Raw genomic sequence first — 71,489 nt, 5'->3', positions numbered from 1 at the left:
GGAAAGTCATTTATTTTTGTGAAGAGGCTATAAAATTAGCATTTAAATAACCCATCCCCTTCTCCCTGCCTCCCCTCATCCCCCCATGATGCCTCTCCTTTCCTGGAGGCCAGCCTCTTTCTGTAAGTCACTGGCCTCACTCATCAACTGGGTCCTGACCTTCCACTTCTGTGCTGCTGGAAGAGGATGGAAAGATGTGTGGCTCGGCAGACTCCTCAATCTGGGAGATGGGGGGGGCGGGGCAGAATCCCATTTTCTTGCATCACTGTGAGGGAGCTCCAGGCCCTGTCCCTGGAGGAATAATTGCTGCGCAGAAGTCACAGGCCATACTGGGTGGTTCTGGTACAAGCCTGCCCTTAAAAATAATAACAAGAATGATAATAATAACTCTGTTTGCATAGAGCTATCACTCATTCCTACCAATCTCCTGTCCCCTGATCCTGGCTTTTTGCTGTCCCCAACCACTGGCCTTTGCAAGTGTTGGTGGGCCATGGGTTCTTCTGTTCACTTCTGGGGATCATCAGATGCTTCCCCCTGGGAGTACCCCTAATTCTGGGGAGAGAGCAGCCAAGTTGCCAATACAATCAAATTCTCGACGCAATCTTGCTAGCAATAGTGACCCAGGAGATCCAGCTGCTGCCTCCAATTACGCCAGAATGAGGCCCAGGGCTCCCTGTGGTCCCCTTTTCTACCCCACTGTTCTTGGGATTACAACCACCGCTTCTGGCTCCAGTACAATTTTCTCCACCCAAACCCTGATAATAAATGGATCCATGATGATAATTAAGAGAAGAGGAAAAAAAAATATTATTTTTGTTAGGACAAACCATCGTAGATTTTTAGCAATGTGTATCTGTGTGTCCCTCACACTTTTTCCTATTCTGCCTTTTTTCATTTTCCTTTTTTTTTAAATATTATGTACTATATTTTTAGTCTCAAGCACACTATATATTATATATATTTAATTTTTTTATATATATAAATATAAATGTTTTAAAAAGTACCATGTTTTGTGTTGTTTAATGCACGAGCAACTCTGCTTACTTAAAAGCTTGCCTGATTCGGGGTGAAATGATCTAAGTTGGAGGAAAAGATAGATTTTTGGATTGAGATGGCAGAGACGATATATTTGTGTCACCTCCAGGCTGTGGGGCAAACACATTTTATTCACCAGTTTGTGTCTGTTGCAGAAGCCTGAGGCCAATTATGGCAGTTCAGGGATAAACAGCCAGAGGCTCTGCTTTGGGAACACAACATCCAAATGCTCTGTGCCAAATCTGATTACGGGGATGGGAAATGGGGGGGAGAATGAATCGGGGATCCAAATCCCGAAGGATTTGGGAGTGTGGGGATGAACGGGACTGAGTTCACTTATTTAAAATGCAGTGCTTTGGGTAAAAAGCAAAGTTACCAGGTCACCTACCCTTTGAACTTGAAGTGAAACAGAATGAAAAAACAGATGGTGCAGCGGTACACACACACAGAGGCCATCCTGCTGAGAAATTCTAAATTCTCAGAGTTTAGTAGAATTTGCAAAGATTTTACTTTACTCTTTTCACAGGGGTGTTTGAGGATAACTGGGGGAAAAAAATTGTTTTCAGATAGTGCAGCGGTACACACACACAGAGGCCATCCTGCTGAGAAATTCTAAATTCTCAGAGTTTAGTAGAATTTGCAAGGATTTTACTTTACTCTTTTCACAGGAGTGTTTGAGGATAACCGGGGGAAAAAAATTGTTTTCAGATAATGTTTTAGAAAGCTATAAATCACTAAAGAAATACAAGGGTTTATTGTTTCCCTCATCCAGTTAACAACCCAGCAAACTAAAGATGGTCCACAGTAGCCTTTTTGTACACAAGGGACACAGAACACAGTCAGAGCTGGGGATGTAAGAGAGCTGAAAAAAAATACTTTAGAGATAATGCAACCCATTTCCAAGAATGTTGTAGGGCACAACCCAGAGCTACTACAGAGGGGGGGCGGGCAGGACACAGTGGGGGCTGCTGTTCGTGGAGTGTGTCCTGGACCAGAGCCTGTAGGTAGCTCAAGGGGCGTCCAACCTGGATGGGAGTAAGAGGCCTCCGTGCAAGGTGAATCTCAAGGCTACAGCCAGGTAAGTTGAACTGGCATAGGTAAAATATGGCATGATAGTTGGACTCCAGAAGCAAACAGAGTTAAAGAGAGAGAGAGAGAGAGAGAGAGGAGAAGAAGCAAGTTAGTGCAAACATGGAGGCCAAGTGAATTCTGTTAGGCCAAGTAGTGTTAGATGGGGTGTTTCCTGTGCTTTGTATCTGCTTGGGATGAATTGTATTCCTCTCTGCATCCACAGAGCCCAGCCCAAGGCCAGCAGGTACTTTGGGACAAGTCTGTGAGCTGTACAGGGCACCACACGATACTTGTTGTCAAACCCAAGTTCATGTGCCCTACATACAGTGAGCCCAAACAAACTGAAACATTGGAGTTTGGGGCAGAGAAAGGTTTATGGATTAAGAGGACACTGACCAAGAAGATGGGAGACGTTTCTCGGATTCATCTTACTGACTGGCCAAGGTGTAAGGTTTTGAAAGGCAGCATTTTCGGATGACTGTTGCAGGGAATGTGACTTTTTTTTCTTTTTGGTTGGTGGTGAGATAACAGAGTCGTGTTTTGGGAATCTTAATCATCAGCCTTCCGGTTCCAACCAGTCTGGGGTCTATGGACTTGTGGTCAGCATGTAGTCACCATCCTCCACCTGGGTGGGCATCTTCGTTCCCACAGAACAACTCAAAGATGTGTGTCAAATTGTTAGGTGTGCCCCTCGAGGAGGAACTAGGACTCTGTCTATCACTGAACTATTGTTTCTTAACTGCTTTTCCTTTGTTTCTGCATCCTCTCACTTCCCTAATTGGTAACTGCTTGAGTCTGCTCTTTGGAACTCAGGGAAGACCTAGGAGACTAAAGCTTTTTTCCACACATAAGAAATGAGGGACACAGAAATGCTTCTGCACCCAGGAGCGTCCTGCAGGGTCTTGCTCAGTTTCAATTCCCACTTTTCTTTGATATTCCCCAATCCTGACGGGAACAGGGGTGGGACAAGAAACGGAATCAAGTTTTAGATGGAGAGGTTAGTCATAAGCTCGATGGGGACTTGGTTTTAGGGGGAACCCACTCTCATATCTAGGCACTAGATCGGCCGCAGGAGCCTGTCTCATGTATTAGGCCTCTTCCTGTGACCGGGTCTCAAGCCCTTCCCTTAAGTCACCCCCGGCCTGAAGACAAGCAGTAATGTTGCGGGAGGGGGATCCCTTCCAGGTCCCTAGAGTGGGCTCTTGTAATGAATCATCGGAGGAGACACACGTGCTGACAAAGCAGGAGACTTTATTGGGAAGGGGCACTTGGGTGGAGAGCAGGAGGGTAAGGGGACCCAGGAGGACTGCTCTGCCACGTGGCTTACAGTCTCGGGTTTTATGGTGATGGGCTTAGTTTCTGGGCTGTCTCTGGCCAATCGTTGTGACTCAGGGTCCTTCCTGGTGGCGTGCGCATCACTCAGCCAAGATGGATTCCAGCGAGGAGGATTCTGGGAGGTTGGTAGGACTGGTGTCTCCTCTCTCCTTTTGACCTTTCCTGAATTCTTCTGGCTGGTGGTAGCTTGTTAGTTCCGAATTCCTTACCAGGACCTCCTGTTTAAGTAATTCATGCAAGTGGTTACTACGGTGCCTGGCCAGGCGGGCGGTTTCAGTCAGTTGTTCCCCTAACAGTAATGACACCAACAGGCCCTTTATCACCACTCTTTGCAGAGTTTAACAAACTACTCCCTCCTTGGGAGGTCTCCTGCCTCGCAGCAGGAGCTCTTGCCCTTGGCCCACATGTGCTCTTGTCTGTACCTTCACACCAAAGGGGTGAACTTCAAAGTCCTCCGAGACCTACCCCAAGATCACCTTTCCAAAGGATCAGACCGTTCAGCCTTCCCTTTCACTTACCCAACATCTCAAGACAGTCTGACAGAATCATGCCTTATTTGGCGTACTCCTGCACTTTGCTGCCTCTGTGATTTTTGTCTAAGCTCTTTTCTCTGCCTGGAATGCCCATGTCCCTTTACCTTCCTATTTCCAAATTTTGCATAACTTTAGGGCCCAGCTCAAAGGCCATCTCTTCCAGGAAGCCTTGCCTGGTTCATTATGTACTTACCTCCTTTCCCTCCTAGCAAGTCTCAGGACAGGTGAGCTGCCTCTCACCGATCTCATTTGTAACTGTTTGCTTTGATCACAGGGTTTTGTGTATAACACATTAGTACTTTCCTCTTAAAATAAGGGCACTGGAAGGCTCATCATCTAACAGAGTCCCTGGCATATAGTTGCTCAATACGTGCTAAAGGAATGCAGGGATGGAGGGAAGGGAACAAAACCCACAAACATAACGCATAAAGGGAATTTACCCTGGAGGAGTCCATCCTTGATGAAGTGGGATGGCGTGGTGATTAAAACATGGGCTCTCAAGTCAGTCTGCCAAGCTGATAGACGTTACCAGTACTCACTAATACTGAGTCCTCTATCCGAGTCCCCTGGCTATTGGACAAGGCCAGCCTGCCTAGTTTTGGCCAGTGTTCTATAAACAAAAATGACATGTCACTTCCAGACCAAAGCATTTAATTGCTAGTGTGAGACCCTCCAGCTCTTTCTTCACCTGCCGTAGCTACAGGAGCTCATTTATTCCAGATGGTGCGGCTTCATAAAAGTGGAGTCGCTCTCGGCCTGGGCCGCTGAGTGATGACGTGAAGCAGAGCTCCTCTGACAACCCATGATAAACATGTGGCTTGAGGGAGAACTGAATCTTTGTTAAGATGTTGAAACTTTGGGGCTTGTTTGTTACTGCAACATAGTGTGTCCTATCCTGATTAATACACAGCTTCACCTCTTGCTCCTGCTTGACCTTGGATAATGTTGGGGATGAAGACATTTTCTTCTACCCTTCTAGGTTCTTCTGGCTGGTCTAAGAATTAAATTGACATGATTAACAGGAGATTAACAACAGATTAACAGGAGAAAATCAAACAAAAGTTTAGTAACATGTACACAGGAGAGAGGCCCAGGAAAACTGAGTAACTCACCAAAATGACCAAAGCCCTTCCCTTAAATACCATCCTCAGCTAAAGACAAAAACCGAGGTTGAAGGTGGGGAGAGTCAGCTATGGGAGGTTATAATCACCCAGCAAACAAGGGTGATTGTGATGCAGATGTAAGTCTTTGCCTTCTTCTTTGGTAAGAACTTCCAGAGATTTGGTCATCCTCCTCTTCCTGGTACAGGGAGGGAGGCATCCTGACAAATGGAGATTTTCCTTACAGATGTATTTCTTACAATAGGGCAACGCCTACTCGGCTTTCAGAGCCCTTCCCAAGTCCACTGTTTCACAGAAAATAACAATAGGCTAAAAACATATCTTAGGGTGGCAAATTCTGTTCCCCTACAGTAAGTTCCTTTATCTCTCTGTGTCGCACCTGTCTCCCTGTGAAAGAGACTAAGACTTCCTATCCCATATAACGTGCTTAGCGAAGTTCCCAGCACCTGGGTACTCCGTAAATGTTAGCTTGAGTTAGCCTGGAGAAAGAACAGTGGGCATCTGCCTCCCTCCCCTTTGCCCCTCTCCTTAGAGACATCGCTAAAGATGTCCACAATTGCCCAGGGGTTATGAAAAGAGCATGGAATCTGGAATGAGAAGATTGAGGTTAAAATCCCAGCAGTGCTTGGGGCTGCCCTGGTGGCGCAGTGGTTAGGAATCCACCTGCCAATGCAGGGGACGCGGGTTTGAGCCCTGGTCCGGGAGGATCCCACATGCTGCGGAGCAACTGGGCCCGTGCGCCACAACTACTGAGCCCGTGCTCCTAGAGCCCGAGCTCCTCAACAAGAGAAGCCACCGCAATGAGAAGCCTGCGGACTGCAACGAGGAGTGGCCCCCGCTCTCTGTAGAGAGGGCCCGGGCGCAGCGACGAAGACCCAAGGCAGCCATAAATAAATAAATTGTAAAAAAAAATCCCAGCAGTGCCTCCTGGAACTCGGATTCAGGGCAGGTAGGCACATCTTTCTGAGCTGCCTTTTCTTTATCTGTAAAATGTTGTGAACACACAATGAGATGAGGTACACAAAAGCCCTTTGTAAATTGCTAAATGCTATTCAAATGTGAGTTGATTACTTGGATCTATTAACACGCTAGCATCCCACCCCCACCCCACACCATCCCCACTCTGCACCATCCCACGCCACACACATTGCTCCTACAACCGTACCCCCTACCCCTACACGTGCACACAAGATACTGGCAGCTTTAACAGTGACCTGCTATTGGAAGAATGTGCCCATCCAGCTGGGACAATAGAGAACATCTTTATGGTCCCCAGGGTTCTAAAACCAAAAGACCAGCTCTTTGCAAAGCAGGAACCTGGGGGAAGAGAAAGATCACTTCATCGGCACTTACTCTCCCACTTCCTTTACTCATTGTAATTAGCTACACAGAGACAACCTCCCGGGGAGAGCAGAGCCTGTCAGTTTCCAGAACTGAACCCGGGGGCTTTGTCTTTCTGTTCCTCTCCACATAATACTGCTCTCTTGGCGGTCGCTATGCAAACACATCCTGCATTCATTTGCAAACTGGGGAATATTTCATATTTTGAGGCTCAGATAAATGTTCCAACTCCCCAAAAGAGACACAGGTTAGGATTTCTTTGCAAACAGTATCGTGTCAACCCTCCTAGTCTGGATCCTCAGTGATGCTATAGCCTGAGGGGTGACCAAAATCTTGGTCTTCTCAGAGTCCTCACTAAAATAGATGCTTGCCTGTGGTGAAGAGAATCTCAGAAATTGAAGGCATCTCTGGGGCCATCTGCTGCAACTGTGGACCCAAAGGAGGAGCCACTATTCGGCCTCAGAGACAAGTGGGTTCTGCGTCAAGGCCATCAGGGGACTGAAAAGCAGGGTGGCTTTTTATGGAGTCTGGGCTTTGGAATCTGAATGTTTGGGCTTCCCTCCAGCTTTTCCAGGCACCAGCTCTATGCCTTTGGGAAAATCATCTGACCTCTTCGGGACTCAGTTTCCTCGTTGATAAAAATCGTTCCTTCATTCATGCAAAAAATATTTATTGAACATTCACCATATGTCTGGCACTGTTCCAAACCCTGGGGGTACAGCAGGGAACAGTGCAAGGTCCCTGCTCTTGTAGCGTTTATATTATAATGATGGGAGATAGACAATAAACAAATAGGTGTATGTCAGATAACGGTAAGTACTCTGAAGAGACTCAGAGCGGAATACAGGGGACAGTGGGGGACTGACTTTATGTTGGGTGGTCAGAGAAAGCCTCTAAGATAAAAGGAAAGGTAAACTTGGAAAAAGAATATTCTAGGCAAAGGGAACAGCAGCTGCAAAGCCCTGAGGCAAGAAATGAGTTTAGAGGGTTCAAGGCCCAGCAAGGGGGTCTGTCCAGGGGGAGTAGAGAGAGGTGGTAGGAAATCCTATTAGAAAGAAAGGTGGGGTGGAACAGATCCTGTGAGGGCTTGTAGGCCATTAAAAGGACTTTGGAAATTATTCTGAGATGGGAAAATGTAGTAAGTCAAGCCATATGAAATTGCTGTTTTTGTAGATCAGAAATGGTCGGACATTAGCAATGTTATATGGTTCAACCTAATAGATGTAAACATGCAATATTGTTAATTTATTATTACTACTTAAAAAAAAAACAAAACAGGCTTTTCTATTATTTTGGCAGGATTAATTGGAAGACATTTCTTCCTTCTACTGAGCATGAATCTGTCTCCTTGCAGTTTTCTCCCAATGGCTATAATTCTGCCTCAGGGCAATGCTGTCTGTAGTCGCCACCCCCTTTGCCCAAACGACCCTTTTGATATTGAAACGTAGTTATCATGATGTCATGTCTCTTCTGAGATGCCTCTTTTCTGAGTTAAATACTTCTGATTCTTCAGACCCTTTCTCTTATGATATGGTTTTCTGTCTCTTCCATATCTTGCCTTCTGAGTGAGTTCTGAACAACTGGTAGGAAACAACCTTCCCCACTGCACCCCACTAGTCCGAGGGAGCGTTCTCCACCTCAACCCAGTAGGGTTCTCTGCGTTCCTTCACCTCCTAACCATCAATAAGTACAGACACTGTCTTCTGGCTCTTCCTCAAGAGGGAGTGGGGGCCCCTTGATCTTCCAACGGCCCTGAGAACCATCCCCTCCACTGCCGTGGGACATAGTGCCAGATTCTCAGACAAAAATCCCTAGGAGATGGAATAAGAGGGGTTCCCAGGTCCAGCAGCTCGGCCATCGCCGTATCTGGCACCTCAGCCTAGGTTCTTTGGTGTCCCAAGACTTGGAGTGCTCTGTGTGATGGGCCTACTTGGAATTTTTTAATGGCTGGCATCACAATGTCCCAGACCTGGCTTCCAGGATCTAGATCTGTCAACTGTACAGTTTGAGAACCAGGAGATATGGGTTCTAGTCCACACTCCATTTATTAACCATGTGACCTTGGACAAGTTACTGAAACTTTCTGAGTCTCCGTTTTCTTATCCATAAAATGGAGATAATAATGCTACTTCATCGGCTGAGGGAAGAGCTGGCACAATTGGATATTCAATGAGCATGTTTCCCCACACCCACCACAACACGTGGCCTCCACCGCTATCCTCTAGTCCAATGGTCCTTCGGCACTGCCCAGACTCTTGCAGTGGCTAAGTGTTCTCTCTGCTTCCATTCTCTGTGCCCCTAGAGTCTGTTCTCCACAGCAGGGCACTGATAGTGATTCCCTAAGAAACTGTTACCCTACTTGGGGGAAAAAAAGAATCTCTTCTTAGTTTCACCATCAATACTGTAAAATTAAACTTTAACTAAAATAACAGAACCTGAGTAATCCTTTTAAAATGTAAATCACATCACTTCACTCCTTTGCTCCGGGCCTTATGGCTTCCTATTCCACTTAGAATAAAATCCACACTCCTTTCATTTCCAGCAGGCCCTACCTTAGCTGACCCCTGCCCACCTCCATCCTCACTTTGTCACTTAACCACTCTAGTTCCACTGACCTTGCTCTCTTGCTCCCTGGACCCCTTTCTTCAATGAAACTACCTGAAGTTTGGGGGGTGCTTAAGATAGGGAAGAAGCTAGCACTTATTAAGTAAATGTGCCAAGCACTTTCATAAATGTGATTATGTACAACATTCAGAAGAATGGGCCTCTGAAGCTAGGCCTTAAAGGGAATTCCCCTATCCTCCATCCCAATACCCAGTGGGACAGTTCAGAAGAGCTCAGCAAATAGACCCAAGAAACTTCTGGCCTCAGAGCCCCCAGGCCTCCAGCTCTCTCCTTCTAATAACCCAAAGGGTTATTAACAGTCTCTTCACTTATTAAAATAATTTTTTATTGGTCTGTCTGTATGTCAGAGAAAGGAGCTGGAATCTCAGATCCTCCTTTGAAAGGGCAGCCCCTCACTAGGGTAGGAAAAGAGAGACAAACCTCATTGTTCAAGAATTGCCCCTTCCTTATGGGAGGACACAGCACCTCCAGCACTGGACACGGGTTTCTCTTGGATTTACAAACTCCATTGGGGGAAGAAAAAAACCTCAGGGCAAATGTAGAAACATTGGGAATTCTGGTCTATTGAGGACAAAAAGCCTTAATATTTGAGTTCAGCCTGTGGGCTAGTTGTGCAGCTCTAATTCAGGGAGCTGGAGTCTGTCAATGACGATGAACTCCCTGAGGGCAGGGAAACACCTTCACACTTTATATCTGTCACACTTTTTATCTGTCAAAAATCAGTGAACTTACACGACCAGAATGGCATTTTTACAAGGCAGGGAATTGGACCACTGATATTTGAGTTTCCTTCTAAGCACGAACAACCAGGATTCCATGTTTTTGATGTCTTCTGTGGATGGGTACCAACCTGGTGGCAATGAAGCAACTCAGATTTTCAGGGCAGTACATTTACACATGCTCCTCACCATTTTCCATTCAGAACCCTTGGCTTCTGTATAATATTTATGGCAAACCAGTGACAAGAGGAAAGATTGAAGTTTTTGACCCTAAGGTTTTCCCACCACAGCTTGTTTCCTTCATACTTGGCATGGGCTCAGCACAACATCTCTGACTCCTTCTGGGACTCCATAATCACAGCAAAGAAAAGAAAAAGAAAAAAGAAAAAAAAAAAAGACTCAACTCACTCCTATTTAAAGACTCATACCAGGAGTTATCTTTTCAGGGAAGACCTCCACCCCCATGTCAAATGAAGTGACCCTTTTTTGTCATCCCATAGCACCCCATTCTAGCCCCCCCCCCCGCATTTGTGCTTCTGTCATGTTTTTATACCCAGCATAGCTTACCAAGGTATTGACATTTTAAAAAGGAATTGTGGTGCCAGCCGTAAAAGAAATAATTCTTTCTTTCCAAAATATGGTGCCCTCCAGCTAATACCCAATCTCTCTCCTTCCATTCCCAGCCAAGTCTCTGGAAATCCATTGTCTGTGCTTCCTCATTTTTATTACTTCCCCACCTGAACACACTATAGTCTGCCTTCTGATCCTGCCAAACGTTCCAAAGAGATCTTGCTCTAGTCATCAAATCCAATGGTCGCTTTTCAGTTATTTTCCTCTGTTATAGGATCATTTTTAAACAAAGGTTAAATCATGATTTGCATACAAATATAAAATGAATGTGTCAAAAAGTGTATTTAATCCATTAATTAACGACAGATCCAGTAAAATGTTTTAACGGATTCAAAGGAAAATTCAAAATACCACACTCAGATAGGTAAACCAGGAATTCTGAAATGAATTTTTTTAAAAAATTTATTTATTTTTGGCTGTGTGGGGTCTTCGTTGCTGCTCATGGGCTGCACGGGTTTTCTCTAGTTGCGGCGAGTGGGGGTTACTCTTCATTGCGGTGAGCAGGTTTCTCATTGTGGTGGCTTCTCTTCTTGCAGAGCATGGGCTCTAGGCATGTGAGCTTCAGTAGTTGTGGCATGTGGGATCAGTAGTTGTGGCTCGCGGGCTCTAGAGTGCAGGCTCAGTAGTTGTGGTGCATGGGCTTAGTTGCTCCGTGGCATGTGAGATCTTCCCAGACCAGGGAAACTTCCCAGACCAGGGATCGTCCCCTGCATTGGCAGGCGGATTCTTAACCACTGCACCACCAGGGAAACCCCCTGAAATGAATTTTTGTCCACAAGGCACTAATCAGTTGCACTCTACCATACACAACTGATTTGCATTTCTATGGACAAGAATCCTTTGCATTAACAGTTCTCTACAAATTAGAGGGTTGTAAAATAGCTGATAGACAATGAAAAGCAGAGATAACCTTGATGGGGAAGTTAGACAGGACATCCAACAACCTTTTTAGTCCCTTTTAAAGTCTTTCCTGATACTTCCTTGTCCTGTCTGTAGCATTTCACACTAATGGCCATTCCTAAGACTCTCCCTTTTGCTCTGTGGTGTCACCTCGAATTTCCCCCCACCTCTCTGACTACCCCTTCTCTGCTGAAGTGGGCTCCTCTTCCTCTATCTGTCCCTTAAATGCAGGTAGTATCCAGTGTTTTGTCCTGGATCTTCTCCTCCCTCCTCCCTGTACCCACACTTTTGAAGGTAATGTCATCTATTCTTTTGTCTTTAAGCCACCAAAGTTACGCTGATGACTCTCAAACCTCTATCTCCAGCATAGCTTCCTTCAGAGTTGCAGACCTACATTTTCTTACTATCCCCCCAGCACCTCAAATACAACATGAACTACCTACGAAACCCACCTTTTCTTCCTTGGATGGGGTCCCCTTTTACCCAGCTGCTTAGTCTAAACCCTTGGGAGCCAGGCTTGTCTTTTGCCCCTTCCTGACGCCTCATATCCAGTCAGTCACCAGGACCTGCTGATTCTGCTTCCTTGCTTATGCTCCAGCCTTGCTGCTCTTCCCCATTTCCATTATGGCTGCCTTAGTTCAGACTTTCTTCACTTCTTGTCCGGATTAATATAAGAGCCTCCTATCCAATCTTTCTGTCTCCAGACTGACCCCATCTAATCCATACTTGACTCGGCTGCTGAAATAATCCTTCTAAAATGCAAATCTGATGTGATACTCTCGTCCCTGAAATCATTCCATGGCTCCCTGTCAAGGTCAGGACAAAATTAAGCCCATTAACAAGTCAGTCGAGGGCTTCCATGAGCTGACCCCCTCTGTCCAGCCTTGTGTCTTGTTGAGTCCCTTCTTAGGGTTTAAGGAGACCACTTGTGTGTCTACTTACAGTTCCCCATCATGTGGGCCATGCCATTTCCTGCCTCCTTGGAATGGGTTCTCTCCTTGAAATACTTGTCCATCCTCTTTCACCTTTTCCTAGCTAACTCCTGAGCTTTGCCTCCTGCCTGGAGATTTTCTTACCTCCTGCCCATGTCTGGATTATGGGCTCCTCCTAGGTGCTCCTTTCCTGTGTCCCCATCCCTGGACCCAGGGTCACAGACAAGTTTGTGATTGTTGGTCTATCTCAGGAAAAACTCTGGCTCCCCTGCTTTTCTCTTTCTATGTACTTAGTACACGAGGTTGTCACTGTTTATTTGCATGGCTTCCTTATGAGTCAGGGGCTGGACTCCACATGTATCCTTTTCCCTCTTCAATGTCTTCTTCCTACACAGTTCCTGAGGATGGCTTATCTCCCCTGGGGAGGTTTTGAAGCCGTGTAACTCAGATTGGGACTTGAACCCCCAGTCTTTTAACTGAGATCACACACCTGGTCTCAGGACTTAATGAAGCTCAGGTTCTTGATGTCTCATCGAAGAAAGAATTCAGTGAGACAAAGTGATAGGTAAGAAGTGGATTTATTTAGAGAGAAACACACTGCACAGACGTAGTGTGGGCCATCTCAGAAAGCAAGAGGCCTTGGGAGAAACACACTCCATAGACAGAGTATGGGCCATCTCAGAAGGCGAGAAGCCCTGAAATATGGCATGGTTAGTTTTTATGGGCTGGGTAATTTCCGAGGCTAATGAGTGGGAGGATTATTCCAACTATTTCGAGGAAGGGGTGGAGACTTCCAGGAATTGGGAAGTCTTTGATGGTCCTCCTCAGAACTGTCATGGCGCTGGTGGGTGTGTCACTTAGCATGCTAATGTATTACAATGAGCATATAATGAGGTTCAAAGTCCACTGGAAGTCAAATTTTCCACCATCTTGGACCTAGTTGGTTCCAACCAGTTCTTGTCATGCCCTATGGCTATGCAATTCTCCCAAAGGTTGTACCCTGCTTCCTTCCCTCCTGTTTCAGCTTCACCTAATATGAAGCATCTATATATAGCCCCTCTGCCCTATATAGAATCTCAGATAGGGCAGAACAGAAATTGCAGGAAGCCAATAGTAAGGGGAGGAGAGGAACCTGTGATGAATTGATCTGGAACTCTAGTTTCATTTTTTACACTCATTCATTCTTTCATTCAATGACCCAGTACTGGACACTGTGCTAAGTCTCTGGGGTATGGAGATAAGTAAATAATGCTTTCTGTCCTTCAGAAAGGTGCAGTCCTTGGGGCTTCCCTGGTGGCACAGTGGTTAAGAATCTACCTGCCAATGCAGGGGACACAGGTTCGATCCCTGGTCTGGGAAGATCCCACATGCCGCGAAGCAACTAAACCCGTGCGCCACAACTATTGAGCCTGTGCTCTAGAGCCCGCGAGCCACAACTACTGAAGCCAGCACACCTAGAGCTGATGCTCCGCAACGAGAGACCACTGTAATCAGAAGCCCGCACACTGCAAGGAAGAGCAGCCCCAGCTTGCAGCAACTAGAGAAAGCCCTTGCGTGGCAACGGACACCCAACGGAACCAAAAATAATAAATAAATAAATTTATAAAAAAAAAAAGAAACGTGCAGTCCAATAGCAGAGACCTATCTGTATGCAAATAAATGTAATATGTGATATAACTGCTAAATACTAGGAATCTGAACACAGCGCCACCTTAGCAGAAAGAGAAAGCTATTGCTTGTAACTGTTGGGGGTTCCGAGTGAGAACTGCTGCCCTCTGAGCAGGGACTTGAAGGATGAGAAAGACAGCCTAGTTTTTCACAGGAAGAAAGGCATTCCAGGCAGAAGCAAGTGGCCCAACAAAGACACGGAGCTCTAGGTATGGTTTTCCTGGGATCAGCCAACAGTCACAAACTTGTCTGTGGACTGGATGCAGGTTGGGCATACGGGGGCAACCCGGTATTTAAAGAGTTCTGAGATTCTCCCGGACCTATCCCCCCGCGCCCTTGACCCCTCGGGCACCCAGTGCAGCCACCCACACCCGGGCAGGGTCTCCAGGCTCCGGGGGCGCCTGGCGCCGGCGGCGCTGCGGACCCGGTGGTAGCAGCGGCGCTGCCTCTGCCCACCGGCAGCCGCAGCCTCCTCCGCGCGCCTCTCCACGCCTGGTTTATTATGCACGAGGCAGGCAATTTGCCTTCCGCCCCGGGGACCCATCTCGGAGACAAGAAGGTAGTTTGTTCTCTGTAATGGCTTCTGCTGGAGTGTGGCGGGGCCGAGGCGCGAGCGGGGAGCCGGAACAGAGCGGGCGGGGAGCGGGGAGCGGAGAGCGGGGAGCGCGATGCGCCGAGCGCCCCCCAGCGGCCGTCTGGAGCCCGAAGCCGGCGCAGAGGAGGCTGACTCCTTTTCTCTACCCTTCTTTCTGCTGCCCTCTTTGCTTCTTAAGCGGTTTCCTTTGTTTCTCCCATTTCCCCCTGTCTTTCGGCTTCATATTCCTTGAGCCTTACTTAGTGTTTCCTTCCTTCTCCCTCGTCTCCTCCCCATCACGCTCTTCTTTGTGCGGAGACCGGGGGTGAGAGGGCCAGGAGGGATACAGGGATGATTAAAACAGTCATCTCTCCCAGCATGGAACGCAGCCTCGCCAGGAAGTTTGTCTCACTCTCTTCCCGTTCTAGGCCATCTCTGCCTCTCTTTTTCCCTTTAGCATACTCCTTATCAGTTTCTTAGCCAACCCTAACCTCTGTCCTTATGCCCATGGGAAGACACCCCCAGCACCCTGCCCATCATATCCAGGTGGTGAAAATCAAGACTGATCCCAAGAATGAGCACCCATTTCTCCTGAGATGTTGCCCATTGCCTCCTCATTCACCAGAGGTGTTTCCTTCCTGAAGCCTAAAGTCTCCCAGGAGAGGAGAGAGAGAGAGAGAGAGAAAGAGAGAGAGAGAGAGAGAGAGAGAGACTGGCAGGCTGGCACCTCCTGGGATGATCTCTTCCCGGTGAGGGGTGACTAAATCAGCCAGTTGACCATCTTCTCAGCTGTAAGGTTCTTCCACAAGGCTCAGGAAGAAGCTGGAAGCTGTCTGTCCCAGGGGTCCCCATGAGGAATTATTCCCCGATTTCATCACCCTCAGCCCTTTACCTGCGCCATCAACACCACCAGGTCAGGCAGTGGAACTTGTGTCCACGCAGACATCTGCACAGCAGGATATGAACACTGAGGGAACAGTGAGTGCGTGCTATTCGCATTCAGGTGAATGAGCTGTGTGCTCCTAATGGCTTATCTCCCCTCTGAATCTCAGTTCTCTCATCTGTAAAATAAGGAGGTTGCATTGGATGGAGTCAGAGATCTGCAAACTGTGCTAATCCGTGACTCTCTGTTAGGGGTAGAGACTATCCCAGAATACCCCAGGCAGGGGAATGTCCTCTGTGCTCATGATTCAGAAAGTTTCCCTGTGCAAGGGGAGTCCGTGAGTCATCTGAACGAGTGGAAGGGGGTGGCGGGGTAGGCTGGGGCAGATCCGAGTCTGAAAGAAGCAGGGGAAGAGGGGCTGAGCTGGGGTACAAGTGTAGCCACAGGGAGAGAGTGTGGGGACTGCAATGGTTAGAAAGTAAAGGGGTGGAGGGCTGAAGCCCAGAGCTTGAGGACACCTCAGGTGATGTTCTCAGTGTGGGAGAAGTCGAAAGGCTCCTGGGCAGCAAGGAGGGAGTGGCAGGAAAAACCAGAAGGGCCCCAGCAGGCTGGGAAGAAGAGAACAAAGAGGTGCCCAGGCCAGGAACTGAACAGGGACAGTGGACAGGAGCCTGAAGGACATGTGGCTTGGAGAGTGAGGGGGAGCTGTGTGGTGGAGGACCTGGAGGACCTGGACCTTGCTGCTGAATCTCCTCCAAGCCTGTTGTCATCTGAGCACCCTGTCCCCTGAGGTTTGCTGGACTTCCCAACAGTGCAGGGGCACCTCCTCCAAAGAACTTGAGGGTTTATGCTCAAGGCATCGCCGCTTCCTTCTCAGGAAAGGATAAGTGGCTTCTAATTGAAAGTCAGGAAGACCCTGGGCATGTGTGTTTGTGTGGGGGCCAGTGTGTGCACAGGGGAGCCTGTGTAGGGGATGGGGTGTGCCTGGGCTGGGGCAGGGGACTGTGCAGGAATGGGGCTGCTGCTGGGGCTGCGTGGGACTTGCGAGTACCTGCCAGAGTCCAGCCACAGCTCTGGGGAAAGAGGGAGGAGTCAAGGGAGGGCTGAGAACCAGGGAGAGGAGCCGGCCCAGGCTGCGTGCAGTGGCGAGAGGAGAATGAATGGGCCTGACCAGGATGAAAGAGAACAAAGGAGCAGGGGGGAGGCACAGCACGGAGGGAGAGAGACGCCAAATGGAGGAGGAGGTTGGAAGAGAGAGGGCAAGTAGGAGAATGACAGAGCCCAGTTCAGCTCAGTAATACTTGTGTACCTGCTCTGGGCACTGTGGGGAAGGAAGAGGCAGTTCTGGCCTTTAGGGTAGGGGAGCAGATGCAACCACAGATAATTCCACTATGAGATGCGGGGGTGGTGGGGGGGAGCTGCTATTCTCCCCTGGGGTTTCAGAGGAGGCCGCAGAGAAGAATGAGCAAGAGACTGAGATATACTATATAGATACAGTGAGAGGAGGAGTGTGGCAGGTAGCAATCTGTTTTGAGGGGCCAAGGAGGCCAAGCTCAATGTTAAGGAACGTGGCCCAAGAGAGAATTATTGGTCACGGAAGCCTCACGAGGGCTCTCCCTGCCCCTCAACAGAGGAAGTCAATCACTGTGCCTTGGTGGGCCGCCCAGGGGACACTCACATATTCTGCTCTGCTCTTTGGTGATACAGACCAAACTATGTCACACCCAGTGCCAGACCTTCCATTGGTGCTCAACAGATGCTCCATGAATAAATAACTGAACCAAGCAGCGTGCCTTGCACCAAGCAAGACCCCTCCAAGGAAGACAATTTTTTTTCAATTTTATTGACGAGGAAGTCGAGGCTCTCTCTCAGCTTTGGGAAGAGAATTTAAAACTAAATTCGTAGTTTCCCTGGGCTTGAGCAGTCTGTTTTTCTTTCTTAAAAAAAAAAAGAAAGAAAAGAAAAGCTTAATATGATCATAGGTTTGATTTATTTTTATTAGCTTCCATCCTGGTCAAAATAAAATAATTATAAATTCAAGATTACAGTGAAAATCACTACCATGTTAATTTTTTTTAAGAAGTGTGAGAAGTTCGTAGGCTATATACATTGCCTTCCACGTTTTCTCCTGTGAATGTTAAAAAATAAATAAAATAAAATCTGGGACTTCCCTGGTGGCACAGTGGTTAAGAATCTGCCTGCCAATGCAGGAGACACAGATTCTATCCCTGGTCGGGGAAGACACCACATGCCGCGGAGCAACTAAGCCCATGTGCCACAACTACTGAGCCTGCGCTCTAGAGCCCGCGAGCCACAACTACTGAAGCCCGTGTGCCTAGAGCCCGTGCTCTGCAACAAGAGAAGCCACTGCAATGAGAAGCCCGCGCACCGCAACGAAGAGTAGCCCCCACTCGCGGCAACTAGAGAAAGCCCGTGAGCAGCAACGAAGACCCAACACAGCCATAAATAAATTTAAAAATAAAAATAAATAAATTTATTTTAAAAAAATCCTGTCATGCAATAGAAATGGTTTTAATTGGAAGGGGAAGGAAAAAGGGGAAGAGAGTGGGAGTGGGGAGAATGCAGGCAGGAACCTGGGAGATGGGGAGACACCCCCGTGAGAAACTGGAATTCTCATCAGTTCCCAGAATAGAACCGGGGGGCCAGTTGAGGCCCCTCCAGGCTGTGGACGTCTTCTCCTCCAGGGGCGCAGCAGAGCACCCTGTGTCTGGTCCGCACGGTCCCTGGGGGTCTGGCCTGTGGCTTCCCATAGAGCAACTAGCTTTGGACCAGGCACCAGGAGGGCACTGACTCTCCCTGCGTCTGTCACCGTCTAAGAGAGGCACAACACAGTCCAGAAAAGCCTTTGCACTTCAGCCAGAGCCCGCCGCAGTCCCTCCTGGCTCCACTGTCCTCCCAGCTGTGGATGAGTAATGCGTCAGCCGGGTTCAGCATCACCCCCTCCCACTCTTCCACGCACCCCCGCGCCCTCCTCCCCTCCACCATACGCAGGGTCTGGAGACCCTTACCGGGAGAAGGGGAAGGCAGGGCACAATTTGTCTTTCTGTAATTATCTGTCAGGTACAGCTTGTGAAGCCTCAGCCACCTCCCACCAACCATGCAAGAAAATAAATTACATACACACGGAGACACGGATGGCACGGTCTTGCCCTCCACCCCCAGCCGGCTCAGCTCCGGGAGAAAAGCTCTGCTCAGGCGAGCCCAGGACTGTTGATACCTGCACTGCGGCCCCCGCCGGCCAGACACGCATCCTCCCTCCTCCCAGCCCTGACACGTTTGCTTTCATCTTTCAGCCTGAGTTCCTTGCTGGCGAGAAGGGGGAGATCCGTTTGGCCTCTAAGAAGTCGTGGTTGCCGAGAAAGAAAGAAAAACACATTTTTGGCCATTTCTGATGAGAAGAGTTGGAGGTGGGAGAGAGGCCTTAGAGTTGCCTGTAATTTCTAAAGTGGACTGTAAGGCAAGCACAGTGCAGTGACTGAATCTCTTCTCTGTAACAGTGATGGCAGCCACTGTACGTAGGGCCAGCGGATCCAGGCACCGCACTAAGCTCTTTACACACGTTGTTTCATGGAGCCCCACAAGGAAACCCCGTGGAACGGGTGTTTTTATCCGCACTGTGGAGGTGAGTCCTCGGAGGCTCAGAGAAGTCGAGCGACCTGCCCTCAGTCACACAGCTGGTTGTGCCTGACTTGAGGCCCAGCTCTTCACTGTTATGGGGTGGGGCTCCGTGGAGCTCTAGGTCTTGAAGGCAGAGGAGCAGGGGGTGGGCTCTTGTTACTTCCTCTTTAAAATATGCATAATATTGGGCTTCCCTGGTGGCTCAGTGGTTGAGAGTCCACCTGCTGATGCAGGGGACACGGGTTCGTGCCCCGGTCCGGGAAGATCCCACATGCCGCGGAGCGGCTGGGCCCGTGAGCCATGGCCGCTGGAGCCTGTGGGTCCGGAGCCTGTGCTCCGCAACGGGAGAGGCCACAACAGTGAGAGGCTCGCGTACCGCAAAAAAAAAAAAAGAAAAAAATATGCATAATATGATCATCTTCTCTGAATCCCTGTGACAGTTAAAGATAGCAAGTCTTGGTATTTGTAGGGGCTGGAGAAATGAGGTACCTCACCCTCTGCCCTCTCTTCAGTGTCCCTCCATAGGCAGGGAGCTCGGTGCTGTGAGCCTGGTTGGACACAGACATCCTTGAGGACTCAGAGGAACATTGTGGGTCAGGGGTCCTGATCCTTTCTGTGCGCAGGACCCCTCTGTCGGTTTGGTGAAGTCCTCGGGCTCCTCTTCACAACGTTCCCAAATGCATACACTGAAATACGTAAGATTACAAAGGAAGCCAATTATCCTGAAATACTGTTATTGAAAGAGTCACAAAAACCAAATTTGTGACATAGTAATCTACCACCTACTTTAACAATGCATTCAATAACCAGGTCTAGCAGCAGATCTAGTAACTACCATAATTTCCAGGTTGTGATGAGTGTAATGATATTTCAAGAGATCGGCGGCAACCGATGGAATATGAAAGCATCTTGATTTTTATTAGTGCCAGAAGCACAGGTATTGCTAATCTTCCTGGGGCTTATAGAGGAATACTAAATTCACTGAGCGGTTCATGAAAATGTAACGTTTTCTCCAATTCAAGTTCCCAGACCCTCCCATAAATCTAACCATGGATTCCAAATTAAGAGTGGTAGCAATTGGCTGACATACATGTTAATATGAATTAAAAGTGCAGTTTAGGGGCAGACAACTAGGGAGATCAAATAAAGCCTTCCCTCAGACAGAGAGGTTTGACAGTACTTGGGCCTTCCTTTGGCTTGGGTCGCCCAGGACTTTCTGGAATATTCGAGGTGTGTCTATGAATGAAGCAACCAAGGACCAGCGTGTTTCAGGGACCTGCCTGAGAGCCCTAAGGAGTGAGCCACGGAAGTTAGCTCAAACTCTTCAGCGCCCCTGACTCTGCTCCTAGGTGGTCTCCACCTCAACGTGGCCCCTTTTTCCTCTGCCCTCTGCCGTTGAGGTAAACACAGCCCCCCTCTGCTGGGCTCTGCTCCCCTCACCCCTCGGCCCTGCACTCTGCCCTCGGCTACCACGTGGCTCGTGTGGCTCCATGCGGCTCCACATGGCTCACTGCTGCACAGCTGTGAGGAAACTGGGAGGGTCTGGGCTGGGTGGCAGGAGGGAGCTGGGCTCAGAGCAGTGGTGCCAGCTCCTCCACGCTGAAGAAAAAGGCCAGTTTGCCATTCAGGTGGGACAAGGAAAAGCAGCTGGCATTTACTGGAGGGTGAGGAAGTGGGGGCTGGGAGCCCTCAGGCTGGATAAATGGGGCCATGCAAGGCCTTTGGCGATGAAGCTGCCCACATGACATCCTCGGGATTTGAAATGCAGGGGATTCCTTCACTGCCCCAGTCTCCTGGGGCTGCACCATGGAAAGAATGCGAACCTTGGATTCAGAGGGTCTGGCTGTACCCCTGACTTGCCATGAGACCTTGAGCAAATTACTTGACTTTTTTGTGCCTGTTTTGTCAACTGTGAAAGAAGACTAATGAGAGCATCTTCCTCTCTGTTCTCAGGAGGAGGTGGGGCGGTGGGGGGAGAAGGTAAGGCAAAACTGCTTTGTAATCTCTAAAGTGTTTTATCGGTGTTAATTATTATTAACGGGAAAGTACTCTTCTTCCCAGGTCATATTTGTATGGTTGTCTTCTAGAGCCAACTTATTTGAGATTTTTTTTCTTTTTTTTTTCTTTTTTTTTGTGGTACGCGGGCCTCTTACTGTTGTGGCCTCTCGCGTTGCGGAGCACAGGCTCCGGACGTGCAGGCTCAGCAGCCATGGCTCACGGGCCCAGCCGCTCCGCGGCATGTGGGATCTTCCCGGACCGGGGCACGAACCCGTGTCGCCTGCATCGGCAGGCGGACTCTCACCCACTGCGCCACCAGGGAAGCCCCTGAGATACATTATTAAAGGGCTTATAGCACCTCTGACTTCACAAAGATTCTTTGCATCTTTCTCCTTAGAACCTCGTAATCCTATGAGATGGGTATATTTTTTTCAACTTTACTGATAAGGAAACTGAGGTTCACTTATACAAGGATTTAGTGGCTGAGTGCGTCCAGGAATCCATCTTATGACTCCTTCCAGCATTTGCTTTCATTGTAATTGAGACGGGCTCATTGGAGGGTGGAGACAGCAGTGATAAGAAGGGCCTGGGGAGGTAATACGACGTTGAAATCTTTACTCGAAGGAAAACCGGTAACTGGCACTCTTCACGGTTGTTTCTCATATTCTTGGTTTATCATCCTTGTTGCCAGGTCGGCTGCCCTTACTTACTCGTTAATGGGGAATGTCACGGAGGCTTCAGGGAGACACTCTCTGAAGTGACTTTTTCTGTTCTTGAAGCGCCAAGGTAATTTTTTTCTTGAGCTGGCAGTGCTGCTCTACTCGTGGGGGCATGCTGCCCTCAGGTGGTGACAGTGGTAAACTACAAGTGCACAAACGTTTCTGGGCCCTCACAGTGGCACAAGGCGGGCGATGTAGTAGAATTGTCAAACTGTTTGGTGACCTTGATGCGGCGATCTGCCTCAGGCACAGATGGGGACTTTGTGCATGCAGACATTGGCTTCCAGAAGCAAAGCATATTCATACTACACAATGCTTCATCCCCCAGACCCCAGACTTTTGGCTCTCTGAGCCCCTAGAGAAAGCCAAGAACAGCCCTGAGGTGAGGCTGGAGAGGCCATTGTTCAAGAAACACAATACCGTGAAATCTTGAGCAGGCGTTTTGCAATTTTTTTTTTTTTTTTTTTTTTTTGCCGTACGCGGGCCTCTCACTGTTGTGGCCTCTCCCGTTGCGGAGCACAGGCCTCGGACGCGCAGGCTCAGCGGCCATGGCTCACGGGCCCAGCCGCTCCGAGGCATGTGGGATCTTCCCGGACCGGGGCACAAACCCGTGTCCCCTGCATCGGCAGGCGGACTCTCAACCACTGCGCCACCAAGGAAGCCCTGGCATTTTGCATTTTATCTGAAGTACCTTTATTTTAAGTCTCAAACTATCCTGTGAGATGTTATATGCCCATTTTGTAGTTAAGGAAATGGAGACCTAGAGAGTTTAAATCACTGTTTCTCAAACTTTTTAGTTTGACTATCCTGTTACACTCTTAAGAAGTATGGAGGGGACTTCCCTTGTGGTGCAGTGGCTAGGACTCTGCTCTCCCAATGCAGGGGGCCCGGGTTTGATCCCTGGTCAGGGAACTAGATCCCACGTGCATGCCACAATTAAGAGTTTGCATGCCACAACTAAGGAGCCAGCTTGCTGCAACTAAGGAGCCCTGGAGCCACAACTAAGGAGTCCGCCTACTACAACTAAGACCTGGTGCAACCAAGTAAATAAATATTAAAAAAAAAAAAAGTTTGGAGAACTCCAAGGAGCTTTTCTTTATGTGGGTTATATTATCCATGTTCACCATATTAGAAATTAACACTGAACTTTAAAAATAACCTATTAATTCATAAAAATAACAATAATAAACTTATTTTTGAAAGAAGGAAGAATAGCATTGTTTCATATGTTTGCGAATCTCTTTAACACTTGACTTATTAGGAGACGTCATGTAACCTCTCAAAAATTCATGAGGGAATGAGAGTGAAAAAGGAAAATAATAATTTACTGTTTTTATGAAAATAGTTTCAATCTTGCAGATGCCCAGAAAGGGTCTTGGGGGATCCCCAGGGATCCCAGGACCATACTTTAAGAGTCACTGGCTTAAATAATTTGCCTGCGGGTGCATAACTAGTGTGAAGTGGCGCAGCTAGGATTTCACACCGGGCTTGTCTGATCTCACAGTACATCCTCTGGTCACTCTTTCACATTCACTGCCTCCCTCATTTACCTCTGGGCATCAGGGGCCTCCTCTGTAAAAGAGAGTGGGATTCTGGATGGCTTAAGGCCCTTCTGGGGCTGACGCTTCATGATTCTGTCTGGACCGTGGCAGCTCTGGGCAGATCTGATTCCAAGGCTGCTGCCAGCTTAGGGAATCCACAGTGTTTGAGATTCAGTGGACTGGAACAGTTAGAGCATCTAAAGGAACAGAGAAAGACCCGTGGGGGTCTCCTCACATCCTCCTGAGAAGACAGCTCTGTGAGTCTAAACTTTTCCGAGGATACAGATGTCTCACCCCATCCTCAGCTTGTCGCGTCATCCGTTTCAGCCCCTGACACAGTCACTCAGCCCTCAGGGCTGGGAGAATGGGAATGGGCAGAGGTCCCCATCCCTTTGGCCTGCTTTTAGACAAAAGTTTTGAGGATGCACTCCTCTGAATTCCTCTCACCCTCCTTCTTCATACCCCGCCTTAAAAAACGATTGAGCAGAGAAAGGTTTACGAATGGACATTTCATGTGGAAGGAATAGAATGGGCAAAGTCACAGAAACAGTAAAGTACCAGGAACTTTGGGAAGTTTGTTATTCAACTGGCATTTTTTTTTTTTTTTTTTTTTTTTTTTTGCGGTACACGGGCCTCTCACTGTTGTGGCCTCTCCCATTGCAGAGCACAGGCTCTGGACGCGCAGGCCCAGCGGCCATGGCTCACGGGCCCAGCCGCTCCGTGGCATGTGGGATCCTCCCAGACCGGGGCACGAACCCGTGTCTCCTGCATCGGCAGGCGGACTCTCAACCACTGCGCCACCAGGGAAGCCCTCAACTGGCATTTTAACTCGTCTTCTTACTCAGTCTCTCCCTTCTCCCGTTTGTCTTACACATTGACTATACCCGATTCATCTAGTTTAATGTTTATTTCACTTGTCACTCCCCTCGTTAAAAACCTTCCCTGGGTCCCTCTTAGTTGAAATCCAACACCCTTACCTGGCGTTCAAGGCCCTTTCCCATTGGCTAGTACTCTTTTCTTTGACCTGATTTCCCATTGTTTCCCTACATGCATCGTGTGGCTGACTCACTGTCCCTTATGTCTGTTACGTTCTCCCTCCCACTCCTAAATCCAAGCCATACATTTTCCTAATATTTCCCTTGTTTCAGGAAGCAACCCCCCCGCATCGAGCTAGCACACAGGGGCTCCCCAGGTGTCAGAATGCTTAGAGAATTCCATTAGTACCCACCCTTGGCCTGTCTCAGAAACCACCTGGCAGTGAGATTGGGGAAGCCCTCAGCCACCTCTGGCCCATAAGCTCTCTGAAAAAGGGAGCAGCATCTTATCCTTTTCCACTGCCTTTTCCCTTTGGTCCCCATTACCCACTGGATGTGTTATGGTGGTTGGTACTTGTTGGTTTCATCCCTCCAAGTGCAGGACATGGAGCTGCAGACGGACCTCTCTGAAGGTTCTGGGGAGAAAACAGAAGAGGAGGCAACACAGGAGAATGCAGGGCACAATACGAACACGGGCTAATGGCGTTTTAGAGCAAAGAGACTTCTGATAGGGGAAGAAGAGCTGCCTCAAAGCAGGAGATGTCTTACTCCTCCGTGAACACAGGAGGCAGCAAGGGAGAGGAAAAATAAGCTGGCTTTTCTGTGAGACTTGATCAGACAGTCAGCCTCTCTGAGTCTCTGAGCCTCACTCAACTTCCCACCTGCGTGCATAATGTCCTTTTCATAGGGTAGTTAAGCAGAACAGAAATAATGTTAAGAGCCAGCGTGTGATTGATGATCAAAAATGATGAAATTTGCAGCTCAGGAGACCTTCTGGATAAGAGCTTCCCATTATCGTGGATAACCTGATTATCGTCTGTTGGGGACAAACTCCCCAACTCTCAGAGTGTGAAAGAGAGAGGATCCGGCTATCTAGCGGTTGCTGCAGTGACCAGGTTTGCTGACCCTCTGCTGCCATCAGGTGGCCATAGCTTGCAATGCAGTCTGGCTGATTTGTTAGTAAGTTCCCAGTAAGGATAAAACTGAGGAGATTTGGGTGCACGAGGAGTTGGAGGAACAAGGAGATCCTGGAGGACAGAAGAAAATGGGAGGAGGGTAACTTAGAGTCCCTGGGTAGCAGGGACTGGCCCAGGAGTCTGGTAATCATGCACAAGGCTGTTAAATTAAGGAACCGTAGAGGACTGCCCCCACTCCACGATCCCCACCCGCTCCACAATCATCCCAATTAGTACTGCCCACTGGGGTGTTGTGAGATCCAGTCCCACAGACGTCTCCAGCTCTATATGGTTCCATTCTAGCACTCCAGAACCACCATCTTTCTAGCCCATTAATACAACAGACTCCTCCCCTTACAGGGCTTTGCACACGCTGCTCTCTAGAACACGGGTCCTCAACCCCCGGGCCGTGGACCGGTACCAGTCTGTGGCCTGTTAGGAACCAGGCCACACAGCAGGAGGTGAGCGGCGGGTGAGCGAGTGAAGCTTCATCTGTATTTACAGCCGCTCCCCATGGCTCACATTACTGCCTGAGCTCCGCCTCCTGTCAGATCAGCCGTGGCATTAGATTCTCATAGGAGCGCGAACCCTCCTGTGAACTGCGCATGCGAGGGATCTAGGGATCTAGGTTGTGTGCTCTTTATGAGAATCTAATGCCTGATGATCTGAGGTGGAGCTGAGGCAGTGTTGCTAGCACTGGGGAGCGGCTGCAAATACAGATTTTCATTAGCAGAGAGGTTTGACTGCACAGAGACCATAATAAATCAATTGCTTGCAGACTCATATCAAAACCCTATCAGGGCTTCCCTGGTGGCACAGTGGTTGAGAGTCCACCTGCCGATGCAGGGGACACAGGTTCGTGCCCCGGTCCGGGAAGATCCCACATGCCGCGGAGCAGCTAGGCCCGTGAGCCATGGCTGCTGAGACCACGTCCGGAGCAATGGGAGAGGCCACAACAGTGAGAGGCCCGCAAAAAAACCCAAAAAACAAAAATCCTATCAGTGAGTGACAAGTGAAAACAAGCTCAGGGCTCCCACTGATTCTGCATTATGGTGAGTTGTAGAATTACTTCATTATATATTACAATATAATAATAATAGAAATAAAGGGCACAATAAATGTAATGTGCTTGAATCATCCCGAAACCATCCCTCCCCCGCCACCCCCGCCCCTGGTCCGTGGAAAAATTGTCTTCTGTGGAACTGGTCTCTGGTGCCAAAAAGGTTGGGGACCAGTAGTCTAGAAGACTACACCCCTCCACCCCCACCATCCCCGTGTCTAACTCCCACTCGCTTCTCAGCTCTCAGCCCAGGCATGACTTCCTCAGGTAAGCCTTCCCCAGTCAGCTTCTTTTGGTACACGCTCTCATGAAGCCAAATTCTTTTCAGAGCACTGTTCTCAGTTGATAATGAAGCATTCATCCATGTGATTAGTTCGTTAGCATCCATCTCTCACTGTGCTGTGTGGGCTGTAGGAGACGCGGCCCCTTTCTGTCGTATCCCTGGCACCCGGGACAGAGCCTGATACAAAGCAAAGCCTCAATAACCATCTGATGGATGAACAGAGGCATTTGCAGGATAGGAAAGAAAGATCTGGAGAGGGTTAGGAGTAGTGAGGATCTTTCTGCCAACGCTGAGGCTTGACAGATCTTTTCTGGGCTGCCCCCTCCTCAAAAGAAGATGCATGGGAACCCCGCACGCTCATTTCCCACTCCACTCCACTCCACCACACCCCACCCCTGCCTACTTCCCAAGCAGGCTTGCTGGACTGAGAAAAAGTGTGACAGTCAGCTTGAAGGGAAGGCTTGTCTCTCTGATAAAGGAGTCCACTCTACCAGAGGGGAGAGGGATATGTCTTCCTTGGCCACGAGGCTTTGGGTCCTATTGTAGGCCACTTGTAATCAGTCTCTGCTGAAGCTGGTCAACCACCAAAACAAACACCACCACCACCAGGCACTGGAGGGGCAGGTGGACTCCCCTTGGGTCTGGTAGCAATACTAACCTTTCCTCAGCACCAAGTGACGAAGCTCCTTAATTTCTATGGGTTAAAGTGGCAGGAAATGAATGACCCATGTCTTGAGATCCAGAGTACACAGCCCAGAAAGCGGGGGTGTGGGGGACTTATCTTTAGAGAGGCATGGACAGACACAGTCCCATGATTCTAAGCAGTGAGAAAAGCTTCTGAAGGAGGGACTCTTGGCTCAAGACTCCAGAGTCAAATGCCTGTGAGGGAAGAGACAAGGGGCCATCTGATAGGATGCTTCCAAGAGGAAGGGTTAACAGTAGGGTTGGACATAGAGGTTCTTCTCCTAGAAAGACACTAATTCCTTCTAGGCAGATGTCAACTGCTCCATAGGTTAACCCAAGCCTGATTGGATGAGGGCACGGATTTTCAGAACACTGTGGCTTTAATTTGGATTTCATTTGAAAAAGAAGTTAATGCGTTCCAAACTCAGAAACGATTTTAAAAATCAAACAAAATTATGGTTTTAGAATATGTTGTCTTTAAAATTGACCAACCCACAAAGTTGGAGGATGGGGAAGAAGAGAGAAAAGTACTCGGTGCTTCAAATCATTTTGTAAGAGGAAATATCCTTTGTTCCCAGAATTAGGTGAGGAAGAGGGAGAATTTTACTTAGAATTCAGAGTAGGTGAGCTGTTTCCCTTTCAAGGATCTTCTGGAACTGAGCTTCCAGTATGGTTTTATTGTCGATTTGGAGATGCTGCTGTGAGCTCCCAATAATTTCAATATCCAGGAGTCGACACATACCTAATATAAAAAAGGAAAATTTGGGCTTGGTAATCAATTTTCAATTCTCCGTGAGTTTGGTCCTTTCCTCTGTTAATGCAGAAATCAAGAGCCATTTATAATTTCCGTCTGGAAGATTCCACAGAGGGAAGACATTTAAACTCAGGAGGCTGGAGAAGCCAAAGAGCAGCAGATGAGTGTGAATTATAACGGAGGTGGTGGTGGAGGAGGGAGATGAGGCCTGGGGGGGAGCCTCTGGCATTGGGGGGTAGGGTGGCTCAAGCAGTTCTTCCTTCCCAGGCTCTACCTCCTACCTTTTGGGCCTCCAGGTCTTCACCTCAATCGAGTCTCCACCAAGAACCGCAGACCTTCATGCCAGCAGTGTTGCCTCCTTCTTCGGTCTGGTTCTCTGTTCTTGTTGCCTTTGTCTTAGGTTACTTTCCAGACCAGGATGAGTAGAGTCATCAGGAGTGAAATGAAGGAGAGAACTTTTACTAGGTAAGCAGCATCAGATATGGCAGTGGGGAGTGTACCCTTGTCCCATAAGAAGGCTGGAAGTTGCGGGGAAGAAATAGATTTCTCAAAGAGAGCTGAGATATATGGTAGAAGCAGACTGCCCACACAACCAAGACAACACCAAGAGAATTGGTCTTGCTCTTTGTTATAGCCTAGGAATGAGTGTCAAACTATTGATCCTGTTGCTCACATGGGGTCATTTTCCTTCCGAATTAACTGAGCAGGCACAGCAGTTTGCTCAGCAAGGTTGAACAACTGCTTCCAATGCAAATACAGTCCTGAGATGATAGTTCAATTTGCAAAACCTTTGAGTGGTAGGTGGGGCTTCTGAGGCTTTGTGATGTCACTTGAGGATAAGGCTAGGGTCTGACCTGAAGGTTCGTGTCCAGAAACTTCCATCTCTGGGCACCACCTCCCTTCATGTCTAGCCTCCAGATTGAAAAGAGAGTTCCCTAATTGCCTGATAAATTGTCCCTTCAATCCTCTTTTATTTATTAAAAAAAATTACATTTTGAAGTTATTTTACATATATAGGAAGGTACAAAGATAATACAGAGAAGTTCCATGTATCCTTCACCCAGTGTCCCCCAGTGGCTTATCTTGTGTAACTACAGTACAAAATCAAAACCAGTAGATGGACACTGAAATAATGTGTGCATATAGTTATATGGCATTTTATCATATAAGTAAATTCTGGTAACCATGCTGAAATCAAGACACAGAATGATTCCATCATCATGAAGAACTATTGTTCACATTCTGTCACTGGGAGACATGTGTAGAAACTCATCTCCCTTTAAGTCCCTTTACCTCCTCCATTTATAATATAATTTTATTAAATATTCCTTCTACATACATTGAAATTACCATTTAGAAAATATTATGCCTTTTGCTTTAATTTTCAAACATAATTTAGAAAACAAGAGGAGAAGGAAAGTCTATTGTATTTACCCAAATTACTCTTTTTCAACTTGGGTCATTTATATTGTTTGATCTTCAAGTTCATTGATTCTTTTCCTCCGTTCCTTCTATTCTGCTGTTGAGCTTATCCGTTGAGTTTTTAATGTTGGTAATTGTATTTTTCAGTTTTAAAATTTCCATTTAGTTCTTCTTTACATCTTCCATTATTTCACTGAGATTTTCTATTTTTTAATTTGTTTCAAGTGTGTTCATAATTGTTTGTTGAGGCATTTTTACGATTCTTCAAAATCCTTGTCAGATAATTCCAGTATCTGTATCATCTCGGTATGGGCATCTGCCGATTGTCTTTTTAAATTTGAGATGAGGTTTTCCTGGTTCTTGGTATGATTTACGATCTTGATTGCCTGCTGGACATTTTGGTTGTTATGAGACTCCGGATCATATTTAAATCTGTTTTAGCAGGATTCCTCTGACATCATGCCAGTTGTGGGTAAGGGGCATCACCTCACGAATGTCAGGCAGGCGTGAAGGTCCAGGTTCTCCACTCAGCCTCCTTTGTCCACCCAAAGTAGAGGGGAGAGGTGACTCCTCATTTCAGGGTGGATATAGGATTTCAGACTCCCTAGGTGGCCTCCTCTGACACTCTGGCAGGGAGGGGGAGGGGGAGGGGTGTCATTACCTCAGAATGGGGAACTCACTACCTCTGGGCAGGAATGAAAGCCCGGCTCCCCACTCTATCTTCTCTGATACTACCCTGGTGAGGGGAATGGGGAATGGGGAATGTAACCTCATTATAGCTGGACAAAGGTGGAAGTCTAGTGTCTCCACCTCCCTGTAGGGTTGGAGGTAGGACCATGATTTTTTTCCATGGTGTTTGGCTGGAGTCAGGCAGTTATCGTCCAAAGGTTCTCGGTCTTGCTGGATTGCCTTTTTCCTAGTCCTTTGGCTAGAGAAAGCAAGCAGGCTTTTCTTGGGACTTCATTTTGTCTGTGCCCATTGGCATTTCTGAGTTGCTTCTCCAGCACCCAGTCCATGATATATATGAGGCAAAATGAAAACCCAGGGAACTCACTGTTATGTCGAGCTTTGGGTTCCAAGAACCCTAGTCAGTCTGCCTTTTTCTTCCCACCTTTCAGATCTTCTTATGTTGGTTTTATATAAACTGTCCAGGGTTTTCAGCTGTGCTTAGTAGGAGGAATAGGGAGAACTGAATTTACTCCAGGTGTCTCTACCCCATCCTGGTTTGGAAACTCCTGATGCTATACCAAGATTCAGTCAGGTGCTGGCAACATGGGTACCAAAGGATTTGGAGGGCAAGGACTAAGACTAGAGTCTAGCACTGGTACTTTCCAGCATGTGTGACCTTGGTTAGGTCACTTAATCTCTCTCAGCCTCCATTTTCTCATTAGAAATGTAATTATAGTGATAATAACAAATTTACAGGTTTTTATGTGACTGCAATGAGCTGATAAATGCATAATAACTTTTCAAACCATAAAATTCCATACAATTGGAAGTTATTTTAAATGTGAACTAGGATGGAAGTGAAGTGAAGAAGGGGGTGTGTCTAGAGACTATAAGGCAGTTCAAATTTTCTCAAGTTGGTTCTCTCAACTCTTCTATAGACTTGCAAAGATCTGTATATGAATTACTCCCCTCCCCCCAAGACATCTATGTCAATTCCCTGGAACATGTGGATGCTACCTTATATGGCAAAAGATGTGATTTAATTAAGGATCTTGAGAGGAGGAGTTGATCTTAGATTATCCAAGTGGAAAGACAGAGCAGAGAGAGATGAAGCCATAAGCCTAGGAGCAAACCTGGAAAAGAAAAGGAATGGATTCTCCCCTAGAGCCTTTGGAGGGAGTGTGGTATTGACAATACCTTGATTTCAGCCTTATGGCTTCCAGAACTGTGAGAGAATAACTTTCTGTTGTTTTATTTTTTTTAATTTATTTTTTAAAATTTATTTATTTATTTATTTATTGGCTCCATTGGGTCTTCCTTGCTGCGGGCGGTCTTTCTCTAGTTGCGGCGAGCGGGGGCTACTCTTCGTTGGGGTACACGGGCTTCTCATTGCAGCGGCTTCTCTTGCTGTGGAGTACCAGCTCTAGGCACGTGGGCTTCAGTAGTTGTGGCGTGTGGGCTCAGTAGTTGTGGCTCATGGGCTCTAGAGCACAGGCTCAGTAGTTGTGGTGCACAGGCTTATTTGCTCCACAGCATGTGGGATCTTCTTGGACCAGGGCTCGAACCCGTGTCCCCTACACTGGCAGGCAGATTCTTAACCACTGCCCCACCAGGGAAGTCCCCTTTCTGTTGTTTTCACTTTGTGGTAATTTGATACAACAGCTCCAGGAAACTAATACAGGAACCTCACAGGTCATCTAGTCCAACTCCTTCATCTAACAGGTGAGGAAGCTGAGGCTTGAAGAAGGAAAGTGACCAAGGTCGCATAGTTATTGGCACAGTAAGTAAAGGACTGGGATTCTGGTTTCTCCTCTCCTAGTCCACTACAACTGTGTCTTTTTAAAAAAAAAAATTAAACGTCTTTTATTGAGGTATAATTCACATGCTGTACAATTTACCCATTTAAAGTATATAGTTCAGGGGAGTTCCCTGGTGGCCTAGTGGTTAGGATTCTGGGCTTTCACTGCCATGGCCTGAGTTGAATCCCTGGTCAGGGAACAGAGATCCCACAAGTTGTGTGATGTGGCCAAAAAAAAAAACCCCGTACAGTTCAGTGTGTTTTTTGTTTGTTTTTTGTAAATTCACAGGATTCTTCAAACAACATCACAATATAATCTGAGAATATTTTCATCCCTCTCAAAAGAAATCCCATAACCATTAGGATTCTTTTCTGTGTCTTTTATAATTCCTTGTTTCAGGCATATTGGTCTTATCTCCTGAATCAGACTGGACTTCTCAATCTCTTATCTTTTCTACTCTTTTATCCTTCTCTAGTCTGATGCTTCACCTGGGGCTGTGGTTTGATTGGTAACACTAACTCACTTTATTTTATTTTATTTTTTTTGCCGTACGCGGGCCTCTCACTGCTGTGGCCTCTCCCGTTGCGGAGCACAGGCTCCGGACGCGCAGGCTCAGCGGCCATGGATCACGGGCCCAGCCGCTCCGCGGCATGTGGGATCCTCCCGGACCGGGGCACGAACCCGTGTCCCCTGCATCGGCAGGCAGACTCTCAACCACTGCGCCACCAGGGAAGCCCTAACTCACTTTATTGATGAAACTCTGGACCTAGCGGTTTCCTTTATGCTCCCCAGTTATGTTGCTGACTTGCAGAAAATGGCCAAGCAACTCATCATTTTCTGAACCAACTGCCAAAGATATCAGATTGAATTGTCCTTCATTTGTTCCTTGAGAGGCAGGGCCCAGAAACAAGTCACAAAGGGCCAGGCAGTTTGAGCTCCCTCCAGTATCTCCAGGGGAAACTCCACTGTGTCACCCACCACAGTGTTGAGGAAGAGTTTACCACTGGCTGGGCCACCATCTGATGACCTGGATGGTGATGTCTGGAAGCGTAAGGAAAAAAAACAAAGTAGAACATGGTATTGGGACTTCCCTGGTGGTCCGGTGGCTAAGACTTCCCAGTCCCAATGCAGCGGAGAAACCAGAATCCCAGTCCTTTACTTACTGTGCCAATAACTATGCGACCTTGGTCACTTTCCTTCTTCAAGCCTCAGCTTCCTCACCTGTTAGATGAAGGAGTTGGACTAGATGACCTGTGAGGTTCCTGTATTAGTTTCCTGGAGCTGTTGTATCAAATTACCACAAAGTGAAAACAACAGAAAGGGGACTTCCCTGGTGGGGCAGTGGTTAAGAATCTGCCTGCCAGTGTAGGGGACACGGGTTCGAGCCCTGGTCCAAGAAGATCCCACATGCTGTGGAGCAAATAAGCCTGTGCACCACAACTACTGAGCCTGTGCTCTAGAGCCCATGAGCCACAACTACTGAGCCCACACGCCACAACTACTGAAGCCCACGTGCCTAGAGCTGGTACTCCAGCTCTCCTGGTGCTCCTGGTTGTCAGGCTTTTGGACTTGGACTGGATTAAACCACCAGCTTCCCTGGACTGACAGCTTGCAGGTGGCAAATCATGAGACTTTGGGGCCTCCGTCATCAAGTGAGCCAATTCCTATAACACACACACACACACACACACACACACACACACAGAGTCCTGTTAGTTCTGTTTCTCTGGAGACCCCTGACTACTATATGAATCTTCTCATCTAGATGATGGTAACAGAATCTCAAGAGCTTCCCTGCTTCCAGAGCCTCTCATTCCCTCTTTACAGAGAGCATTTAGTTTAAAATTTTTATGCAGAGCATTTAGTTTAAATTTCCAATATGGAAGAGAGGAAATTAAACTTCACTGAGCCTCTGTTAAGACACTATCCTTGGTGCTTTGACATGTTATTTTATTTAAAACATAACTCTGAGAGACAGTAATAGCAATAATTTATTGTATTATTTCTTTCTTTACACCAGTTTCTGGGCTTTTTAAACTGCATCAGCTGGCTTAATCCTTTCAGGCAACTGAGGCTCAAAGAGATTGTGTAATTTGCCCAAGGTCATGCAGAAATTAGTTCTAGAACCAGGCATTTAACTTAAAAAAAAAAAGTCCAACCTAGTGCTTTTTTTATTCCAAGGCTCTTCCTATTGTAGTGCTGTTATTAAATCTTTCAGAATCCTAGAGCAATTCTTAGTTTATCTTGTATCAGTACAAACTCATTCTTGGGTCTTGTAATACCCTCTACTGATTACCGGCTCAATCAGCTCAGCCAGTGTTTAAACTCAAGGGGGAAAACTTGACCCCCACATACCATCTTGCACTCCCATCTTCCCCTTTTCCACCTCTGAAGAATCCTTTCCACCTGCAAAACCTCCCTTTCTGTTCTTTTGTTTGTTTGTTTTTTTGCAGTATGCGGGCCTCTCACTGTTGTGGCCTCTCCCGTCTGGACGTGCAGGCTCAGGGGCCATTGAGGAGCACAGGCTCTGGACGCGCAGGCTCAGCGGCCATGGCTCACAGGCCCAGCTGCTCTGAGGCATGTGGGATCTTCCCGGACCTGGGCATGAACCCGTGTCCCCTGCATCGGCAGGTGGACTCTCAACCACTGTGCCACCAGGGAAGCCCTCCCTTTCTGTTCTTTAAGCTCACTCCTTTCAGGCCTTTGTGCAGAAGTCTTCACTGTTGGAAGCTGCTACATTCTGATCACCCTAAATCAATATTCTCCCAGCCTTTGAAGTTTGTTCACTTGTTCTTTCATTAATTCATTTATTTGTTTATCCCCAAACATTTGAGCATCTATTTTGCAAAAGACACTAAGCCAGAATGTATGGAAGAAACAACGATAAATCAGAGGTGAAATTTGGGGGAGCTTACGTGATCGCATGTGGTGGGGTTGTCAGGCTGAAATAATGATAATACCATGGGCCTTCACCGGTGTAGGCACACTTGAAGGAATAGAGGAGGAAAACAAATATGTACTGAATGATATATTAAACATTTTGCCAGGTATGTATATATTATCTCAATGTCCGGGACCCACAATGTTCCTCCCTCCAGTTGTGTTCTGGACACATCCCTTTTGGCCTAAGGGTTCTTGCTTTCTCTCTCTCAAGGTCTCTCTCTCTCTCTCTCTCTCTCCTATGTTTGTAATGTCTTTCTGATGGTTCTTTCTCTTCAGCATATAAATTTAAGTATTATTGTCAGTAATACTATTTTGAGCACTATGTGCCAGGCAGATACTACAAGTGATGGGCTGTGTAATGTCTCCCCAGAGATATCCCATCCTAATCCTCAGGAATATATAGATATGTTATCATACATGGTAAAAGGGACTTTGAAGATATGATTAAGTTAAGGATTTTGAAATGGGGAAATTATCCTGGATTATCTGGGTGGGCCAGATGTAGTCACAAGCATCCTTTTAGAAGTCAGACAGAAAGCAATGTGACAACAGAAGCAGAGACAGAGAGAGAGATAGGGAGAGAGAGAGATCGAGAGACAGAGATTGGAAGATGCTCTATTGCTGGCTTTGAATATGGAGGAAGGGGGCCACAAACCAAAGAATACAGGCAGCCTCTAGAAGCTAGAAAAGGCAAATAAACAGATTCTTTCCTAGATCCTTCAAAAGTAATGCAGCCTTGCCCACCCATTTTAAGACCTCTGATTTCCAGAACTTAAGATAATAAATTTATGTACTTTTAAGGCATGAAGTTTTTAGTAATTTGTTACAGCCACAATAGGAAACTAATACTCCAAGCTAAGTCTCTCTTATCTTTATTTTTTTTTAAATTTATTTACATATTTTTTTCTTTTTGGCCGCGTTGGGTCTTCATTGCTGCGCACAGGCTTTCTCTAGTTGCGGCAAGTGGCAGCTACTCTTCATTGCAGTGCGCAGGCTTCTCATTGTGGTGGCTTCTCTTGTTGCAGAGCACGGGCATGTGGGCTTCAGTACTTGTGGCTCGTGGGCTCTAGAGCGCAGGCTCAGTAGTTGTGGCGCATGGGCTTAGTTGCTCTGTGGCATGTGGGATCTTCCTGGACCAGGGCTCGAACCTGTGTCCCCTGCATTGGCAGGTGGATTCTTAACCACTGCGCCATCAGGGAAGCCCCATCTCTCTTATCTTTAAAAGGAAGGAAGGAAGGAAGGAAGGAAGGAAGGAAGGAAGGAAGGAAGGAAGGAAGGAAGGAAGGAAAGAAGAAAGAAAGAAAAGAAAGAAAGAAAGAAGGAAAGAAAGAAAGGGAGACAGGAAAAATCCCTTCCTCAATGTGTGTTGTCTCTCCTTTCCATCAAAGTCGTTTCTTGAGAAAGGCCCTTTCCACCTCCTTCATCCTGCACTTGCTTCTAACCCCACTTTGATCTGGTATTCATCTCTACCGATGAATCATTTTTCCCCAGAGCCAACAACCACCTCTTCATCCCAAATGTATGAACACTTTTCAAATTCTGTCCTGACATTTCAGAACTGACCAATTCCTCTTTCTTGAAACCCTTTGCTTCCCTTAGTTTTGGTAGACACCTGCACAATTTCCCTCCTACCTCGGCGTCTCCTTAGTCCCCTTGCATCCCGTTGCCTTTTTATTTGCTTGGTGTTTCCCTAGAGTCCACCCTCAGTCTCTTAGTCTCTTTATCTTCTGAAATCCTCTCTGAGTGATTTCGTCCATTCTCATGGTTTCAGTGACAACCTGTTGTCAATGGCTCTCCAATCTGTATCTTTGCCCAGATCTCATTCCTTACCCCACACTCCTAAATGTAATGGCCCACTGTCTTGCCTAGTTGACTATTCAACGTTACTATGAGCATCTCAAACCCTCACATCCAAATTCTTTCTAATTATCTTTCCTTTCAAGCCTGCTTCTCCTCTACACTCAGTCTCTGAAATAAGAAACCTGGGAGTCATGAGAAAACACTCTTTCTTCCTGAGTCCCTGCAATTAGTTTCAATACTGTCAATCCCACTTCTGAATCACATCCCCTCCTCTTTATAATCATTGCTTCTACCTTAGTTCAAACTTTTATTTCCTGGTACTTATTCGTTCTTGCCTGGATCACTGCAACAGTTTAACAATTGGTCTTCTTACTTCTTCTTTTGTTTTAAATTGAAGTATAGTTGATTTACAATGTTCTTCTTACTTCTAGTAGTCCTACGCCTTTATAATCTATCCTACTTCATGTTAACAGAGTAATATATATAAATAAGTCAGACCATTTTACTCCTGAAAATCCATCATTTGGATCCCTGTTATCTTAAAGTCCAAATGTCACCATGTGGTATATAAACTCTTCATTCACTTTGTCCTTCCATGCCTACTTGCCTAGTTTCTTTTCCTTTCATGCTTTCCCATGCACATTATACTCCTTTATGAAAGACAACTTTCATCAAACTGAAGTAGCAGGTAGCAAAGTGGTGGAGGACAGCGGTTCTGGACTCAAACTTCCTGGTTTGAGTCTTGGCTTCATCACTTATTAAGTAAACTGTGATTGGGACTTACCTGGTGGTGCAGTGGTTAAGACTGAGCTCCAAATAGAGGGGGCCCGGGTTTGATCCCTGGTCAGGGTACTGGATCCCACATGCATGCCACAACTAAGAGTTTGCATACCACAACTAAAGAGCCTGCGAGTCGCAACTAAGGAGCCCATGAGCTGGAACTAAGAACCAGCACAACCTTAAAAAAAAAGAAAAGATAAAACAAAAAATAGGGCTTCCCTGGTGGCGCGGTGGTTGAGAGTCCGCCTGCTGATGCGGGGGACATGGGTTCGTGCCCCGGTCTGGGAAGATCCCACATGCTGTGGAGCGGCTGGGCCCGTGAGCCATGGCCGCTGAGCCTGCGCGTCTGGAGTCTGTGCTCCGCAACAGGAGAGGCCGCAACAGTGAGAGGACCGCGTACCGCAAAAAAAAAAAAAAAGAAAAAAAAGGAAAAATAAAAGTAATTGTTTAAAAGAAAAAGTAAACTGTGATCTTGTTCAATATATTTACTTCACCTCTCCCTGCCTTATCTATACCTTATACCTTAACCTCTTCATCTATCAAATAGGCATACTATGTATTTCAAACAGTTGTTCTGAGAATCAAATGATGTAACGCTTGTCGAGCTCTTAGAGTGGCATCCGACAGTGTTCAGCAAGGGTTTGCTTCTGTTATTTCCTGGCCTCTGTACTTCGTGATTTTTCTGCCCACAATCCTGCACCTCTCCCCTCTCCCTTCCTGCTTGGTCAATTTCTACTTTAAGGCTAAGCCAGTGTTATTTCCCCTGGGAAGCTGTCCCTAACCTCCACCATCTCCAGGCCATAGATGCAAAGCTCTGTCATGGTTCCTGGTGCTGAAATTGTTTTTTTCCCTCACTAGATTGTACCTTGAGAGCAGGAATTGTGTCTTCACTCTAGTGTCCCCAGCAACTAGCATATAAATGCTGCTCCACAAATATTTGTTGGATAAATGGATAAATGTGATATTCTGGATAAATTCATGTTTCAGCTAATCCAGGAATTTGGCTCTTCAGACAAAATGCTGCCCCCATTTTAAAACAGAGAGCATACAATTCAGGGCAGGAGACATTAGGAGGATCTTTTGTCTGGGACTGCTTCCTAAGAACGATATCTTATTTCATGCCAGGGCTCTGAGAGCCAAGGGGCATTTTTCCACAGGCCTGTGGCACAGCTCTTCCTTTCTGCTCCATTGGTGGGGGGGTGGACAGGAAGGAAAAGGGGAGAAGGAAGGAGTGGCTCCAGCTCCTGAGAACTCTACCTAGTGTCCGAGCACAGGAATATGCTTATTTTGGAAAGCTGTTCATCCTTCATCCTGTTGCCAGTAGCCTGAATGGCCCTGGTTAGACATACATTAAAGCTCCCTCCGCCCTTCTAGGTCAGTTAAAAATATTTTGTTGAACAAATGAATGAAGGAATGTTGCAGCCAGAGGCTGCAGTGCAGTCACAGGAGAAGCAATCCTTTCCATTCCATCACAGAGAAATAGTGGGAAGGGAGCTCCTACTGGATGAAGTCAAACTTCTAAACAACTGGGAAAGGGATTCTGGGCTTGTGAGGAACGGATCCGAAGTTTAGGGTAATCCCCCATCCTTGGCTGTCTCACAATTTCCTCTCTTGCAAACTTTGCAAATGCTTACAGGGCAGGTTGATCGAATAAAACTAATTTATAAAAGTGCAGCTTCTAATACAGCACTTCAGATGTTTCAGAGATGTTCTAACAACATAACCTGATATGTAAAGTAGGAGTAGAGCACAACGGTTCTCAGGCACGTAGAGGTAGCAGGGACAATGGCATGTCAGCGGGACCCTAGGCTCTTTCAAATCACACAGACTCTTCGCCAAAGCCTAGGAATCCTTCATTCATGTATCTAGTGCTATCTGTGTGTGAGGCATTATGAGACAAAGATGAGCAAAACTGACACTGTCCCAGCCCCTGTGGGGCTTGGTCTCATGGGGAAGATATACTATCAAGAGTCATTTAGAACACAACATACTAAGTGTTATAAGGGAGGCAAGGGGACCTTTGGAAGTGATAGATCAGTGTCCTGCCTAAGGCTTGGCAGTGTTAAGATTTCTTCCCGCAGCGATGCTATCTATGTTGTTACATAAAACATGAGAAGGAACTAGTCACAGACAAAGGGAAGAAAAGAGAAGGTGTGAGGTGTTTGACAAGCGTTCTCGGCAAAGGACCGAGAACGGTCCTTTTTTTTTGCGGTACGCAGGCCTCTCACTGTTGTGGCCTCTCCCGTTGCGGAGCACAGGCTCCGAATGCACAGGCTCAGCGGCCATGGCTCACGGGCCCAGCCGCTCCGCGGCATGTGGGATCCTCCTGGACCGGGGCACGAACCCGTGTCCCCTGCACCGGCAGGCGGACTCTCAACCACTGCGCCACCAGGGAAGCCCGAGATGGCGTTTTTGTTGCAGGACGTTAAGTAGGACTCATTCGGTACCCTGGAATTGTCAGCTATTCTGCCAAACCAACAGGTACCATGAAGAGGTGGCAAGTCAGTTCTGCTATCCCAAACCATAGCCCAGTACCCCATCCTCTACCTCCCCAGGAAATAAACAGAAGATGGTGTGGAGGTGGAAAGGGAAAAGGGATTGATGGAATCATGTGTCTGTCACCAGCCAAGGGATTGAGTGCTGTGCGTTTTGTCCTCACCTCCCCCGAGCGAGGGGTCTCCGAGGGAACCACTCATAGAAATTGATGGGTTGGCAAGGACAGACTGCATCTCAGTCGGTGGCTGGATATCTGCTGTTGAGCTTGCTGATCTGTTCTCTGTGATCGTTGGAATAAGGAGTGAGGGTTGACGGGGAAAAAGGGTTGTCACTCCTGCAATGTGGTTTAGCAGGGACATGTGAGTTTCCTGTAAGTCAAAGGAACAGTGTGAAAATCGACACAGCTGGAGCCATCTTGCTGGTCCTCCTCCCAAGAAAACCAGTAGCCAGGGGAGCTTAGTTATACAGCCAAAGGCAGGACCTGAGGCCTCGTGGGAAGCAGTTAGGCTGGAGCAGATGTCCCATCAGGGGACTGTGCGATGGAGAGAGCTCCCAGGAAACTAATCCATGTGCCCATAAGAGTTAGCATTTGGGCACCTTCCAAATGGAAGGTATCCACCATCAGTCAGCTTTAGCCTGAGAGGCAAACCACCAACTGATGATTGCCATGACATGCCCAGTTAGGTAAAAGGATGTTTTGCCCTTCGTCCCAGACCCTCTTCCAGGTCCCAACACAACAAGTAGCTTAAATTAGCAAAAAAGAGAGTTCTATTGAAGGACAGAATGCACCAGTTCCCCAAACTGAGTCCCACGCTGAAGACTGTCTGGTGCTGAGGGGAAGGAAGGAATGTAAACTTGATGTGAGACTGAAGTTTTAAAGTGGACTAACTACACTAGGCTGGACTTCTAATAACTAAGCTAACAGAAAGCTACAGAATCTTTCAGAGCCGAAAAGGGAGAACTGACAGAGTATGGCGGATGGCATCACTTAAAAGCAAGCCAGGACTGTGTTCAGCAGAGTTCAGAATGCTTATTACATTGTTTCCACAGGCAAAAAGGCCTTGAGGTAAGAAGCAGCCTCTTGTGTTAAAGTACAACCTTGAGGATATTATGCTTACTGAAATAAGCCAGTCACAAAAGGACAACTACTGTGTGATTCCACTTACACGAGGTACCTAGGGTAGTCAAGTTAATAGAGACAGAAAAGTAGAATGGTGGTTGCCAGGGGCTGGAAGCAATGGAGGGATGGGGAGTTATTGTTCAAAGAGTTCAGAGTTTCAGTTTGGAAAGATGAAAAAGTTCTGGAGACAGACCGTGGTGACGGTTGCACAACAATGTGCATGTCATTAATGCCACTGAAGTGTACACTTAAAAGTGTTTAAAGTCGTAAATTTTATGTTATGTGTATTTCATCACAATAAAAGGAAAACATTTTGAAGATTAAAAAAAAAAAAAAGAACGTAGTATTTGAAAGTGATTGGAACACAGAGTGAGACAAGGCTGGAGGAGCAGGAAGAGGCCAGGCAATGAAACCCTTGTTAAGGTGTTGGTACCTTATTTTAGGGGCACAGGGAAGTCATGACACATTGTAATGATCACATTTGCACTTTAGAATAATCCCACAAGTGGTGGGGTGGGAACTGGAGATGGAGAAATCATTTAAGCAAGAGACGATCTTGATCTGTGAATGACAGTAGGGATGGAGAAAAGGGGTCAGATGGGATGATATTCAGGTAGAGAATTATCAGGAATTGCTGGTAGAGGGGAAAACCCAACAAAACTTCTCTTTCCCCACTTCTCCTTCCAGCTGACCCCCCAAATGCTGTCCCATTTCCAGTTCCTTTCTTTCACTTCATTCGATGATGCTGGACCAGTGCTCAGCTGGATCATTTGGTTCTCTGGGGCACTACGCTTAGGAGGCAGCTTGGCTGTCCTACGGGGACCTGGAGGGCTGTGGGCACCAACAGTTTGCAAACAGCCCTCCCAGCAGCGTGAAGAGACAGGCTGAGTCTCAAATGTCACCCAGTTTTCACAGACCAGTAGGTCCTAACGGAAGATTAACTGACTTGCCCAATACCCCACAGCTGATTTGTTACAAAGCGCAAATTTCAACTCCAGCTTTAGGGATTTTTTTTTTGGGGGGGGATCTTTTAGTAACACTTCATTGCTGCTTCCCGATGTTAAACAAGAGAAAGAAAATGAAAAAAAGGACAGCATTACCCAAACTACAATGCCCTGAGCACAGCAACGTAAACAACCAGATTGACTGTCGGGTCTTCCTCTAGGTGTGCACGTGCTGCAAGTCCGAGGCCCGCCGCGGCGAAGGTAAAGAAGTGAGTACGTGCTACCGGTACGAGGCCGGCCCCGGAATCGGTGGGACAGTGCGCATGTGCTGCAGGTCCTAGGCCAGCCCCGGAAGAGGTGGGGAAGGAACGTAAAAGGAGAGGGTTGGCACTATCCGTCAGCCTAAGCAGCCCACGTTCGGTTAGCAGTACCCATGCCATGGACGACCCCTTCCTTACACCTAGGACCGCTGCCTTACGGTCTGGCCGTAAACACTGCACCTTTGGATTCCCCGAGGGGCAAAGAGAACACGGGACCGGAAGCACCCTCTTCTCTCGCGGCTTTTCCGGCGGCAGAGGAAATTGGCGAAGCCCATTGGCTAGTGGGGAATCAGAAGAGGGTGAGTCAATCGGCCTGCGCGTGGGGCACTATGGGTGTTGTAGTTCCGGGCACCAGGGTCCAGTCTTTTAGAGAGAAATCTTGGAGTCCAGTGGGTACAGGGAAGCTGCTTGCACAGGGGAATCGGGTGGCTTTGTTCTGCTATTTCTTTTGGGTGAGACCTCGCTCTTTCTGTCTGCCTTCAGGGGCCTTCAATTTGTTCCATGCTTGAGGCTTCCCCCTTTATAAGCTCCCATCACATGCAGATCCCTTTTACAATTCCAAGCTGGCTCCAACTGGTCTTAAGTTCCTTGTCTCGGCTATCTTCCTCACATCCAGGCCCTGGAATCCTCCTTCATCCTTCTTTCTCCCGTGAGTACATTTTCTTGTCTCTGTCCTAGACAGAGCCCATCTTAACACTGCCCTTAGCCCATGAGGCATGCCAACGGCCCCAAGAAAAGGCTGTCACAGCAAATGTTTGTAGGCACAAGAAGATCTGAGTTTTCCACTTCAGCAGCCTTGCAGCTCACTTCTTTTTTGTTCCTCTTCTGATATTGCAATTGCCTCTTTTCTGATTCCACCTCTGTGTAGTCTCTCTTCTTAAGTCTGTTGGGCAACCTTGGTCATAGATGGTCCCTCTTTGGTCCTGTCAGTTTGTCTCTGGCCTCACATTTTGGTTATAGAACAGAGGGTGCACACATGAGCTGACTTATACGACAGAGAGGGGGAAATGAAAGAAACTGGGTAGAAAAAAAAGAATTCGCAGAACTAGGTTTTATAGAAGTCAGAAAAATATATGGTGCAAGTGGGGGAAGAGAGCAATCCTTTTCTTCTTGTACCTCCACAAACAGTTTAGTGCTGGCTGTGAGCAGGGCTCTGGGGGCTCCGTGCTGGGGATGCACTAGCCGGAAACCACCTAGATACTGGGGATCCAGTCCAGGAGGACACAGACATGCAGGTAAGCAACAGTGGAGGATGGCATCAATCTCTGTCCTACCTTCATGTGTGTTCCTCTGCTCATTCTCATCCTTCCCTCAGCTCATTCCAAAGTACTTTGCCTCTTCATATCTCCCTCTGTTCCATGTTCTTCTTTCCACTCCCAAGCTCCCTCTCCTCTTGTTCTGACCCAAGCCATTTCTTTTGTATCTTGCTGTTTTGTCACTTTGTGACACTAGAAGGTGTTGCAGGGAAAACCATGCTCATAGGGGATTTAGTAACACAGACTGCTCCATGCTTGGCCTTCATCATTGTGTGAGAAATGTCTATTAATCGTCATCTCATTCCAGGGCAATCTCTTAGCATTTATACACACTGCTTGGACTAGAATCACTTGCAGATCTTTTATACCAAATGCTCCAGAATCATGGAATGTCATGCAACCCAAATTGACTTAATTCTGCTGCCTATTGAGCGATGGAAGGAATCTGAGGTTTGAAGAGTTAATCTCATGGAGACAGTGGTCAGGAGGGACCCATTGATGTGTAATAAGAAGTAGAACCCTGCATGACTGGGGAAGAAAAAGCCTTAGCATTTTTTTTTTTTTGTAAAGCATGCCTTAATGGATTGACTGGGCTAGAACAGAAATATTACCTTTCAAAAGATATTTTTGAACTGTAAATTCAGCAATCGTTTTTTATTCCCCTAGTCTATTCTAAATTGTCTTATTGGAGGCAATGCAATAGGGGGTGGTGGTGGATAGATTTCCAAATAATAGATAATCTAATAACCAAGCTTATTTAAAGAATGCTCGCCACAGCTACTGAAGCCTGTGCACCCTAGAGCGTGTGTGCCACAACTACTGAGCCCATGCTCCACAACTACTGAAGCCCATGTGCTCTAGGGCCCACGTGCTGCAACTACTGAAGCCCGTGTGCTCTAGGGCCTGTGTGCCGCAACTACAGGGCTCTCATGCCGCAACTACTGAGCTTGCGTGCAGCAACTATGAGCCTGCATGCCTAGAGCCCATGCTGTGCAACAGGAGAAGCCACAGCAATGAGAAGCCTGTGCACTGCAAAGAAGAGTAGCCCCTGCTCGTTGCAACTAAAGAAAGCCCGCCCACAGCAATGAAGACCCAATGCAGCCACAAAAAGAAAAAAAAAAAAAGAAGAATGCTTTGCAATGCCTTTGGACAGTAGATTTACCTCTAGGATTGTTTATGACTAATACTACTTCACTTGCATTCCTTGAGAATGGGATGCACCATAAAGAAGTGACATTTCATCTTCTATTATGCTTAAAATAATTCCCCTCTAAGTCCCTGCATCACCTGATCCCCAGTTACCTCTCTAATCTCACCTCCTACCCTCTTCCTTATGGTCACTCTACTCTAGCTACCCTGGCTTTATTGCTATTTCATAAACATGCCATGCACACTCCCTCTGCCTGGAATACTCTTTTTCAGGTAACTTGTTCACGGCTTTACTCAAATATTCATTTCATCAGAGAGGCCTTTTCTGATTACCTTATCTATAATAAAATAGAGCCTTTATTACTCTATCCCCGTATTAAGTAGTATCACTTCTTGAAAATATTATATATTTGTTTACTTGCTTATTGTCTGTTTCCCAGACTAGAAAATAAGCTCCATGAGAGTATGGTCCTAATCTGTTTCCTTAGTCCCTAGAACATGGTGTATAGAAAGCACTCAATTGTAGGATGAAAGGATTTAAAAGAAACATTTACAGAGCACTTATTATGTGTAAGCCACTGTGTGTATAGTGAATAGTGTGGGATCTACAGAGACGAATAAGATAATAGTCCTTAACTTTGAACTATCTGCAGTCTAGAAAAACTATAGAATACTCTTAGGATCTTTCCTTAAATTGTAGCTAAGCCAAAGGTCATAAGTCTGAGGAGTCAAGGTCACCTGTGGTGTATTTGGGATGTAGTATCATTTGTCCCATTTGGCATACTTCTGAACTGGCCTCTGTGCTGCTCTGTTATTTCTGGGACCACTTCCCACCATGTCCTTGTGTAGAAGGATGAGCCCGCCTAGTCAAAGAGCACACAAAAGTTGTTATTGCTTTACTTCTGTCTGGCCTCCTGGCTGCCAATCTCACTCCCCTTCTAGGGCATCCAGTTCACCACCACCAGAGTGGCTGTCACCAACCACAGGTCTTACCACATCTCCCATTTTAAGCCCTTCAGTTGGCAACTCCTTACTTGGCATTCCACGCACCCGCTTCTCCCCTCCCCTAATCTGACTCCTGTTTACCTCAACAGCTTTATCTTCCTCTGTGCTCTTCCTGACTTGATGATTCACAAATATGAAATTTGCAGTTCCCTGACTATATTACTATTTTGTTTTTCTCTGTGTTGTTCTCTTTGCCTAGAATGCCCTTTCCCTTAATCCTTGCCTTACTACAGTGGTCTTTCACAACTCAGCTAGAGGAACACATCTTCCAAGAAGCTTTAACAGTTCTTCTCTCCTGCCCAGGATGGATGAGTTTCCTTTCCTATGTCCCACTCCTTTTCTCAGAACAAAACAACATGGCAGTACTCATTAATCTCTTTCTACTTACTAGATTGTAGGTCCTTTGAAGGTGGTCATGTGAAGGGCTTACTGCATGGTATTTAAGAGTACAGGCCTTGGAGTCAGTCAGACCCAGGTTTGAATTCCAGCTCTGCTTGTTGGCCGTATGTCTTTGGGTCAGTCACATGACTCTTTGAGTCTGTTTCCTCTTCAGTACAATGATCTAATTGTACTCACCTTTGTATCCCCAGCTTCTGGTACCATGCTCAATTAATTCAACTTGGTTGTCTCTTTGTAGATTTCTTTTTTTTAATTTATCTTTTATCCAATAGCGATTTATTTATTCAAATTATTTATTTATTTATTTTATTTATTTTTGACTGTGTTGGGTCTTAGTTGCAGCATGCAGGATCTTTCTTTGTGGCATGCAAGCTTCTTGCTAGTTGTGGCGGTCAATTTTCTTTCTCTAGTTGTGGCGCGCAGGCTCCAGGGCACCGGGCTCTGTAGTTGTAGCATGCAGGTTCCAGAGCACCTGGGCTCTGTAGTTTGCAGCATGCAATGAAATTGAGAAATGAAATTGAGTTATCTGTAGTGAGGTGGATGGACCTAGAGTCTGTCATACAGAGTAAAGTAAGTCAGAAAGAGAAAAATAAATACACATATATATGGAACCTCAACCAGGCTCCCTGGTTGAGGTGTGCGAGTTCATTAGTTGTGGCACGTGGGCTTAGTTGCCCCATGGCATGTGGGATCTTAGTTTCCTGACCAGGGATTGAACCCTTGTCCCCTGCATTGTAAGGCGGATTCTTTACCACTGGACCACCAGGGAAATCCCTGTAGATTTCTTTCTTGTTTTTTAAAATGTAAATTTATTTATTTTATTTATTTTTATTTTTGGCTGTGTTGGGTCTTCATTGCTGTGCGTGGGCTTTCTCTAGTTGTGGTAAGCGGGGGCTACTCTTCGTTGCAGTGCGTGGGCTTCTTATTGTGGTGGCTTCTCTTGCTGTGCAGCACGGGCTCTAGGTACAGGGGCTTCAGTAGTTGTAGCACGCAGGCTCAGTAGTTGTGGCTCGCGGGCTCTAGAGCGCAGGCTCAGTTGTTGTGACGCACAGGCTTAGTTGCTCCACGGCATGTGGAATCTTCCCTGACCAGGGCTCAAACCCGTGTCCCCTGCATTGGCAGGTGTATTCTTAAACACTGTGCCACCAGGGAAGCCCCTCTGTAGATTTCTTTATGTTCTCCTTCTCTTGTTCATACAGGTTCAAGATGGCTGACTCCTGGTTATAAGAGCAGTAGGCCTGACCTGAGTGAGTGATGGGTGATTGTGTGTATGGGAGAGAGAGAGAGAGAGAGAGAGAGAGAGAGAGAGAGAGAGAGAGAGAGAGAGAGAGATAGAGAGAGTGAGAGGAGGGAGGGAGGAAGGAAGAGGGAGAGAGAGAGAGAATATTAATGTGTCAGTAGGTTATATTGCACTCAATCTTGCTCCATTTGAGAGTTAAAAGTGGATAGTATGTGTCTAATTAGGGTTAGATGGTGGCAGTAGGAATGATGAGTAGGTTTGGTCAAGCAAAATAAAAGATAAGACTGGGAAAGATTAAGCTTTCAAGCCTTTTACCTGCTTTTATACACTTCCAGTTTAAAACCCACAAAAACAACCAGATTTGAATATGGTTAATTAAATTGACATCTTAAATTTTAAGGTAGTTTTTATTTTGATTCATGGTATGGAAACTTTAACTTAGTCGTTACTTTTGTTTCAAAAAACTATGAGAGAAGGAGATTTCAGGTCTACAAGTTGTCATTTGGTTGATGCTCTGGTAGATCCACTTTAGAGAATGGGTTAACATCGCATATTAAAGTCTCATTTCAGCCTAGCTTTTAAAAAAATTCTGGTTGTAGAACTTCCAGAATCTTCTTTTTATGTCCTTCAAAGCATGACTTACGCAATAAAGCAAGTATTGTGCTTCTCTTAAAAGAATGTGGTTAATAAGAGTTGACAATGAAGCGAGTTGGGTCTCACGACCCCAACTATTCCTCCCAGATAATGCAAACACATTACATCACTGTTCTACTCCCTTATGATGCTTGAAAACTTACTGTACATATTCTTCTTAAAGATAATTCAGTGCAGTTTAAAATGGTGCCTAATTTCCTCAGAAGAAAACTGCTCATTAAAACAATTAACCACTCTAAAGGCCCACCTCAGTTGATCTTTCTTCCTACCTGAATAAATTCTTTAAAAAAAAAAATAGAAAAACAGAGTTGGAACTTAACAGTTGAAAGTGGACCAAACATCATTTTGATTTTCTTCCTTTGTTTTGAATTCTTCAGAAGAAAAATGTTGGATTCTCCTAATAACTAATATAAGGCCTGTTATTCTTTATTTTTTTCTCAGGTCTAGATGCAGAATATTTCCAGGGTATCTGAGCATACTGAAACATTACAAGAAAGGTCAATAAGTGTTGCACAGCATCCAAACTGGAAAAAGTTCAGCAACAAGAAGGCAGTGAAAGATAAAGAAGGTACCACCAAGAAAAATGTGCCAGTGATTTCCCCTAAGATGTTCTTGTCTCAAAGAAGCAGTCCCAGGGGAATGGATTTGTATACACGTGAGTTTGGGAAGAGCTTCAGTTGGCATGCCATCCTTAGAGAATATACTTGAGGAGAAATCCATATATATATATATATATACATACATATATGTGTGTGTGTGTGTGTGTGTGTGTGTGTGTGTGTGTGTGTGTGTGTGTGTCCAGTGTGGCAAAGCTTCCTTTAGAGCTTTCATTTCATACAGCACTAGAGTTCTCATTAGTGAAAAAGCCTATAAATATACTGAGTTTGACAAAAGTTCGGCCACATTCCACTCTCATTGAGCACTGGAGAAACCTCTACGTGTAATAACAGGGACTGTTTTCATTTGAGTCTCAGATCTCATTGTGTGTCAGAGAACACCTATTTTGTTTTTTAACATCTTTATTGGAGTATAATTGCTTTACATTGTTGTGTTAGTTGCTGTTGTATAACAAAGTGAATCAGCTATATGTATACATATATCCCTATATCCCCGCCCACATGCATCTCCCTCCCACCCTCCCTATCCCACCCCTCTAGGTGATCACAAAGCACTGAGCTGATCTCCCTGTGCTATGCGGCTGCTTCTCACTAGCTAGCTATTTTACATTTGGTAGTGTATATATGTCCATGCCACTCTCTCACTTCATCCCAGCTTACCCTTCCCACTCCCCGTGTCCTCAAGTCCATTCTCTATGTCTGCGTCTTTATTCCTGTCCTGCCCCTAGGTTCTTCAGAACCTTTTTTTTTTTTTAGATTCCATATATATGTGTATTTATTTTTCTCTTTCTGACTTACTTTACTCTGTATGACAGACTCTAGGTCCATCCACCTCACTACAAATAACTCAATTTCATTTCTTTCTATGGTTGGGTAATATTCCATTGTATATATGTGCCACATCTTTTTTATCCATTCATCTGTCGATGGACACTTAGGTTGCTTCCATGTCCTGGCTATTGTAAATAGTGCTGCAATGAACACTGTGGTACATGACTCTTTTTTATTTAAAATTAATTAATTTATTTTTATTTTTGGCTGCGTTGGGTCTTCGTTGCTGTGTGCGGGCTTTCTCTGGTTGTGGTGAACGGGGGCTACTCTTCGCTGCCGTGTGCAGGCTTCTCATTGCAGTGGCTTCTCTTGTTGCGGAGCACAGGCTCCAGGTGGATCAAAAAAGATCTTGCTGTGATTTATGTCAAAGAGTGTTCTTCCTATGTTTTCCTCTGAGAGTTTTATAGTGTCCAGTCTTACACTTAGGTCTCTAATCCATGTTGAGTTTATTTTTGTGTATGGTGTTAGGGAGTGTTCTAATTTCATTCTTTTACATGTAGCTGTCCAGTTTTCCCAGCATCACTTATTGAAGAGACTGTCTTTTCTCCATTGTATATCCATGCCTCCTTTGTCATAGATTAGTTGACCGTAGGTGCGTGGGTTTATCTCTGGGCTTTCTATCCTGTTCCATTGATCTATATTTGGGTTTTTGTGCCAGTACCATATTGTCTTGATTACTGTAGGCTTGCAGTATAGTCTGAAGTCAGCAAGTCTGATTCCTCCATCTCTGTTTTTTCCCCTCAGGATTGCTTTGGCTATTTGGGGTCTTTTGTGTCTCTGTACAAATCTTAACATTTTTTGTTCTAGTTCTGTAAAAAATGCCAGTCTAATTTGATAGGGATTGCATTGAATCTGTAGATTGCTTTGGGTAGTATAGTCATTTGCACAATATTGATTCTTCCAAGCCAAGAACATGGTATATCTCTCCATCTCTTTGTGTCATCTTTGATTTCTTTCATCAGTGTCTTATAGTTTTCTGAGTACAGGTCTTTTACCACCTTAGGTAGGTTTATTCCTAGGTATTTTGTTCTTTTTGTTGCAGTGGTGATTGGGATTGTTTCCTTAATTTCTCTTTCTGATCTTTCATTGTTAGTGTATAGGAATGCAAGAGATTTCTGTGCATTAATTTTGTATCCTACAACTTTACCAAATTCATTGATTAGCTCTAGTAGTTTTCTGGTGGCATCTTTAGGATTCTCTAGGTATAGTATCAGGTCATCTGCAAACAGTGACAGTTTTACGTCTTCTTTTCCAATTTGTATTCCTTTCTTTCTTTTTCTTCTCTGATTGCCGTGGCTAGGACTTCCAAAACTGTGTTGAATAATAGTGGTGAGAGTGGACATTCTTGTCTTGTTCCTGATCTTAGAGGAAATGGTTTCAGTTTTTCACCATTGAGAATGATGTTTGCTGTGGGTTTGTCATATATGGCCTTTATTATGTTTAGGTAGGTTCCATCTATGCCCACTTTCTGGAGAGTTTTTACCATAATGGGTGTTGAATTTTGTCAAAAGCTTTTTCTGCATCTATTGAGATGATCATATGGTTTTTATTCTTCAATTTGTTAATATGGTGTATCAGATTGATTGATTTGCATATATTGAAGAATCCCTGCATCCCTGGGATAAATCCCACTTGATCATGGTGTATGATCCTTTTAATGTGTTGTTGGATTCTGTTTGCTAGTATTTTGATGAGGATTTTTGCATCTATATTCATTAGTGATGTTGGTCTGTAATTTTCTTTTTTTGTAGTATCTTTATCTGGTTTTGGTATCAGGGTGATGGTGGCCTCATAGAATGAGCTTGGGAGTGTTCCTTCCTATGCAGTGTTTTGGAAGAGTTTGAGACGGATGGGTGTTAGCTCTTCTCTAAATGTTTGATAGAATTCACCTGTGAAGCCATCTGGCCCTGGACTTTTGTTTATTGGAAGATTTTTAATCACAGTTTCAATTTCACTACTTGTGATTGGTCTGTTCATATTTTCTGCTTCTTCCTTGTTCAGTCTTGGAAGGTTATACCTTTGTAAGAATTGGTCCATTTCTTCCAGATTGTCCATTTTATTAGCATAGAGTTGCTTGTAGTAGTCTCTTAGGATGCTTTGTATTTCTGTGGTGTACGTTGTAACTTCTCCTTTTTCATTTCTAATTTTATTGATATGAGTCCTCTCCCTCTTTTCCTTGTTGAGTCTGGCTAAAGGTTTATCAATTTTGTTTATCTTCTCAAAGAACCAGCTTTTAGTTTTATTGATCTTTGCTATTGTTTTCTTTGGTTTTATTTCATTTATTTCTTCTCTGATCTTTATGATTTCTTTCCTTCTACTAACTTTGGGTATTATTTGTTCTTCTTTCTCTATTTCTTTTAGGTGTAAGGTTAGATTATTTATTTGAGATTTTTCTTGTTTCTTGAGGTAGGATTGTATTACTATAAACTTCCCTCTTAGCACTGATTTTGCTGCATCCCATAGGTTTTGGATCATTGTGATTTTGTTGTCATTTGTTTCTACGTATTTTTTTATTTCCTCTTTGATTTCTTCAGTGATCTCTTGGTTATTTAGTAACGTACTGTTTAGCCTCCATGTGTTTGTGTTTTTTACATTTTTTTCCCTGTAATTGATTTCTAATCTCATAGCGTTGTGGTCGGAAAAGATGCTTGATATGATTTCAATTTTCTTAAAATTACTGAGGCTTTATTTGTGACCCAAGATGTGATCTATCCTGGAGAATGTTCCGTGTGCACTTGAGAAGAAAGTGTAATCTGCTCTTTTTGGATGGAATGTCCTATAAATATCTATTAAATCTATCCCATCTATTGTGTCATTTAAAGCTTGTGTTTCCTTATTAATTTTCTGTCTGGATGATCTGTCCACTGGTGTAAGTGAGGTGTTAAATTCCCCCACTATTATTGTGTTACTGTTGATTTCCTCTTTTATAGCTGTTAGCACTTGCCTTATGTATTGAGGTGTTCCTGTGTTGGGTGCATATATATTTATAATTGTTATATCGTTTTCTTGGATTGATCCCTTGATCATTATGTAGTGTCCTTCCTTGTCTCTTGTAACATTCTTTATTTTAAAGTCTACTTTACCTGATATGAGTATAGCTACTCCAGCTTTCTTCTGATTTCCATTTGCATGGAATATCTTTTTCCATCTCCTCACTTTTAGCCTGTATGTGTCCCTAGGTCTGAAATGGGTCTCTTGTAGGCAGCATATATATTGGTCTTGTTTTCATATCCATTCAGTGAGGCTGTGTCTTTTGGTTGGAGCTTTGGTTGGAGCATTCACATTTAAGGTAATTATCGATATGTATATTCATATTACCAGTTTTTAATTGTTATGGGTTTGTTTCTGTAGGTCCTTTTCTTCTCTTGTGTTTCCCACTTAGAGAAGTTCCTTTAGTATTTGTTATAGAGCTGGTTTGGTGGTACTGAACTATCTTAGCTTTTGCTTGTCTGTAAAGGTTTTGATTTCTCTGTCGAATCTGAATGAGATCCTTGCTGGGTAGAGTAATCTTGGTTGTAGGTTCTCCCCTTTCATCACTTTAAATGTATCATGCCACTCCCTTCTTGCTTGTAAAGTGTCTGCTGAGAAATCAGCTGTTAGCCTTATGGGAGTTCCCTTGTATGTTATTTGTTGTTTTTCCCTTGTTGCTTTCAATAATTTTTCTTTGCCTTCAATTTTTGTCAGTTTAATTACTATGTGCCTCAGCGTATTTCTCCTTGGGTTTATCCTGCCTGGGACTCTCTGTTCTTCCTGGACTTGGGTGGCTATTTCCTTTCCCATGTTAGGGAAATTTTTGACTGTAATCTCTCTAAATATTTTCTTGGGTCCTTTCTCTCTCTCTTCTCCTTCTGGGACCCCTATAATGCAAATTTTGTTGCGTTTAATACTGAGACCTATTAGGCTGTCTTCATTTCTTTTCATTCTTCTTTCTTAATGTGTTCTGTGGCAGTGAATTCCACCATTCTGTCTTCCAGATCACTTATCCGTTCTTCTGCCTCAGTTATTCTGCTATTGATTCCTTCTAGTGTAGTTTTCATTTCAGTTATTGTATTGTTCATCTCTGTTTGTTCTTTAATTCTTCTAAATGTTTGTTCTGTAATTATTCTAGGTCTTTGTTAAACATTTCTTGTATCTTCTGAATCTTTGTCTCCATTCTTTTTCTGAAGTCATGGATCATCTTTACTATCATTATTCTGTATTTTTTTTGGAAGGTTTCCTATCTCCACTTCATTTAATTGTTTTTCTGGGATTTTCTCTTGTTCCTTCATCTGGTACATAGCCCTCTGCCTTTTCGTCTTGTCTGTCTTTCTGTGAATGTGGATTTTGTTCCACAGGCTGCAGAATTGTAGTACTTTGTGCTTCTGCTGTCTGCCCTCTGGTGGCTGAGGCTATCTAAGAGGCTTGTGCAAGCTTCCTGATGGGAGGGACTGGTGGTGGGTAGAGCTGGGTGTTGCTCTGGTGGGCAGAGCTCAGTAAAACGTTAATCCGCTTGTCTGCTGATGGGTCAGGCTGGGTTCCCTCCCTGTTGGTTGTTTGGCCTGAGGCAACCCAGCACTGGAGCCTACCTGGCTCTTTGGTTGGGCTAATGGTGGACTCTGGGAGGGCTCGTGCCAAGGAGTACTTCCCAGAACTGCTGCTGCCAGTGTCCTTGTCCCCACAATGAGCCACAGCCACCCCCCTACCCCCTCCACAGGAGACCCTCCAACACTAGCAGGTAGGTGTGGTTCAGTCTCCTATGGGGTCACTGCTCCTTCCCCCAGGTCCTAATGTGCACACTACTTTGCCTGTGCCCTCCAAGAGTCAAATCTCTGTTTCCTCGAGTCCTGTCAAAGTCCTGCATTCAAATCCCGCTAGCCTTCAACATCTGATTCTCTGGGAATTCCTCCTCCTTTTGCCAGACCCCCAGGTTGGGAAGCCTGACATGGGGCTCAGAACCTTCACTCCAGTGGGTGGACTTCTGTGGTATAAGTGTTCTCCAGTTTATGAGTCACCCACCCAGCAGTTATGGGATTTGATTTTATTGTGATTGCACCCCTCCTACCATCTCATTGCAGATTCTCCTTTGTCTTTGGATGTGGGGTATCTTTTTTGGTGAGTTCCAGTGTCTTCCTGTCAATGATTTTTCAGCAGTTAGTTGTGAATCCAGTGCTCTCGCAAGAGGGAGTGAGTGCACATCCTTCTACTCCGTCATCTTGAACCTAGTGGAGTTAAATATATCTTAACTTTTGTCAATTGTAACCCCAGAGAATATGTCCCATATGTGTTCTATTTTTACAGTAGGAGCTCCTAGGCTCATGATAGAAAAATGCAGTCTTAGAGCCTACACTGACTTTTAACATAACTGCATCCTTTTCTTCTTTCTTTTCCTTTTACCCAGCAGGAGATAACTGTGGGAAAAACCAGATCAGTTATAGACAAAATAAAGAAACTCTAATTTTCCTTGCAATTTGGCTACAATTTAAACACAATAAGCAATTTTCTGGCTAGGATATGAAAGGATGTAGAAAATCTTTGTTGCCATGGTAACACCAAAAATTTAGATACTATAAAACTTGTAGTTATGTATGAAACTATTGAAGAGAAGTGGATGTAAGAAAATCCCAGATGGACTGATATTCAGAGACAGGACCTCTTTATACATGACTATCAAAAATGGCAGTGTCTGGAGGCAACGTTGGAGAAGAAAGCCTGCCAAGATTGAGATAGATGAAAGATTAACAATGGTGGGAACAGGTTCGAGAGACTGGAGTCTAGAAGACTGTCAAATGCAGCAATATTTACTCGGACTAACAATTATCCCTGGCTTACCACTCCAGTTTTGCTGAGTAAAGGGCAGTGATTGTGGACCTAGTCTAGAGAATACATGAGACTAGATGATATACTCTAGTCTCATGTATTCGCAAGGTGCCTAGTACAAAGGGCTCTTCTACCATGGGTTCAAAAGATGAAACTGAGTTCCAACTCCCATCAGATCCCAGGATTAAACATTGATAAGATCAAAGAAATTGGACTTAGGCAGGAACAGCTGTGGCACTGGGAGGAAGGCTAACCAGAGATGAAGCCAATATTAAAAATTGTTGCCTTAGGCCAAGATTAACTTGATACATGGTGATATCTGAATAAACACATTTTCACTTTAGTAGCCACATACTGGAATGAGATTGCACATTCTTGGAAATAAATATAAAGCAAAAGAGTTGTATAATTAAATCTCCACTGCTATCTATAAACAATGTCCAATATATCATAAAGCACTGTGAAATATGTGATGAAAATGGAACACATAAAAAGAAACCAAAGAAACATATCCACAGAAATGCAGATACTGGAATTAGCAGGAAAAAAAGCTTAAAACTAGTATTATAAATATATTTGGCTTGTGTCACTGGCTTGGGCTAGCTCTGTCCCTCAAGTAAAGATCACTGCTCCTCTCAAATGGACTGACTCTGTATGGCTCTTTCTCATTCCAGGTTCCAGTAACAACCCCCTCTCCTTGGTCATTAATGCATTTTGGTAGAAATAATGGCTACCAAAAAAAAAAAAAAAACCCTCACAAAAGCAAAGCCTTTACAGGTAAATTTTTTTTTAAATTTATTTTATTTTATTTATTTTTGGCTGCATTGGGTCTTCGCTGTGCACAGGCTTTCTCTAGTAGCAGCGAGTGGGGGCTGCTCTTCATTGTGCGGGCTTCTCTTTGCAGTGGCTTCTCTTGTTGTGGAGCACAGGCTGTAGGCACGCGGGCTTCAGTAGTTGTGGCATGCAGGCTCAGTAGTTGTGGCTCGCAGGCTCAGTAGTTGTGGCTCATGAGCTTAGCTGCTCCGCAGCATGTGGGATCTTCCTGAACAAGGGCTTGAACCCATGTCCCCTGCATTGGCAGGCTTATTCTTAACCACTGCACCACAAAGGAAACCCCCTTTACAGGTAAATTTTAACAACTGACTTCTCAATTAGTTTTTACCACATATAATTTTTTCATATGAAAAAGAATTGATCCCAATGAGTATACTTTTAATAAAAATATAAAGTTGGGAAACAATAATTTATTTAATTGTGGTTTTAGAATAATGAAATTAAATTGGCTTAATGGAATTTACTTGGTATACTTTCTCATAGATATTTTAATTTGAAGATTTAAGTAGAGCAACTCTCAAAAGCTGGAGGAAATAGGATTTTTAGACTACAAATGCAACATAGAGATCTCATTTAAGGCTGACTGTAACTATGGGAAAAAACATGGAGGAAGTAACTCAGAGTCAGATAAAATCCTACACTTACAGCAGTCTTGTTACAAAGTTCCCCACATTAATGTAGTTTACTTACAAGGTACCAAATTGAGTTTGCCTGCTCTTCTTAAAGTGGTGGGTTAAGATGTGTCCCAACAGATGAACAGCTCTTACTGCAGGTGACTGTCCACATCAGGCACTGGGTTTTTGATCCAGAATGGAGGGAAGCTTAGCTACATAGAATTTTCAGAAGAATTTCATTTTAGACACCTGAGAAGCTGTAACTTGATGCTTGTGAATGTCTATATTTCACCACTAGATGTCACCGGGAGATAAGCAGTTACTGACCAGACTGTAGCTTATTGGAAGTTTACTTATGAAAAAAATTGATCGATTTTGTGAATATATTTTTTGTTTGTTTGCTCATAAAAACCTGGTAGTATCAGACACCTCTTATGACCTGCATCACATCTTCTAGCCCTCTATTTTTTTCCCCAGCCATTGCTAAGGCAACTGGTTAGAGAGCCTAACTTGATCTGCACTGGGTATCTTGCATTTTTGCGCTAAGGCTTTTCTCACGATGTGGTTGGAACACCTGTGAGCAGCTGCTTATCACGCTTGGATGCTCAAAACTGTAAGTGTGTGGGAATTAACACTCCTCGGGGCAATCCTTGACGCTTAGGGGACAGGGGTCATGGGTATGCGCTCCCCTCATCTGCCTCAGGCTGAGAACACTGAGCCACAGGCTGCAGGATTCATCAGAGGGTTCCAGTGGGATCAGATCCTAGTTTTCCATAGTGGTGGCCAATCTGATAACACACCATTTTACTGGCTTTCTATCCTTTCCTGTTTTACTGAGTGTCCCACTCCTAATACCTGGCATCATGCCCCTAAATAAAGTCTTACCTATAAAGCTCCCTTTGTCATTGCAGTGTACTTTGACTTTCTCTCCTTTCCTATTTTAGATCTGCTTTCCTGAAGGGACACAAGCACAATCCACTACCCTGATAAAGAATATTTTCAGCCCCCAGAAATCTCCCTCTTGGTTCCACTTCCCAGATAACATCTTTTAAGGACAACAAATACTCTGATCTCCATGTCCAGAGTTTAGTTTTGATTCTGTTTTTGAACTTCATGTTACTAGAATCATACAGTAAGACTTATTTTGTGTCTGCCTTCTCTCACTCAACATTATTTTTGTGATTTTATTCATGTTGCGACATGCAGCAGTAATTTATTATTTTTCATTGCTGTGTAGTATACCATTGTGTGAATATACCAAAATTTATTCATTCTACTCTGGATAGAAATTCAAATTATTTCCAGATTTTAGGTGTGTTGGGCAATGCAGTTTTGAACATTTTTGTACATGTTTTTTGTGAATATAAACACTCATTTCTCTTGGAATATACATGTAAATGAAATCCTGGGTCACAGGTTATATATAATTTTTACATTCAATAAATAATGACAAACAGGTTTTCATAGTGTTTATACCAATCTACCTTCTATCTTATCCACATCCTAATTCATATTTGATATATTAACCCTTTTAATTTTAACCCTTCTGGCGTGGGTGTAGAGCATCCAATTGTTATTTTGGCTCATGTTTCCCTGTTGACTAATTGTACTTAACATATTTTCATATGCCTTTGAGCTATTTATATACACTCTTTTGTGAAGTACCAGTTTAAGGTTTTAGCTATTTGTGTGTGTGTGTGTGTGTGTGTGTGTGTGTGTGTCTGTGGTGGGGAGGGGATTCAGTCTTTTAATTGTTGAATTGAAGTTCTTTATAATTTCTGTATACAAATCCTTTGTTGGATATGCATTGTGATATTTTCTACAAGTCTTGGTTTACTCTTCACTCTCTTAAAGTTGTATTTTGATGAAAAGGATTTCTTGTTAATGGGATACAGTTTATTGACATTTTTCTTTATGACTTTTGTTCTACTCTTGTAATTTATTTACCCCTACCCCAAGGTCATGAGATATTCTCCTTAATCTATGGTTCTCAAACTCGAGTGGACATCAGAATCATCTGGAAGGCTTTTTAAAGTGTATCTTGTTGGGACCCACCCCCAGAGTTTCTAATTCTTTAGGTCAGGGAAGAGGCCCAAGAATCTGCATTTCTTATGACTTCCAAATGATGCAGATTCTTCTGGTCTGAGGATCCCACTTTGCAAGCCTCTGTACAATTTTATCTTTGAGAAGCTTAACTACTTTACTTCTTACATTTGTATCTATAATATACCTGGATTTGATTTTTGTGTACAGTGTGAAATGGGGTAAAATTGTATTTTTTCAATGTTAGTTAATTGCTTAATAACACTGATACGCAGTACCAGTTGTGTTGTAATTTCAGTGTCCATATGTAAGTATATGGGTCTGTTTCTGGACTCATTCTGATCCTTTCTTCTATAAGTCTATCCTTGCACCAATGCAATGTAGTAAAGTAATCTTATTTACTCTAGGTTTATACTAAATCTTGATACTAGAGTGACTCTTCCTACTTTTCTCTTCTTTAAGCGCATCTTGTGAAAGGAGAGAAAAAATATAATGTTGATTTTTGGGCTTAATAAAGAAAAGTTAGACTTATTTCTACATGTTAAAAAACAGAGATGTCTATTTAAGTGTAAACACTGGGGCAACAATTATTAATAAGAAAACAATACAGAATTATAGACTTTTTGGAAGTTAGAGGTTACTTTCATAAGCCATAGCAACAGTCTCTGAAGTCTAGACATCTATAGGGCACCTCTGTTAGAAAAACAAATTTGAAAGTCAGTAAGACTTTGAAAAGTGAAAGAGGTAAAGTGAAGATTTTGAAAGTGAATATATCCTGTGTTATGGGTTGAATTGTGTCTCCCTAAAATTCATATGTTGGAGCCCTAATGCCCGGCATCTCAGAATGCAGCTGTATTTGGAGACAGGGCCTTTGGAAAGGTAATTAAGTTAAGATGAGGCTGCTAGGGTGGCCCCTAATCTAATGTGAGTGGTATCTTTATAAGAAGAGGAAATTCATACACACAAAGAGTCAAGAGGATGTGCATGCACAGAGGAAATATGGTCTGAGGACATTGATGTGAGAAGATGGCCATCTACAAGCTGAAGAGAGAGACCTCAGGAGGAACCACATCTGCTGACACCTTGATCTTGGACTTCTGGCCTCTAGAACACTGAGAAATACATTTTTGTTGTTTGAGTCTCCCAGTCTGTGGTAGCTGTTATGGCAACACTAGCCAACTAATACATCCGGTGTTGGCAAAGTTTCTTTTAGGTGATTAGCCATTAGGCAAGGTAGACAAGTAAACAAGCATATAACGACCATAGCAGGATAATAATTAAACTTTTAGGCAGCATTTTCAGAACATATGAGGGAAAATCAAAGTCTTCTTAAAATAGTTTTCGTAGAGGATGCTCTTAAGGAGAATTCTTGAGTAAACACATAGCAAAGAATGGTTTCACCTACTTTCTATCTGATTATGTGTCCCTAAAAAATAAACTGGGAAAAAACGATATTAAATGTAATTGGCACGAGAAGAGGCACCTAATAGGTGTGTTGACTATTATCCTTCTTATGTAGTGATTCTGAAACAGGTGCGAACCATTAAGCAGCATGGCCAAGAAAATGTTCTCTGACTGTCCAAGATTCTCATCGGCTTCTTATGGAAGAGTTAAAGTTGATATCTAACACACAAGGTGTTAGATGGGTGCTCATTATAGAAGGTTCAACCTTCTTGATATCTTCATCAATTTCTGAATTAAAAACCACTTGAAATATTCTCATGGGTATATAGTCTCACTGCCTCAGTCCTAGATGATTATTGAAGCCAATATTTGGGGCTCTGAGTGAGCAAGGCCATGTAAGCAGTACAAATATAGATAAAGTGGATTTAATGAGGCTCATTCCACCCCTGTACTTAGAATCATCAACCTCTACATTTATGGTTGGTGCACAACACTCTAGATTTATGGTTGGTTTACATGTTTCTTTTTCTAGAGTGTGAGCGTCTGTCTTCTACACTTTCTCATCTTAGTGTTCAGCATGTCCCTTGGTATTTATTAAATATTGATTAAATTATTAAGAAAAAACTGAAATCTAAGAGAAAGGAACTTTGCTTTAAATTGATTTATATTCTAAGTTACCTACATCTTTGAGCTGCTTTCTTCACTATAAAAGATTAAGATTATTTTTCAAATCATTAATTTGTTTGGAGCTTTTGTTTTTAATGAATCTAAAGATTTATGCCTTTTATTAATTCTGGAAAATTCCCAACCATTACTTCTTCAAATATTTCCTCTTCTCATTATGTGTTTTGTCTCCTAATGAAACTTCTATTGGGCTTATACTGGATTTCATGTTAGTCTTCATATCTCTTAACTTCTTTTTTTCATATTCAAGTCTTTAGTGCTTTAGTGCTGTATTGCATTGTAGGAAATTCTTCAGATATCCATATATATATATATATATATATATATATATATATATTTTTTTTTTTTTTTTTTTTTTTTTTTTTTTTTTTTGCGGTACGCGGGCCCCTCACTGTTGTGGCCTCTCCCGTTGCGGAGCACAGGCTCCGGACGCTCAGGCTCAGCGGCCATGGCTCACGGGCCCAGCCGCTCCGCGGCATGTGGGATCTTCCCGGACCGGGGCACGAACCCGTGTCCCCTGCATCGGCAGGCAGACTCCCAACCACTGCGCCACCAGGGAAGCCCCTAGATATATTTTAAAAGTGCTTTCTCTCTCTCTCTCTTTTTTTTTTTTTGGCTGTGTTGGGTCTTTGTTGCTGTGCGTGGGCTTTCTCTGGTTGCGGCAAGCGGGGTCTACTCTTCGTTGCGGTGCGCGGGCTTCTCATTGCAGTGGCTTCTCTTGTTGCGGAACCCGGGCTCTAGGCGTGCGGGCTTCAGTAATTGTGGCTTTTACTGGAAAAGATTTGCTGTGAGGGGCGAGAAGCACACAGATCAGATTCCTGAAGCCAGAAAGGCAAGCAAAAAACTTGAAGCAGAGAGGGAGAGAAAATGAGGTCAGTAAAAGGCAAATGGTTATAAGAGGCAGTGGATTTCTCTTGCAGGGAAGTTGAAGTTTCTGTTGGTGGGGAGGGGAATGTAAGATGACTGTGTGAGACCATGTGGGGAGGGCAGCTCACATCTGTGTCCTGAGGAGGCAGGAATTCAAGAGCTGTGATGGTGTTTGGAGGAGCACCAAGTAAGAGCTGTTAGAAAGGACATGAGAATGCTGGTGGTCTAAGCACCAAAGAGTCAAGTCCTGAGCAATGAGTCAAGAAGGATCCCCAGGCTGTCTGGTGACCCAGGGAAGAATGCTGGACTCCCCTAGGATAGCTAGGGTATCCTGCCATCTTAAATTCTTTTTTTTTAATTAGTTTTTATTGGAGTATAGTTGCTTTACAATGTTGTGTTAGTTTCTGCTGTACAGCAAAGTGAATCAGCTATACGTATACATATATCCCCTCTTTTTTGGATTTCCTTCCCATTTAGGTCACCACAGAGCACTAAGTAGAGTTCTCTGTGCCATACAGTATGTTCTCATTAGTTATCTATTTTATACAGAGTATTAATAGTGTATATATGTCAATCTCAATCTCCCAATCCATCCCACCTGCCCTCCCCCTTGGTATCTTATGTTTGTTCTCTACGTCCGTTTCTCTATTTCTGCTTTTCAAATAAGATCATCTGTACCATTTTTCTAGATTCTACACATATTCACTAATATATGACCCATCCAAGTTTTCTCCTCTGGGGTTTCCTGATACAGGGAGCACATAATTATCAGTGACCTGTATAACCACTTCCTTCTCTCCCAATTCTTTTCTTCTATTTTCCTGGTCATGGTCACCTTCCCCCCACCCACATTTTATCCCTTGATGTTGGCATCCAGTTCTGCTCTTTCTCAGCTCCCCATGTTCTCAGTATTCCTCAGCCAGCTCCTGAGAAGCCCCTGTCTTCCCCTCCTTCAGATCTGTCCTTTTCCGACGTAGCTGAGTGTACATTCAGGAGTGGAGCTGCTTGGGATGCTGCAGATCCACAGTGGGGCCACGACTCAAGTACCAGCTGCTTCCTGCTCCCTGGTGAGGATCAACTCTGCCCACAGGAGCTGAGCTGAACACCTTGTGGCTCTGCTCCACTTCTCTTTCCAGTCCTCCTCCCCCACCCCTCCTAGCCTCTTCCTCTCCTGTACTTCCTCCTCCATCTGCTATGTCCCTTGGTGTCTCTGCCCAGCTCCCAACCTCTTGGTCCCAGACTAACTTAGTTAGTTAACTCTCTTTTCTCTTCTTCCCGCTCAAACTCAAACTGCCTTCTCCTCAGTTTTCCCCAGTCATGGTGAAGGGTATAAGCACTGGTGGCTACATAATTTTGGGGTCCTGTACAAAATGTAAATGTGGGGCCTCATATTTAAAAAGCAAGAAAAAGTGCTTTCAATGGTTCTAAAATATAAACCTATTTCCTTTCTTTTGAAGTCAGCTCCCTTCTCTCTCTCTCTCTCTCTCTCTCTCTCTCTCTTTCAACCTATCTTTGTGTACTTTTTTTGGTTTGTTTGTTTTAATTCGCTAGTGTCACTGTCTCTTGGGCAAAAGAATTCATAGGGCGAGTGCAGACCCTCTTAGGCACCTGGGGGCTTCCCTCTCCTTGCTTTTTTTGTGTGTTTTTAATAACTTTCATCCAAATGCAGACATCTTGTGTACAACAATAGACACTGAGGTAAAGAGTGTTTTTATCTTTATTTTCTTGGCTTCAAAGTGAACTTGTCTTTTTTTTTTGCTAAGCATCAAGTGTGTCTATTTCAGTCAGTGAGTTAGGAGTTAACTGGGTTTGTGTGTTTTGTTGTTGTTTCAACAGCCTTCAAATTCCTCTGGCATTACCTTGTTTGTACAGTAGGACTATTTGCTAAAGAGTTTTTCTTAATGTCTGCCTCACTCTCAGGCTTCGATACTTCCTTTGTGAGGTGCCTCAAGGTTTATGGTCATGCTGCTGCCTCTCTTGCAGCAGTAGAATGTTCCTATTACTCTATGCTTGCTCACCTGCTTGGGACGGAGAGTAGGGGCATTATCTTTATTCTGACTCAGTCTCATTATTAAGCATTGTCTTTCAGTTTTAGGGCTTGGGCCTCCTAAGTGTTCCTGCCTTCCTCTCAGCAGTATGGAACCTCTAATAGTTGAGGACAGGATGTTTTATTGTCCCTTCCCCACTTTTTCCTCTTTCTCCAATTGCTGTGTGTCTTCACCTGTGCCCTGAAGACAGTAGAGCTTTTTGCCCTCCTCCACTGTCCTCCCCTCCCTCACCAGGTTAAGGTTTTTTTCTGTGTGGGAGATAGTGGAGAAAGATCTGGTTGGGACTTCCTGCCTTTCTCAGATCTCAGGGCTGTGCCGCGAGGAAGGATTTCTCTGGCCTATATCCTTGATTCCAATCTTTCAGGAGCCCCTGGTGAGGTCCATGGAAAAATCCTAGAGATATAAGTGAATTTCCCTTATCTGTGACTCTTAAGGGTTCTATATACTTATGCTAGACTTTAGGAATTTATTAACAATTTTAGCTGAATTATTCTTCCTGGCTTATGTAGCATCTGGCATCTGTCCCAAGTAAGCAATGCATCTCCTATTTCCTTGGAGGAATCTTTCCTTAAATTCTGGGTTAATTGGTTGCCCTGATACTTCAGTGCTGTGATGGTTTCAAGAAAAGTTGTGATTTTGGTTATCCAGCTTTTAAAATTACAAGTATTCAAGTGAAGCTCTTTCCAGCTTTCTATGTTCTAATTTTAACTTTGCAAAAAATGTTTTTCCTTGAATTAGCCTGAGATAATTTTTGTTTACTTATACACCAATAAATAACAAAATAAATAGCCTAAATACATTTATCTGGGTGATAAATAGAATAAAAAAATATTTAAGAGACTTTAAGCAGTTATAAACACCATGAAAGAGGAAGGTCAGCATGTCCAGCAGAGACCAGTGTATGATAAGGCAGGCATGGAACATTCAAGCAGGACCAATGAGAAGAGAATCTTGGATAAATAACCCCAGAATATTCTATTAACTTCACTTCCCACATATTCTCACTGCTTTCTTATTATAAATGTTGACCTAAAACAAATAGACGACCAGATATTTCTCCAGCAAAATTGGGTTTATTCAGGATGAGCAGAGAATTGCAGTTTGGCATCTGCAATCATGATGAGTCACGTAAAAGCTTGAGAACCCCCACTTGGGGCCTCTGACACTATTTAATTGAGGGTTTTATTTATTAACTTTTTACATTAGTAATAGTACATTTATAGCAGGACCCTTTGTAAACTTCATGCTTATTAGCATATATTTTAATTCTAAGTAAAACTCTAAAGTTTCTCATTTCATCAAGTAGGATCACAAGTAATGGTTTCTGATTTTTTTTTAATCATCTTTATTGGAGTATAATTGCTTTACAATGGTGTGTTAGTTTCTGCTTTATAACAAAGTGAAGCAGTTATACATACACATATATCCCCATATCTCTTCCCTCTTGCGTCTCCCTCCCTCCCACCCTCCCTATCCCACCCCTCTAGGTGGTCACAAAGCACTGAGCTGATCTCCCTGTACTATGTGGCTGCTTCCCACTAGCTATCGGTTTTACAATTGGTAGTGTATATATGTCCATGCCACTCTCTCACTTTGTCCCAGCTTACCCTTCCCCCTCCCCATAACCTCACGTCCATTCTCTAGTAGGTCTGCATCTTTATTCCTGTCCTGCCCCTAAGTTCATCAGAACCTTTTTTTTTTTTTTTTTTAGATTCCATATATATGTGTTAGCATACGGTATTTGTTTTTCTCTTTCTGACTTACTTCACTCTGTATGACAGACTCTAGGTCCATTCACCTCACTACAAATAACTCAATTTTGTTTCTTTTTATGGTTGAGTAATATTCCATTGTATATATGTGCCACATCTTCTTTATCCATTCATCTGTTGATGGACACTTAGGTTACTTCCATGTCCTGGCTACTGTAAATAAAGCTGCAATGAACATGTTGGTACATGACTCTTTTTGGATTATTGCTTTCTCAGGGTATATGCCCAGTAGTGGGATTGCTGGGTCGGATGGTAGTCCTATTTTTAATTTTTTAAGGAACCTCCATACTGTTCTCCATATTGGCTGTATTAGTTTACATTCCCACCAACAGTGCACGAGGGTACCCTTTTCTCCACATCCTCTCCAGCATTTATTGTTTGTAGATTTTTTGATGATGGCCATTCTGACTGGTGTTAGGTGATACCTCATTGTAGTTTTGATTTGCATTTCTCTAATGATTAGTGATGTTGAGCCTCCCTTCATGTGTTTGTTGGCAATCCCAACTAATTTTAGGAAGCACTATTTTCATTACACCAGACCAGCAAGAATTTTTCCAGGAAAAAAAAAACCCAAATATTAAAATAGTAACCATTAGCTAATCTCATTTATGTATATTTACTCAGAAATTATCTATAACTGACTCAAATAAAATACTTGCAAATATAAACAAACACCACATAAAGTGGGATTTATCCAGAGAATGCAAGGTTTGTCTACCAATAAAAATCACTGGAGGGCTTCCCTGGTGGCGCAGTGGTTGGGAGTCCGCCTGCCGATGCAGGGGACACGGGTTCGTGCCCCGGTCTGGGAGGATCCCACGTGCCGCGGAGGGGCTGGGCCCGTGAGCCGTGGCCGCTGAGCCTGTGCGTCCGGAGCCTGTGCTCCGCAACGGGAGAGGCCACAACAGTGACAGACCCGCGTACCGCAAAAAAAAAAAAAGCGCTGATCATCCAGAAGCCTGTGACTGTCCATTCCCAGGCTTGAAGCCGGAAAAATACCTCGGCCTGCCAGAAGGGCAGGCTTATGGACCTAGGTAAGTGAAAGTGTACTGCCAATGCTCGAATGCCCAAGAAGGTAACCTAGATGAGGAGAAGGATAAGAATTCCACGCCGGTTGCTCAGAAGATACCGTGAATCTAAGAAGATTGACCGCCACATGTATCACAGCCTGTACCTGAAAGTGAAGGGTAATGTGTTCAAAAACAAGCCCGGAACATATCCACAAGCTGAAGTTAGACAAAGCTTGCAAGAAGCTTCAGACCGACTAGGCTGAGGCCCGCAGGTCTAAGACCAGGGAAGCACGAGAGCAATGTGAAGACGGGTTCCAAGCCAAGAAGGGAGAAATCATCAAGGCTCTGTCCAAGGAGGAAGAGACCAAGAAATAGGTTCTCCCCCTCTTGTCTGTACATAGTGGCCTCAGCAATTACATAGATCACTCATTCAATAAAATGAGACTTTATCTGCCTAAAAATGTGTTGATAGCTTTGGTTTATTTATTTTTTGCTAAGGCTAAATCAAAATTTTCACAGTAACACCCATGTTATCTGTATCTAGTTTTATTTATTTATTTTTGCGGTACGCGGGCCTCGCACTGCTGTGGCCTCTCCCGTTGCGGAGCACAGGCTCAGGACGCGTAGGCTCAGCGGCCATGGCTCACGGGCCCAGCCACTCGGCGGCATGTGGGATCTTCGTGGACCGAGGCACGAACCCGCGTCCCCTGCATCAGCAGGAGGACTCCCAACCACTGCGCCACCAGGGAAGCCCCTCTAGTTTTATTTTTATCTGTATATTTTCTAAGGCAAAGGAGAAAATGCAACCAGTCATTCCAAAATTTATACAAAAAGAAACATGTTAAAAATCAGAGTGAACTTCCGGGAAAATAGTAGAGGGAAATATTTCATAATTCATTTCACTGAAATAAACCCAAAATAGAAAAAGGAACTTCCTCTTTACTGAACCTAGAGAAGAGCTGTAACTTAAAACAAAACCAAGGAAAGTCTATAACTTATAAACAAGGTTGGAATAAATTTTTAGCATACATTTTCACTCATTTTAAATAAAATGGAAGGTCGATGGATATCTGTAGTTTAGGATAATAGTTTAATTCATAAGAATTAATAAAGGCTGCTGGGGCCTTTGTTAGAAGACAAGTATGGAGGGGAAAATTGTTATGGAAATGGAGAACAAATTAATCTGTGAGAAACCTTTGGCTTTAGAAATTGGGGAATGCCCACATGAGTCTCTGGCCTCATGAGTGTGTAGTGACCCATATGGTTCAACATGGAGCTTTTTAAAAATTTTTTTAATTAAAAAAACCTTTTTATTGGAGTATAGTTGATTTACAATGTTGTGTTAGTTTCAGGTATACAGCAAGGTGACTCCATTATACATATATATATATATATATATATATATATATATATATGTATATATCAACTCTTTTTTAGATTCTTTTGCCATATAGGTCATTAAAGAGTACTGAATATAGTTCCCTATGCTATACAGTAGGTCCTTATTAGTTATCTATTTTATATATAGTAGTGTGTCTATGTCAATCTCAATCTCCCAATTTATCCCCCCTCACCCTTACTGCCTGGTGACCATAAGTTTGTTTCCTACATTTGTGACTCTATTTCCATCCTGTAAATAAGTTCATTTGTACCATTTTTTTAGGTTCCACATATAAGCGATATCATATGATATTTGTCTTTCTCTGTCTGACTTACTTCACTCAGTATGACAGTCTCTAAGTCCATCCACGTTGCTGCAAATGGCATTATTCCGTTCCTTTTTATGGCTGACTAATATTTCATTGTATATATGTACCGCATCTTCTTTATCCATTCTCTACATGGAGCTTTTTGTATGCCGTGTAGTTGCCTTTTTATTGTTGTGGCCTGAGCAGGTTGTTGTAGGACTTTGCTTCTCGTGTCCATTTGAGGGTTTACTGTGGCAAGTTGCTGCTACTTAGGATGGCTTTGTCCAAGTCAAGTGGCTATTTTTATACAGATGAGTGTCATAGGTCAGTTTCTAAGGAAACATACTCAGGTGGATGTCTGCATGCAGAAGGCTTGCTGGGGGTGCTTTCAGGAACAGCAGGACTGAGGAGAGGGGGATGTTGAACTGTGATGCAGTTTCAGTAGAGGATTTAGTCAAACTCACAGAGAGTTCTGGAGCTAGGATGACCCTTCAGAGACTTCCTAAAACTAGGTAATGGGACTTAACTTTTTACTCACATATTTGGTATGTGCTCTCAGGGAAGGGATGTCCCCTTGGACAGAGCAACTCTCCCACTGAAGGCAATGCCCGGAGAGGGACATGTCTGTGAGCTGTCAGCAGCCAACACTCCCTCAGGCTGAGGGAAACACTTATGTTTGTCCTGAAGGGGGTACACTGATGGCTCCACAGCATCCACTAGAGCAAGAGTGCATTTCTATGGAAGTAGAGATTTACTTGCCAAGGCTTAAGTAAACACACAGGCCTCAAAAACAAAGTTAGTGTTGAAAACACAGGCCACAAAGCAAATCGTAGGAAATGTGCATGAGATTCTATGAGCAATGACCTTCAATTAGGCTGCCTCAGGAGGAATGGCTGAGGCAAATTATCTGTTAAAGGAATCAGAGACTGTTAGATATAGAGTATTTTAAAGCATTAGGCAACAAAACAATTAGTGCCCGTTTTTGCCTTGGTTTTCAGTCTGGACTAGGTGTGCAGCTTAGATAAGGTGCCCCAAATTTGGTTCCTCTCCTATATTATTTTGAACTAGCTTCATGGTCAAGGAGACCTGTGAAGAAATTCACCTTGAATTCACGTGTTTTATACACATGCTCAGGGGTCACTTCCCACTTGCCTGTACCAGTGTTGTTGTTGCCTAGATTTCTGAGACATAAATTGAGGCTCCACACATGAAAGGATGGTAGGTTTTATTAATGAACAATTTTTTAAAAAGTAGAGGCCTTCTGCTTCTAGAAATGATGGACTATCTAATTTGAACTCTCTTGTCAAGGACAAGTAGAAAACACGAGAAAATATAAAATAAAATCTGCCTTAAGACATTGAAGATCCAACAAAGGAGAAATAAATTACTGGGTCAATATCTAGGAGAAGACAGAAATTCACAGAATGAGGCCTGTAGTTGGGGCTGCTTTTCCAGTAAGAGCATCTGCTGATTCCATGAGAGGCAGATAAAAACACTGAGAAGTTCAGCAAAGCTTTCACCAGACTTGCAAATCGTCAAAGATATCACTGGTGCCTGAACTTTAGGTTACCATCTTAAAGGGCTGCATCTGAAGTAAGTGTGAAGCAGAAGGACAGTAACTTCGCATTCTATATACTTTGATCTGTGCACATTCTTTTTAAAATTTTGGTATTAAAAGATATAGTAAAAGCCTATCTATAAATAGTTTTAAAATACCATACAAAAATGGTACTATTACTTTTCAGTCTCCAACAAAACATTGGAGTGTATTGAAAATATAAATATGAAATTAAAACCATTGTTAAATATAAGAGAAGAAGTGCTTATGCCATCATGGGATTAGGAATTCAATTTGTGGTAATCTTCAATACTTCTTTGGAAAATTTGAAGATATTAATAAAATTATGGGTTCCAGAAAACAAGCCAAATGTATACTTCCAAAAATATCCTTTAAGTTGATGGACTTGGTACTAGTTTGCCATGGTATTTTAGTAAAATTAATACCATAAGCAGAATGATATTAGAATCCCAATCCAATGTACTTAATTCCTTCCAAGCTTCAAAGGATTAAGGCATACTTTAAAGAAAAATGAAGTGATATGTCAATAAGAAGATATTATGGATGTTAACAAATTATAATTTTTAAATTTTGACTCCAAATCTTACAATATAAAGTCAGTCTTTACTTTGCATAATAGTGTGGGACGCTAAAAAATGATCATGCAAAGTGAAACCAAGCAAAAGACCTAAATAATCAATGGGAAAATTATGATCATTCCATCACCTTTAAAAATTTTTGGCGAAACATTAAAAAACCCTCTTACTGTTGGTTATAAACACACAGTTGACTCTTGAGCAATGTGAGGGTCGCAGTCATAAAATCTGTGTATAACTGTACAGCTGGCCCTCTGTGTCTGTGTTTGCATATCTGTGGATTCAACCAACTGTGGATTTTGTAGTACTGTATTTATTGAAAAAAATCTATGTAAAAGTGGACTCACGTAGTTTAAACCTATGTTGTTTTGGGGTCAACTGTATAGGGATATTGAAAAAAATAGTAACACTAGTATTAATTTAGCATGTTGTCACTGAAAATGATAAAAATGTCCAGAATTTAAATGTTTTATTTTCTTGTAAATATTTACCAAGAGCGGTTTGAACTGTGCTTGCCTTATTCTCATTCTATAACTTATAGATATGGAGTATCTTTTCTATGCCTTGGTGAATTTTCATAATTCTTTCTAAGATTGGGCCAGCTTCCAATTTACACTTTGAGTTTTTGATACATTGAGAGTTCTTTAAATGTGAAGTTTTCTGTAGGCGTCACTTCGTCTGGGACACCTTCATCCTTCTCATTTATATTGATAAGTTTGCCTTCACTAAGTTCCTCTAGGTTCATATCTATAATTTCTCAGCCAGTGGCAGTGTCAACATTCCCCATGTCTGCTATTTCTTCTATGACTTTATTTACATTCAATTCAAATCTCACTTCCAGCATTTTCATTTTCATCTTTCTTGGCCGATTCCCTCTTTCTATTATTCTTCATTTAAATGTCACACGGATTTATTATTGGGATACAAGGAGATAACGCAAGTACAGTTGACCCTGGAACAATGTGGGGTTAGGGGGACCAACTCTTTGCGCAATTGAAAATCCACATGTAACTTTACAGTTGGCCCTCCGAACCCACAGTTCTGCATGTGCAGATTCACCCAACCTCTGATCGTGTAGTACTGTGACTGTATTTAC

At 44.3% G+C, this 71,489-nt stretch overlaps 2 protein-coding genes and 2 long non-coding RNA genes across 10 annotated transcripts in view; 2 read left to right on the top strand and 2 right to left on the bottom strand.

Moving 5' to 3' along the window:
• Nucleotides 1-1,003, top strand: part of KIRREL1 (kirre like nephrin family adhesion molecule 1) — a 101,293-nt gene extending 100,290 nt beyond the window's left edge. For all 6 annotated transcript variants that reach the window (XM_033856845.2, XM_073805798.1, XM_033856840.2 and 3 more), the window contains one exon: nucleotides 1-1,003. This exon is cut by the window's left edge and continues 4,623 nt beyond it. The gene's annotated coding sequence lies outside the window, so the exon portion shown is untranslated.
• Nucleotides 1,004-24,629: 23,626 nt separating this feature from the next.
• On the bottom strand, nucleotides 24,630-28,940 carry SMIM42 (small integral membrane protein 42). The gene is given in 3 exon segments (XM_073800017.1): nucleotides 24,630-24,714; nucleotides 28,317-28,670; nucleotides 28,931-28,940. Coding segments are annotated over 2 exon segments (345 nt in total). The 3' UTR covers nucleotides 24,630-24,714; nucleotides 28,317-28,335.
• A 4,359-nt stretch (nucleotides 28,941-33,299) lies between these two features.
• Nucleotides 33,300-42,322, bottom strand: LOC117312384 (uncharacterized). Of its 2 annotated transcripts, XR_004526640.2 has the most exons (4): nucleotides 42,165-42,319; nucleotides 41,498-41,625; nucleotides 40,108-40,312; nucleotides 33,300-34,911 (listed from the first exon to the last, which is right to left on the bottom strand). It is a non-coding gene; the product is annotated as an uncharacterized lncRNA (long non-coding RNA). The 2 variants fall into 2 exon arrangements; XR_012332364.1 differs by having other exon boundaries at nucleotides 40,108-41,625; nucleotides 42,165-42,322.
• Nucleotides 42,315-48,680, top strand: LOC141278937 (uncharacterized). The gene is made up of 3 exons (XR_012332368.1): nucleotides 42,315-42,627; nucleotides 43,457-43,563; nucleotides 48,473-48,680. It is a non-coding gene; the product is annotated as an uncharacterized lncRNA (long non-coding RNA).
• Nucleotides 48,681-71,489: the final 22,809 nt, after the last annotated feature.

Source organism: Tursiops truncatus, chromosome 1 (assembly GCF_011762595.2).
Source record: "Tursiops truncatus isolate mTurTru1 chromosome 1, mTurTru1.mat.Y, whole genome shotgun sequence".
Classification (NCBI taxonomy): domain Eukaryota; kingdom Metazoa; phylum Chordata; class Mammalia; order Artiodactyla; family Delphinidae; genus Tursiops; species Tursiops truncatus.
The sequence above is the reverse complement of the archived record's forward strand: the minus strand, read 5'-3'. Positions and strand labels throughout refer to the sequence as shown.